Raw genomic sequence first — 72,089 nt, forward strand, 5'->3', positions numbered from 1 at the left:
TGCCTTAGGAGACTTGTCAGAGAGGACCCTCTTAGGACTCTTGTTGATCCAATGGCCAGGATCTCCACAGTAGAAGCACTCTCCGCATCTGCGACGAAGATTACCCCGGGTCATGCCAACCTGCATGGGTTCCTCGGTGGAGAGCTCAGTGTTGTCCCTGGAAAAGGCCTCTGGCTGGACCACCATCTGAGAACTGAACTGTCGTTCTTGTCGTCTCTCTCTAACTCGTCTGTCAAGTCGGACAACTAGGGTCATCATCTCCTCTAAGGTCTCAGGAATTTGGTAATTGACTAATAGATCTTTTAAATTATCAGATAGACCAGACCTAAACTGACTCTTCAGGGCTGGTTCATTCCATCCTGAGGGGACACACCACCGTCTGAATTGGGTGCAATACTCCTCCGCAGGGAGATGGCCCTGAACCAGTGCCCTAAGAGCCGTCTCGGCTACCAGGGCCCTGTCTGGTTCATCATAGAGGGTACCCAGGGCCTGAAAAAACCCCTCCACAGAAGTTAGACAACTGGCCCCAGGAGGTAACGAAAATGCCCAGTCCTGGGGATCACCCTGTAGTAGAGAAATGATAATCCCCATGCGTTGGCTCTCGGGACCGGAGGACATGGGGCGCAAACGGAAGTAGAGTTTGCAATTCTCCTTAAAGGAGAGAAACCTCTTCCGGTCTCCAGAAAAGGGTTCTGGGAGCTTGATCTGGGGTTCAAAATGTGGACTGAAGGACAGAGGAGTGGAAGAACCTTGCCCTAACTCACAAGAACGGAGTTTCTCTCCTAGCTCCTGCACCCTCTGTGTCAAATTAGAGACATGGTCAGTCAGGGTAGTAAGAGGATTCATGATACAGTGGTTATTGGGCCTGTTAATCTGTAACGGTCACGTCCACACACACACAGGGAGAAGGATAGTGACCACTGCGCTCCACCCTCACCCCTGGCCCTGCCTACTTGCCTCACTAGTCCTGATGACAGGGGACAACTGGACGACAGTCCCTAACTTAGGATACGTGCAGGGAAGACAGACAAGACAAAATACGGAACATGAATGGACCGGGTCAGAACCAAGAGCAAAGAATGGTCAGGAGAAGCCGGGGTCAAATACCAGGAGAGTAGAGAAGTACAAGAGGAGTCCTAAGAGAGTAGTCAGGTGGGAGCCGAGGTCACAATACCAGGACGGATGCGCAGTACAGGAGGAGCAGGCAAAAGGATCGTCATGGAACGGAATCAGGTGAGTATTCAGTAGTCCAAAAAATAGCCAGGAACCTAGAAATTAACAGGCAACCTGTGGCTAGCAGGCTGCCTGTATTTATAGTGGGGAGTGAGGGTCATATGCATTATATAGAAAGTATATTATTGGTCCAAGAGCGTTTTCCCCTCTGTATAGCTGCAGTATTGCAGCAGAAACGCACAGAACTGCTGCACAATACAAATACACCAAAATATACTTTCTATGTTAGAAAGTATATTATAAGTATATCACACCCCTCTGTAAGTCACACCTATCGATAGCACACCTATACCAGTCCTTAAAAGGACTTTTGTGGCCCTATTAGCTAGCGTTTGGTGTCCCTAACAGTCTGTTCCTGCTCCACAAAGCAACCTCTCCCTACACTGGCAAAAGACTGAATGTAAAATGGCTGCAAGATAAGGTAGGGGGTATGTCCTTGTGCTGAAATGTCTCAATTGGCTGTCCTGTACCACCTGATGGATGTGTCGTGGGTCAAAGTTCTTCACAATGTAAAAGAATATGGCGCCGGCGGACATCACCATATGTCCGCCCGTTTGGCGAATGAGCAAAGGCCATCTCTTATCCAGGGTGCCCTTGACGTTGCTGGTTGCATGGGCGCCTGGCAGGAGGTGTAGTGATGCAATGGCCAATGTATGGTGTGGGAGCAGTGCAGTTTCTAGGTAAAATTTCTCTCAGGGCGAGTGTCAAAAAAACTTCCCCCCCATCAAAACTGCTCGATGAAATCTAATCATTAGAGTACTTGCAACCGTCTTACCATATATATATATTATTATTTTTTTTATGCTTAACACAAGATTTATTGAGAGCAAAAGTATGGGCCCGCATCCGAGCCGCCAAAACTGCGGCTCGGATGTGGACCAAAACAATGGCTGTGTGCATGAGGCCTAATAAAGGATGACAAAGAAAGCACAAAAAATAATCTATATATACTCTAAAATGGTTCTATTAAAAAAAATTGACGTGTCCCTAAAAAAAAACAAGCCCATGTACAGAGATAGAATAATTAAAGTCTCTTGCAGTGCAGAAACATAAAAAAAACATATTCTTCCATAAAACGTGCTGTTATTTGGAAAATGTAGTAAAACTTTGCATACCGACCCACGTAATCAAGGTAATATGTTGTTTATGTTGCATGGTGAACACCATAAATATAAAATGAAAAATAAACAGCCTATGTCTGAATGGTTATTTTTTCCCATCATTTCCCCCCCCCCGACCCCACCACCAAAATAAGTTAAGTTCTACAGTATGTATTTCAAAATGGTGACACTGAAAAATACAACAATACATGTTCTGTATTGCATGGAAGTGTTTGAGGCACATATACTTTGAAACTGGGTCGGGCAGACGGCATATACATATCTCCCCTATCTAAAGGACTAGGAGTGCAGCTACCGTCATGGCCGTAAATGTTGGCACCCCTGAAATTTTTCAAGAAAATGAAGTATTTCTCACAGAAAAGTATTGCAGTAACACATGTTTTGCTATACACATGTTTATTCCCTTTGTGTGTATTGGAACAAAACCAAAAAGGGGAGGAAAAAAAGCAAATTGGACAAAATGTCACACCAAACTTCAAAAATAGGCTGGACAAAATTATTGGCACCCTTAACTTAATATTTGGTTGCACACCCTTTGGAAAAAATAACTGAAATCAGTCGCTTCCTATAACCATCAATAAGCTTCTGACACCTTTCACCCGGAATTTTGGACCACTCTTCCTTAGCAAACTGCTCCAGGTCTCTCTTATTGGAAGGGCGCCTTTTGCCAACAGCAATTTTAAGATCTCTCCACAAGTGTTCAATGGGATTTAGATCTGTACTCATTGCTGGTCACTTCAGAACTCTCCAGCGCTTTGTTGCCATCCATTTCTGGGTGCTTTTTGACATATGTTTGGGGTCATTGTCCTGCTGGAAGACCCAAGATCTCGGGCGCAAACCCAGCTTTCTGACACTGGGCTCTACAGTGCGACCCAAAATACGTTGGTAATCCTCAGATTTCATGATGCCTTGCACACATTCAAGGCACCCAGTGCCAGAGGCAGCAAAACAACCCCAAAACATCAATGAACCTCCACCATATTTCACTGTAGGTACTGTGTTCTTTTCTTTGTAGGCCTCATTCCGTTTTCGGTAAACTGTAGAATGATGTGCTTTACCAAAAAGCTCTATCTTGGTCTCATCTGTCCACAAGACGTTTTCCCAGAAGGATTTTGGTTTGCTCAAGTTCATTTTTGCAAAATGTAGTCTTGCTTTTTTATGTCTCTGTGTCAGCACGCAGTGGGGTCCTCCTGGGTCTCCTGCCATAGCGTTTCATTTCATTTAAATGTCGACGGATAGTTCGCGCTGAAACTGATGCTCCCTGAGCCTGCAGGACAGCTAGAATATCTTTGGAACTTGTTTGGGGTTGACACCTTTCATCAATTTTTCTCTTCCGTCCACGCCCAGGGAGACTAGCTACAGTGCCATGGGTTGCAAACTTCTTGATAATGTTGCGCACTGTGGACAAAGGCAAATCTAGATCTCTGGATATGGACTTGTAACCTTGAGATTGTTGATATTTTTCCACAATTTTGGTTCTCAAGTCCTCAGACAGTTCTCTTCTCCTCTTTCTGTTGTCCATGCTTAGTGTGGCGCACACAGGCACACAATGCAAAGACTAAGTGAACTTCTCTCCTTTTAACTGCTTTCATGTGTGATTTTTATATTGCCCACACCTGTTACTTGCCCCAGGTGAGTTTAAAAGAGCATCACATGCTTGAAACAATCTTATTTATCCACAATTTTAAAAGGGAGCCAATAATTTTGTCCAGCCCATTTTTGGAGTTCGGTGTTACATTATGTCGAATTTGCTTTTTTTCCTCCCTTTTTTGGTTTTGTTCCAATACACACAAAGGGAATAAACATGTGTATAGCAAAACATGTGTTACTGCAATACTTTTCTGTGAGAAATACTTTATTTTCTTGAAAAATTTCAGGGGTGCCAACATTTACGGCCATGACTGTATATAGTAGGTAAGTGTATACACTGATTAGCTGCAGTTATATAAACCTTCACTCCTTCACTGCCTGCATGTACTATCTGTGTGTGCTGACTCTCCAGTGTAGTTCTAAGGGATGTAGCTTCACACTGCTCTCCATGCCTCCTGCTTGTAAAGGCTGACAGAGGAGAGAGGAGAAAGGATCAAACTGCAACACATAGGAGAACATGGAGACCTTGCAGTGTGAGAGGACAGCAGCTCCGTGTCACTAATCTGTCATGGCTGCCCTCAGAGGACACAGATCAGTACAGTGAGGTGAGACTCTGGCCCTTCTGTCTCTGTAAAGCCAGGCATAATGGGGAATGTAGGATTCATTAGGAAAACCATATCTGAAGGGAGAAGGAATCAAGATGGCTGCCAACTCACAAATTACACATCACATAAAACAGGCATACAAAGACTGGCCCTATTTTCCTCCTCATGTTCCAAAAGCCATAACTTTTTTTACTTTTACGTTCACATAGCTATATGAGGGCTTATTTTTGGTTGGACAAGATGAATTTTTTAATGCCACCATTTAATTTACCATGTCTTGTATTAGAAAACTCTTGTGTGGCAAAATTGAAAATAAAAACAGAATTCCACCAAGGTTTTTGGGGTTTTACTATGCACTAAAAATTACCTGACGCTCTTATTCTGCGGCTCAGTACGAATGCGGCGATACCAAACTTGAACAGTTTTTTTTTGTTTTACTACTTAAAAAAAAAATGTAAACCTTTAAAAAAATCAAAATTTTCTTTGCATCGCTATATTCTGACAGCCATAACTTATTTTTCATTCGGTCTACAGAGCTATATAAGGGCTTGATCGTTTTGATCACCGTTATTCAATTTAATTTTTTGGGGGGACAAAACGACAAAAAAATGGCAAATCGCATGTTTTTCTTTTTTTTCTGTTATGGCGTTCACCGCACAGGAATTTAAAAAAAAAAATTTAATAGTTCAGACATTTTCGGATGCGGCGATACCCAATATGTTTATTTTTTTTATTGTTTATGTATTTTTATATGTAAAATTGGGAAAGGGGGTGATTCAACCTTTTAATATATTGGTGTTGTTTTCCTTTTTTTTTATAACTATTATCCCCCATAGGGGCCTCATGATCGGAAGCCGTATATATGCTATATATATGCTGCCGTATATATGCTGCGTTACGGGTTAAGGGGTTAATAATGGCCTGTTCTGCACTATATAGGCAAAGGAAAAAAAATCCCAGAGCGCTTCTTTAACATTAAATGAAATAACCACAAATGACAGAAGACATAGAACTTCTTTTACACTGACCTTCAAATCGCTGGCTTACCTATTAAAGGGGTTATCCCATGGATAATGTAAAAAATTAATATCAGACATCATACAGTACATGACGATCTCTTTCTAACAAAGCTAGAACCGGCCCTGTACCTCACATGGATCCAGACATCTCCACATTCATTGCTCAGCTAGATTTATATCAAGCTGACAGCTCAAAGGGAGTCTTATCTGCTGCAGCTCAGGGGGTGTGTCCATGCTCTACCTATCACAGCTCAGGGGGAGTGTCCATGCTCTACCTATCACAGCTCAGGGGCAGCTGAAGGATGAAACTGAGCATGTGCGGCCTTCTCAGTGAGCAGAACAAACAAGAAAAAGACCAAATAGCAGGTGGCGCTATACAGATACATTTCATGGAATAACTCGGTGGCTATACTACATTTTTAATTACATGCAGTTACAAAAGTATTCAAATCCAGGTTCTGGTTTGAAAACTGTAGAATATTTTTCGTGGGGCAACCCCTTTAATGCTCCTCTGCCCAACACTAAAGAACAGTTTTTTCTCTCTCCTCTGCTGGCAAAGAAAATTAAAAAAAAAATTACAAAACTGTTTTCTGGATTTGGGGAATTGTGTTGAGACAGATAACGAAAGGCACTTAACCCGCTGAATACCAAACAAAATCAATCAATCCATGCCTATAATGCTGAGCAATGCAACAATATCCAGAGATGACTCGGCAGCCCTATAACCTAAAGTTGGTTCGGTTACAGGATACTAAATAGATTAACCCATAAACAGCAGGGCACAGTTGTTATGGATCTACCCATTGCAAAAGTCTAACTTTCCTAGTAGGTTTTCAGTAGACCAACATGGGAAAAAATGTGTCCATCTAAAAGTATTTTCTGTGGTAGTAAATCAGTAGTTTTAAGCGAATCAAACTTTGGATTCAAGATCCAAAGTCGATTCGATCAAAACGTCTTTTGCTGTACAGAGATTAGTCTCCGTACATCATTCAAATGTATGGGCTCCGGCGAGGGAAATTCGTTGTGAATAACTTCGGACATTGATTTTAGAACTTGAAAACCATTTTAAAACTTGGATCCGAAATCTGCTTCAGTATTAAAATGGTTTTCAAGTTTATTATTTATTAAGTTATTCACCAAGACGGGTCTCCGTACAACATTAAAACACAGTTCTGAGAGAATCGACTCCGGATCTTGGATCAACACTAAAAGTCCCAGTGCTGTACATGTACGACAGAAGGAGGGGTTCTAAATATGGCGCGAGCTCGCGAGTGCAGTGGATGCCTCAGCCAATGGGTCTCTGCTGTTTCAAATAGCAGAGGCCCGGGGATCATGACTGTGACAGGCAATAATGCAGTTGCAGGCGTTTAACCGCCAGACTACGGCATCTAAATGATGAAAAAACTGGAAGTGCGAGCTTTCGGGTTAGGACCGACTCCCCTATGGGAAGATCTGTGGGGCCGTTCTTTGTCTCTGATGTGCTGCATCTTTCTGAAGAGACCTAGGCCTCTGTAGGATAACTGCAAATGGAGCTTAGACTGTAGTTCTGCAAGCTAAAAGAAATCAAAGTATTGTATATTATAGCCAATTAACAGTATTGCATATTTTAAACCATTTACAGGTCTTGGAAAAGTGTTTAGATTTTGCTTGAATAACCCTTTAATAAAGTGTAAACTTAGTCTTAAAGGATTAGAAAAACATGGCTATTTCCTTCCAAAAACAGCACAACCCCTGTGGCATTGCAGCTCTGCCCCATTGACAAAAACTCACTGAAAAAAGTGGCCTAAGGCCTCATGCACATGACCGTGCCGTTTTTTGCGGTCCACAAACTGCGGATAGGCAAAAAACGGAAGCCTCCCGTGTTGCCTTCCGCAATTTGCGGAACTGAACGGGCGCCGGCAATATAAATGCCTATTCTTGTCCGCAAAGCGCAGACAAGAATAGGACATGTTATATTTTTTTAGCGGGGCCGCGGAACGGAGCCACGGATGCGGACAGCACACATTGAAGTGAATGGGTCCGCATCCGAGCCGCCGAAACAGCGGCTCGGATGCGGACCCAAACAACAGTCGTGTGCATGAGGCCTAAACGGGTGAAAATGCTCCAAACCCAGATTGCAGGCAGCCTCGTCATTTAACCCCTCAAACCCAGACGCAGGCAGCTCTTTAATCCAAGCGCTGCAAAACGCTTGGATTAAAGCTTCTGCCCCTGCACTGCTGCTGTCACAGACAGCATACAGTGCAGTAATGCCGACAAGGGACCAATCAGAGTTGCCCCTGATGCAATTCCCCCCGCCCCCATCCATATTCATACAGCCTGCCCCTGATGCGGTCCGCCCCCTCCCCGCCCCATACATTCATCCTGCCCCCATTTGTGCCCCCTCAATGCTGGCCGTACCTCCCCCCTCCCCCTTTCCAGCGCTGCCCCCTGCCCTCTGCCCCCGATGCGGGTCGGTTCCCCTGCTGTGTTTAATGGCAGCGGCTCCATTCCTGAGCCACCGCCATCAGCAGAGAGTGTCAGCTATAAGCTGACACTCTGCTGTAACCCCTTAGATGCCGTGGCAGCGGCATCCATGGGGTTAATAGAGGGAGGGGGCTCCCTCTCTCAACCATCGGGGCTGCCGCGCTGCGATGGCAGCGCCTGATGGTTGCCATGGCAACCGGACGCTTTGCAAAGGCGTCCGGTGTTGCCACCTACAGGACATTGCAAAGTATAGTACAGCCATCAGCCCCACTGGATCTTCAAGATCCAAGAGGGACTTGATAAAAAAAAAAATTGAAAAAAATAAAAGTAAAAAAAAAAATTGTGTTAAAGTGAAATAAATAAAAAAAAGTGTACATATTAGGTATCTCCGCATCCGTAATAACCTGCTCGATATCACATGACCTAACCCTTCAGGTGATCACCTTACATCACAAAAAGTACAATAGCAAGCAATCAAAAAGCTATTATTGTGTAAAACTTAAATAAATAAGAAAGGAAGTATACATATTAAGTATTGCCACGTCCGTAACGATCTGCTCTTTAAAACTGTCACATGACCTAACCCCTCAGATGAACGCTGTAAAAATAAATTAAAAACTATTCCAAAACAGCCAATTTTTTGGTCACCTTGCCCCATAAAGGGTAATAATGAATGATCAAAAAATCCTATGTACCCAAAAATGGTACCAATTAAAACGTCAACTCTTTCTGCAAAAAACGAGCACCTGCATCGTCTTGATCAGCAGAAAAATAAAAAACATATGGTGTTCAGAAAATGGACACACAAAAATATAATTTCTTTTTCAAAAATGCTTTATTATGTAAAACTGAAACAAACAAAGTAGACATATTTGATATCATTCTGTCCGTAACAACCTGCTCTATAAAAATAGCACATGAACTACCCTGTCAGATGAATCTTGTAAAAAAAAAAAAAACGGTGCCAAAACAGCCATTTTTTGGTTACCTTGCACCCCAAAATAGTACCAATATAACTGGCACCTTATCCCCTAGTTTCCAAAATAGGGTCACTTTTTGGGAGTTTCTACTGTAGGGGTGCATCAGGGGGGCTTTAAATGGGACATGGCATCTAAAACCAGTCCAGCAAAATCTACCTTCCAAAAACCATACGGCGCTCCTTCTCTTCTGCAACCTGCCGTGCGCCCTTACATCAGTTTACGACCACATGTTGGGTGTTTCTGTAAACCGCGGAATCAGGGTAATAAATATTGAGTTTTGTTTGACTGTTAACCCTCAATGTGTTAAAGAAAAAAATGTAATAAAATGGAAAATCTGCCAAAAAAGTGAAATTTAGAAAATTCATCTCCATTTTCCTTTAATTCTTGTGGAACACCCTAAAGGGTTAACAAAGTTTGTAAAATCAGTTTTGAGTAATTTGAGGGGTGTAGTTTCTACAATGGGAACGTAAAGAAATCTGCAGCACTCGCCAGTATGGAAAATCCAATGGTGGTTTTATTCCAAAAACAACAGGGTGATGCAACGTTTTGACCTTCCTTGGTCTTTTTCAAGCAATACAATAAATTCACCAACATGTGCCTTATATAGTGTCAAATAGGTGGGATTAACCCTTCCCTTAAGTGAGTACAGCTTGTACATCCATATATGAGGATCACTTCCGATCCAGCTCAGTATACATTCAAAATTCCCAGTGTATAATATAATCTTATATATTAATATATTAACATTACCTCTTAGGCTGTGATGCCATCTCCGGGGTATTATACCATGACCGCTACATTTCTAAAGTGCGCCGCACTCAGCGTCCCGGAAGCTACAGTGCGCATGCGTCCCCCTTTCGTCATCGGCCAATAGGAAAATATAATCAAGTGACGTCAGCTGTTGCCTATGTCATGGAGGCAGACTATGCTCCACGGCACTACAGCACACAGATTCCGTCGCTCGTCTATGACGTAAGGGTTACCATGGAGACGCGGGCGTCCACAAAACATAGTCATGGACCGTTCGTGCTGCATGGTTCCCTGCTTCATTCACTAAATCATTTTTCATCGATCATTCATTAAATAATAGGTCCAGGATAGGTCCCAGTAGGTGGCGGTCCAATCAAATAGATCATCGCACCTCCAATGTTTTTATCTGGGGTAATTTACCCTCTCATAGGTTACAGGTTTGAATCCCCATATATCCTAAAAATCGTATGTGGTTCCTCCAGGGTGATCACTGTATTTCTTCAGTCATACACCCCTATGAGGATACCACATACCCACGCATGCTACCCCTTCAAATGATGGCTCCGTCCCATCCGTACCATCAGATGGGGCAGATATCCTAAATAGGGGTTAACCGTCGTTAAGAGTGCCATACGGGCCGATCATTAATAATGACAACGTTCCCCATGACACACCGCGTCCGTCCATTCACACACTAGCATTTCTTTTAAGAGGTAAAGGACCAAAGATTGAGACTCACCCCCCACTAGCCACACCTGGACACCATGAAAATATACGATAGGCTATACGAATACGGGGACATCAAAAAATAAGTTGCGGATCATGGAGAACCCCGGTGACGTCATCCCTATAAAGAGATAATGCAACATAATCAAAATTCGTGTTAAGTGAGCACTTAAAAAATTAAAATCATCACAACAATCACTTTGTTGGGCACAAACTTTAGTTACACAAAATAATAAATATCTCATCTACACTGATGAGGATTTTCCATACTGGCGAGTGCTGCAGATTTCTTTACATTGATTTGACGTCGGGACCATCTGCCAAAGATCCCCATCTGCTTGCACCACCACTACCTGTAAGGTATTTATTCATGGCTGTCCCTATTTTTTGGGTTCAGTAGTGCTGCCAAACCTCTGCATGTTTCTACAATGGGGTCATTTATGGGGGGTGTCTACTATGTAAGCCCCACAAAGTGACTTCAGACCTGAACCGGTCCTTAAAAAGTGGGTTTTGGAAATTTTCTTAAAAATTTGAAGAATTGCTTCTAAACTTCTAAGCCTTCTAACGTCCTAAAAAAATAAAATGACATTTCCAAAAATGATGCCAAAATAAAGTAGACATATGGGGAATGTTAAGTAATAAATATTTTATTAGGTATCACTTTCTGTTTTAGAAGCAGAGAAATAGAAATTTAGAAAATTGTGAATTTTTCAAATTTTGGGGTAAATTTGGGATTTTTTCATAAATAAAGGTGAAATATATTGACTCAAATTTATGAAGTACAATGTGTCACGAGAAAACAATCTCAGAACGGCTTGGATAAATAAAGGTGTTTCAAAGCTATTACCACATAAAGTGACGCATGTCAGATTTGTAAATTTTGACCTGGACACTGGGGCATCAATGACCCTTGGTCATGAAAGGGTTAATGATAAGTCTGGCACACCCATAGACTGCTTAGTCAAACTTTATACCAGCTATTTGTGTACACCAACATTTTTGATAATTTGTTTCTGACGCATTTTAAGCCATGTCGTGCTAGGCATGTAAAGTGTCCAAAAGACAATAAATGTGGTGCAAGGCACCTATGCCAGCCCCAATGGAGCTCACAATCTAAATTCCCTATCAGCAGGGGTGCACCTAGCCCTTCTGCTGCCTGAGGTCTAGAACTGAAACCCCCCCCCCCCCCATACCAATTTCTTAACCTAACCACTTTGCCACAATGAAAGCACTCATTGCCCATACTCATTGCCCATGGTCCTTTCGCTGCCCCACTCTTGCCCCTACCTGGTGCTGCTTGAGGCGATCGCCTCACATGGCCTCAGTGGTGGTCACCCCTGCCTATCAGTATGTCTTTGGAGTATGAAAGGAAACCAGAGTACCCGGAGGAAACCCACGGAAACACGGGGAGAACATACAAACTCCATGCAGATGTTGTCCTTGTTCGGATTGCGAACCTAGGACCCCAGCGATGCAATGCACCAGTGCTAAACACCGAGCCACCATGGATGTGTGACAAGTCTTCATGTGATCTGAAGACCTTTCCTCACATTTACATTTTGCTGAACTAATAAGTACTAGACCACAAGGAACTGAAGTGTACACTAATACTGCAGGGCTTCCTTTTTTTCAGCTGTTTTAAGCATGAGATTACCCCAGTGACAGTTCATGTGTTAATTATAAGTTCGTCCTTAGGGAACGTGGTTAATAATCAGACTTATGATGAGCTGGAGCACATGGCTGTACATTGCACTACCATGAAGAATGCAGTTAGATGTGATTGTGGAACTGCAATGGCGACCTCTACTGGTTAACACGTGGCACAACACACACGTTTTATTACAAGTTAATAAAACTATACAAGAAGCCACAAAGGACACTGAGATTATTACAGCATTTCATTGTAATAGACATTGAACATGGAATACAGTAGCACATTTACATATTAGCCTCATAGATAGAAATTAGAGGTTTTCACACGTTCTTTATTATCAGATTTATCATCAGACTTCACTATATTTTTTCCTATATAGATACTATACCTCAATAACCTCCTCCAAACCAGGGATTATACCTCTCATTTATAGAGATGTTTCCAATTTACTTTGGCTCTAATTTCTTATTAAACCAATTTAATACAATACTGTGACATGTTAGCAATACCCTTGACAGACTGCAATTCACAACACAGCCACTGGGTGGCCACACATAGTCTTCTATATCTATAGGATAGAAATCCTGTGACACGATATCATGAAATCATGTTACAGCTAGGGTTGCACCGGGTATCGAAGTATCGATACCCAATCGATACTTTTAGACCCAAATCGATATGATACCGGGATTACCTATTTTCTGATACTAGGCTGCGCCTTTAGCGTACATGGCGCTCTCAGCGCGCACCATGTTCTCCTCAGCAGCACAATGGAGAAGGAGAGAGTCACTCCCTCCCCACTGTGCTGCCGCTGCAACCAATGAGAACAGCTAGTACTGAGGAGGAGGGGAGGGGCTGTGCTAACTGCGCAACCAATGAATATAATTAACCCATTAATTCAAGTGTAGGCAGCGGGTGCCGGTGGCGATATCACATACCCGGCACCCGGCCTCAATAACAGGGCAGGGCGATCTGCCGAACAGCGGAAATTTACCCCCTCAGGTGCCGCACCTGAGAGGTTAATTGAGGGGGTTCGCAGCGCTGTGTCATAGAGACCAGGTGCCGGGTATGTGATACTGCTGCCAGCACCCGCAGCCTACATTTGAATTAAAGGGTAAATTATATTCATTGGTGGCACAGCGCCCCCGCCCCAACTCAGTATTATCTTCATTGGTGGCGCAGCGGACACAGGGTGTGTCCCCCTACTCAGTACCGTCATTGGTGGCCCAGTGGCCACAGGGTTCCCTCCCCCCCTCTTCATTGGTGACAGTGGCAGCTTCCGTTTGGAGCCCCAGCAGTGAAAGCGCGGGGCTCCGATCGGTTACCATGGCAGCCAGGACGCTACTGAAGCCTTGGCTGCCATGGTAAGCTCCCTGCTGCGGTGTGCGCAAACACTGGGCAGCAGGGATAGTGCAGAGTCCTATTCACCCTAATAGAGATCTATTAGGGTGATTCGGACAAGGGTGCTACCCCCTAAGGACTCCTGCACACAACCGTTTTTTTTTTTCGTTTACTGGCCGTTTTTTGCGTTCCGTATACGGTCGGTATACGGAACCATTCATTTCAATGGTTCCGCAAAAAAAACGGAATGTACTCCGTATGCATTCCGTTTCCATATTTCCGTTCCGTTGAAAGATAGAACATGTCCTATTATTGCCCGCAAATCACGTTCCGTGGCTCTATTTAAGTCAATGGGTCCGCAAAAAAATGCAACACATACAGAAATGCATCCGTGTGTCTTCCATATCCGTTCCGTTTTTGCGGAACCATCTATTGAAAATGTTATGCCCAGCCCAATTTTTTTCTATGTAATTACTGTATACTGGATATGCCATAGGAAAAAACAGAACAGAAACGGAAACACAACGGAAACAAAAGACGGAACAACGGATCCGTGAAAAACGGACCGCAAAATACTGAAAAAGCCATGCGGTCCTGTGCAGGAGGCCTAAGGGGGCTAATAGTTAGCAAATAAAAAGTAAAATAAATAAATAAATAAATAAATAAAAACACCAAATTACCAAAGGTTGAAATCACCCCTTTCCCAATTTTATATATATAAACAATAAAAAAATAAACATATTACATATTGCCACGCCCGAAAAAGTCCAAACTATTAAAATATTAAAAAAATATCTCCAAATATCGCCATAACAGAAAAATATATAAACTGCGCGATTCGCCATTTTTTTGTCAACTTGTCCCCCAAAAAAATAGGATAGGACTATTCTATTATGGGCCGGATGTTCCATAAAATGCGGAATGTACGGAATGTACGACATCAGCGCCTCGTACAATATACCAGAACTCTCACGGGATTGTCTCCTAGGAAAAAGTTAGTTTGCAAAATGTATTTCATGTTAATAACGGCATTTGTTTGGGAATGCTAAATACTGCAAATAATAAAGGTGTCACCTATCCACAGGATAGGGCATAACTATTAGATTGGTGGGGGACCCCTATTGATCATGAGAACGTGGGCCTTGTACACGGACGTGCAGCCCTCCCCGAAGGGAGCAGCCAGTCGCACAGTACAGCGCTCGGCTATCTCCGGAACTACCATAGAAATGAATGGAGCGGCTGTGCGCATGTGCGACCGGCTGCGCTGTTCATCTCGAGGGGCTCTACACGGTATGGGGCCCATGTTCTCGTGATTGGTGGGGGTCCCAGCGGATAGGATCCCCACTAATCTGGTTTCCTCTGTGATGGCTAACCCCCGGCACTCCAGCTGTAATAAAACTACGACTCCCAATATGCCCCCTCGCTTCGCTGTTCTCAGAACGTCATAGAAATGAATGGAGCATGCTGGGAGTCGTAGTTTCACCACATCTTGAGCGCTGGAGGTTAGCCATCACTGGGTAGGGTATAACGTTATATAACCGGAATACCCTTCTAAGTTTTACTGTTACAGTGGTAGAAGGATAAATATATATATATATATATATATATATATATATATATATATACCCAAAAGTTTCAGATCATTAAACAGTGATAAAGGAACTACACTTGAAGTGCACACACAAACAGACACGTAATCTAGGTGTGCTGGCTCGTCCTCATTCCAGTCTGGGCTGGGGGCGTGTCTGCAGCTGTGAGTGACAGCTCACCCGCCACGCCCACTTGCTTAGCTCACCAGTCTGTTTGTTTTGGAGGTGAGAACAATGCACAGCCGAACTTCTCGGTCACGTGATCAGGAAGAAAGTCACCTGACCTGTTCTAGTCTGCATCAGGAAACAAGTCCATAGCAGTGCTGGAGGGAGAGCAGCAGAGCCGGGTAAGTGCTGCACAGTGTACACTGGGCAATGGGTTATGACAAGTGTATATATATATATATATATATATATATATATATATATAGTACTGTGCAATAGTGATGTTCATAGAGGGGTATTCCTGTCTGTGGATGGCAATAGAAGTCTGGGTGTTAGTCTTCAGGAAGAGCCCTCCTGCTGTCATATACCATGCTCTATCAGCTAATGGCCTCATGCACATGACTGTATGTTCGGTCCATATCTGGATGCGGACCCATTCATTTCAATGAGGTCGCAAAATATTTGGACAGCCGACCGAGTGCAGTGCTCATCTATATGCCAGTTCTGTGGCCCCGCACAAAAGATAGAACGTTTCCTGTTCTTGTCTGTTTGGTGGACAGGGGTAGGACATTTCTACAGGAGTTTTAAAAAAAAATATTGTGGCATACGCACGGACTTTGCAGATCCGCAAAACGGAGACAGTCGTGTGCATGAGCCCTGGTACTGTAGATTACCCGACATCTCTCAGCTGGTTTGCTGCAATGTATCGGTCTGTGGCCCGGGCTGGTTAGCTGGCAGAGCATTGCCTACACTGGATACAAGGGAGTCTCCTCAGATGAGAGCAGGTACTGTATCAACAGGTTTGTCAAGAGTGTTTTCATTCACTGACAGCAAACTGCCATCTCCAGCTGCCTGCATGTATCTCTGTATGAGCGGTAGGGGACACAATGAGACGCTGCTCTGCTCCAGTGGACCCTTACATCGGCAGGTAAATTGCCTGTAACAAGCACCAATCGACAATATAGCAAGTTGATCGGTGCTCGTGAGAAATCAGAATTTTCATCCTGCCCTGCAAGTGCGGTCCTTTCATGTTCCGTGCCCTGGGGTCGCTTCACTGAACACATCCCAGCCTCTGACACCCTAAGTGTCCAATCAGCCGGACTGCTAGAGTTGTCATTCAGAGGAGAACGCAGGCGCTGGAAGGCATTCAGCGCAGAGAGCCCAGGGCACTGAATCTAAAAGACCCACCTCCTGGGCACTTAAGGTCATGGGGCTGGGGGGGGATAAAACCTGCATGACTATCACACCGCATATGCCTGCACAGCATTTCCTGTCATCTATACAATGCTGTCAGCAGTTTTGAGGGCTCAGAACTGCTGACAGACTCCTTTAAATGTGTTCATGAAGTTAGCAAAGTCGTCGTTACAACCCATGAATATTTTCATACTTTCTTCTGAAATATATGTTCTGCGTTTTTCCTTTTTTTCTAGATCCAGAGAAAGATCCCAAAGAAACCAAGCTATGGAGGACTGGATGACTGACAATAACCATACTGCCAATAGTAACAGCTCTAATTTAGCACTTGGCTTCGCATCTTCCGTTATATCGGTCGTCTTGTTCGGTTCTAACTTTGTCCCTATAAAGAAGTTTGACACTGGAGATGGTAGGAAAACCTGCTTGTTTTGTGTGTTTTTTTTTTTGTTTTTTTTGGGTGAATGTCTGTTTTTTTATTTATTTATTTTTTATAAATTAGAGGGGGGATCTATGGAGGTCAGTGAGTTTTCATTCATTGGATATCCTGCGACCAGAGGCAGGCACCCTACAGGTGCAAATCTGGTGGCCAGTCGGGTTATGATGTCAGGAGGCCGTCCACCTCCAGAAACCGTTCAGTAACTCGGCATTCCTGCATGTCACTGGAGACCCATCTCATTATACCATGTGGCGTCACTACTCCTGCTCAATATAGGCTGCTATGTACAGTACTACTATAGTGCTGCATGTGTAATATAGCTCCATATATCATTATAGGTATGTATATATATATATATTTCTGGTGCTCCAACTTTAGGACTCTATGGGGCACATTTATTAAGACCAGCAATTTAGATGCCGGTCTTAATATGGCAGTGGATCTGCCGAAGTTGTGAAGAGGTGCCGGCCTCTCCATAACTTCAGCGCATCCAGCGCCAGTCTAAATGTAAGACGGCTTCCTAGCTGTCTTACATTTAGACAGTTTTCTACGGCTTCAACAGGCATAGAAAATGGCAAATGAGTCTCAGATAGCGGCGCAACTTACTGTAGCGCCGTCATTTGCACCTGAACTATGCCTAATTGAGGTGTATTTCAGGTTAGTAAATGACCCCCTATATAGTTACCGTGCCCCTTGTCTCACTATAGGACTATATATGTAATGACTCGGCTCCGCATATCATTATTTATTTGATTATAGAGCAGCATACAAGCGTTGGATAACTATTGTTTGTTCTGTTGTTTTAAAGGGGCATTCCACAGAATTTTTGCATTGACCCCACCTAGCAGCCATGCGGCTTTGGCCGCCAGTTTGCTGGCCCTGCCTGCTGCCAGCTCAGTCCAACTACAATATAAGGCCAGATATTATACATTAATGAGCTGGGGTCCTGTGTGGCAGTCAGTGTCATGTGGCAAGTACAGGTGAAGCAACGTATACTTCTCCTGTACTTGCTGAGAAGACCAGCCCTTCAGAACCTGCCTTAGTTTTGTCATGCTGTGCAGCATACTACTACCCTGAGGCTCCAACATGGGATCCCAGCCATAGGGCATATGGAAAGAGGTTGTAACAGATCTTTGTATTGTGTAAGATAAGGAGATATAGCAAATGATGTATGTCGTGCAAAAATCTTAAAAAAGCAGAAGGAGCTTGAAGTTGATGGCTTTTCATTTCTGTCTTCAGGCATGTTCTTTCAGTGGATTCTCTGTGCATCAATATGGATCGTGTCATTAGTGGTCAATATCGTTCTTCGCTCTCCTAAATTCTGGCCTGTTGCAATGGTTGGAGGCTTTGTTTGGGCTACAGGTAATAAACCAAATCCTCTTTTCATTCCTTTTTTAGTATATGGTCATTATTTTTAGGCAGTAATTGCTACTATTTGAAGCCAAACACTGGAAGCTATCTGGTATTCTTCACTGATGTTTCATATTTCATAGAAGGTGTCTTTAGACTCTCATTTCTTTGAAAGTATCTTTAAAAAGTCCTTTACATTTTCTTCATGAGAGCAGAGAGAAATGCTTCAATGCTTTTCATACACAAGTCTAGTGTTAGAACAATTGTTCTTTCTAAAATACCAAAGAAACACAATGTTCTGTTTTGACCAAAGGAACCAGACTCTGTTGTCACACTTGACTACTTCATTGTCTTGATCCAGATCGCTCTGATGGGGTTAACACAAGCGCAGTACGATTCTGAAGAATTTCTAAGTAATTCTTTACACGTTGCCGTATCTCTATTGTTTCTTCAGAGTCATCAATATTTTCAGATGTGTGCCATTATTAAAGGACCCCTCTCATATGGCAAGTCCATGTCATAAATGTGATCACGTGAGAGGTATCCACAATTATAGGGATCCACAATCGGTGAATTTGTGTGGAGCAGCAGCACGGATACTTGACTGGGGTTCCATACACATTACTGTCCACCCTCCTGATTTAGGATCCCCCTTCTAGGGATCGACAAAGGCCTGCAATCTAACGTATATCACCTCATCCGTGGATAAATGTTAGATCTCCGGGGGCACTATCGCTGGTATTCACTGATTTCACTGAAAGGGATGTTTGTTGTAGAAAACATGTCCTTTCTTTTCTTCTTGTGCCGCTCTGTAATCCTGCTTCTTCCCTCCAGGTAATATTACAGTTGTTCCCATTGTAAAGACAATTGGACTAGGTTTGGGCCTTCTCCTTTGGGCGTCTTCAAATCTTCTTACTGGATGGGCAAGTTCCAGGTACTGAAATCGTATATATATTTATTATCATGCATTTTAGCTTTCATTGCCTAAAGAATACATGCAGCACATTTATTTTATTGAATTGTTTGAAAACTAAAAAATGGGAAATAAAGGTCACCATACACCTAACATAAGCATGGGAGGAAGGATCTTTTGCCCACATCTGTCATAACCTTTTCCCTCAATAAAATTAATGTTTGGTTTGGCAGGATATGTGTTTTATTTGAACATTTTGGCTCATCTAGGTATAACTATACGCCCTGTGCACACTGTGTCTGAGCCCTACCCTGGGCTATATACATGGAGAAGCTCCCAGCATATGTTAAATGTATCCATACAGCTCTATTCTTCACAAGAGAGTGTCATTTTGGCCTCCATTGGTCTGGCATACGTTGGTATACCTTTTTTCTTTTTTTTTCCTAAACGTGCAGCAGACTGTCCTTTACTATACAGTGGGCCACAGCAGAAAATGTGTACTGAGTGATATGTGCCACCGTATGCCTGTGCAGTGGCATATATGGGTGTCTTCCATTGGAGTTATATGCCGAATCTTCCGGCAGAAAGCTCAATCACAGTGTGCACAGAGCCTTATGTGTGTGACTTTCCGGAAACAGAATCCACATCAGTGGCTGAGGGTTCATTTCATGTATTATGTGACTCTATAGAACCAAGACATGCTTTCTTCTCTGCCACCCATTTGACACTTTGGGGCTGTTTAGTGGGTATGATTTTACCCAATGAAATGACAAAGTTTAGATACATACTGTGCTTCATTAAAAAGTTTATATTTATATATATATATATATATATATATATATATACGCTCACCTAAAGAATTATTATGAACACCTGTTCTATATCTCATTAATGCAATTATCTAGTCAACCAATCACATGGCAGTTGCTTCAATGCATTTAGGGGGTTGGTCCTGGTCAAGACAATATCCTGAACTCCAAACTGAATGTCAGAATGGGAAAGAAGAAAGGTGATTTAAGCAATTTTGAGCGTGGCATGGTTGTTGGTGCCAGACGGGCCGGTCTGAGTATTTCACAATCTGCTCAGTTACTGGGATTTTCACGCACAACCATTTCTAGGGTTTACAAAGAATGGTGTGAAAAGGGAAAAACATCCAGTATGCGGCAGTCCTGTGGGCAATAATGCCTTGTGGATGCTAGAGGTCAGAGGAGAATGGGCCGACTGATTCAAGCTGATAGAAGAGCAACGTTGACTGAAATAACCACTCGTTACAACCGAGGTATGCAGCAAAGCATTTGTGAAGCCACAACACGCACAACCTTGAGGCGGATGGGCTACAACAGCAGAAGACCCCACCGGGTACCACTCATCTCCACTACAAATAGGAAAAAGAGGCTACAATTTGCACGAGCTCACCAAAATTGGACTGTTGAAGACTGGAAAAATGTTGCCTGGTCTGATGAGTCTCGATTTCTGTTGAGACATTCAAATGGTAGAGTCCGAATTTGGCGTAAACAGAATGAGAACATGTATCCATCCTCTGATGGCTACTTCCAGCAGGATAATGCACCATGTCACAAAGCTTGAATCATTTCAAATTGGTTTCTTGAACATGACAATGAGTTCACTGTACTAAAATGGCCCCCACAGTCACCAGATCTCAACCCAATAGAGCATCTTTGGGATGTGGTGGAACAGGAGCTTTGTGTCCTGGATGTGCATCCCTCAAATCTCCATCAACTGCAAGATGATATCCTATCAATATGGGCCAACATTTCTAAAGAATGCTATCAGCACCTTGTTGAATCAATGCCACATAGAATTAATGCAGTTCTCAAGGCAAAAGGGGGTCCAACACCGTATTAGTATGGTGTTCCTAATAATTCTTTAGGTGAGTGTGTGTATATATATATTAAAAGTTGACAGCATCAACACTTATACGTACACATATCGCTAATAGCTTAGCAGATCTATGATGCAGTGCAATAGTTTTTTCAACATCAGAAAACAGTATAGTGCCAGATGTAAAGACTACATAATGCAAAATCATCAGAAAAAGCACTATGCACATCTCACACATTAACCCAGCAAGAACTGATGGGATATTTCAACTCTGATCAGGATGAGTACAAGATGGGTTCTCTGGGAATTAAGAAAATGAAAATACTTAAATATTACTTTATTATAAATATATTCCCAAATAACTTTCATTAGTTATAATGGCTCATTTTGTCTGTGGAGCAATCAGTAGGAGAAATAAAATGGCTTCCATCCTATTAGTACACACAAAACCTGTCCTATTCACACAGGAGGACAAGTTACTTCACAACACTGAGCTAAACAGCTGTCTCATCCTTCCCTCCTACTTGTCAGGGATTATATTCCTGAATACAGATGATATGATCTTCAGCTGAATCTCAGTAGGTATAGAGTCCATGAGAATACATTAAATACAGAGAGGAGGGACAGGACAGACTGTGGTAATGTGGGGCTGTGGTAATGGAGACTGCACACAGACAAGTGCTGCTGCTCATTACGACACCTCCACCTCCTCTCTGTACTTCATGTCTCCTCATGAACTCCAGCCCTACAGAGATTCAGCTGAAGATCTTATTGTATTCAGGAAAATAATCCCTGACAAGAAGGAGAGGAGGATGAGGCAGCTCTTTAGCTCAGTGTTGTGAAGTAACTTTGCTGTGTGATTAGGACAGGTTTTGTGTGTACTCATAGGACAGCGGCCATTTTATTTCTCCAAGTGATTGCTCCCTAGATAAAACAAGCCTTTAGAACTAATGAAAAGTATTTGGGAATATATTTATAATAAAGTAAAGTATTTTCATTTTCTAAATTCCCAGAGAACCCCTTTAACGTTTTCTGTATATTCATACCTCTGTGAACTGTGTGCTGTATTAGTCTTGAAAGGTGAATATGCATTTTAAGCCCTGCTTCATTCTGCTGGAATATTACAGCGGACGCATATGACAAGACAAGAATATTGTGACTTTGTGTTCACAGGTTTGGAATGTTTGGAATAAACCCAGAAGAAGTTGAAAGGCCGTATCTAAACTATGCAGGGGCAGGCCTATCAGCTTTGAGGTATTTTGATTTGATAAAAATATATTGAAGGGAATGTCCATGTTATTTTTTTATTAATGGAAACTGCCTTGGCCCTGATAAAATAACAAAAGTCCTTCCATTCACCTTTTCAACCCACTCCGATCCAGTGCTGCTGCTTCCTTTTCTTGGACTGCAGCAATGAAGTTCCATTTACTGCTACAAGCAATAGCTGGCCTCAGCGGTGTATGGCCTGAGACCACTGAGACCAGTGTATGGGAAGTCACTGCTGCAGCATTTCTTCACTGGCTGCAGTCTGGGAGAAGAAGCAGCAGTGCCGGATAGGTGCGGGCTGGAATGGTGAGAGGAAGTGTTTTTATTATTTTATAAGGTTTTCCAATTATATTAATGACTTCTCCTCAGCATAGGTCATCAATATCAGATTGGTGGAGGTATGACTACTGTCACCCCTGCTGATCATGTTTGAAGGGGCTGAGCGCTGTGGCCTCTTCATCAGCCAATGAGTGTCTCTATCCAGAACTGACTGGTGGGGCTGCTGGGAGTCAGATCTCCATAGATATGATATTGATTACCTATCCTGAAGAACGGTCATCAATGTTTAAGCCCTGGAAACCGCCCTTGAGTATGCATAGGTTGTGAGAATAAAGGGATTAGGAAGTTGAAATCCATTGTGCCAGATCCGTATTTCCCCCAACGTCACCCTCCCAGGGAGAGTCAGGGAGCTTCATACACAAAGATGGTCGGCCGGACCTGTCAAAAATGGTATGTTTGGTGGAACATTTTGGCCTTAAAACAGCCATGTCAGTAATTACAGTATATACAAGGGTATAACACACATCACTAAAGGTTGGTATCGGTAAATCTGCCTGTGGTGACCATGATCGAACTGTTTGTGCATACAAGATATTAGTAGGGGCACCAAATGTCATGATACATTTATCTGTCATGCCACAAACGTTCTCCAATTATCTGGAAAAATCTGAATAGATGAAGTATCTTTTACGTATTGACGGATATAATGGCTGCCTCTTTGATGTAAAAGCCAATACCATTTCCATTTATAATGAGGAGGATGGTGTTAACCCCTGGGCAGACAGGTGATCTGCTTGTTGTCTATGGCTAGCCTCCCAATTCTACCATTCAAAATCATGGGGGTGGGGGTCTCACAATTGACTTGTACCATGATCAGACAGGGTGTGCACATCGTATAGACAGAAAATATGTAAAATAGATTATTTCTGTAAAGGTAACGTCCCCCTATAGATTCACATTGTCCATAAAGGAAACGTCCCCCTAGAGATATACAATGTCCATAAAGGAAACGTCTCCCTACAGATTTACAATGTCCATAAAGGAAACGTCCCCCTAGAGATATACAATGTCCATAAAGGAAACGTCCCCCTAGAGATATACAATGTCCATAAAGGAAACGTCCCCCTAGAGATATACAGTGTCCATAAAGGAAACGTCCCCCTAGAGATATACAGTGTCCATAAAGGAAACGTCCCCCTAGAGATATACAATGTCCATAAAGGAAACGTCCCCCTAGAGATATACAGTGTCCATAAAGGAAACGTCCCCCTAGAGATATACAGTGTCCATAATAGGAAACGTCCCCCTAGAGATATACAATGTCCATAAAGGAAACGTCCCCCTAGAGATATACAATGCAATGTTAATTGGTAAATTGTCGATATTTTTCAATATGAAAATGTGCCGTTTTGATACATTCATGTTCCAGGACTTTTCAAATGCAAACTTTGTATTTGCTTTTTAGTGCAATTATTTTTCTGTTTGTGAAAACTGAAGTTAAAAGTGTTACCTCAGAGTCAGAAACAACCCCACTTCTCAGGAATAGTGTATGTATTCTGCGCTAACCGCTCTTACCCCTCAGCTGTGTCTTAACAATCGTCTGGCGCCAACGCTACGTTGACCTGGCATTTCTAACCGCCACACAGTACTTGCCTTTGCATTGATTATTTTAAGGTATTTGAAACAGATTGTATATATATATACAGGAATATTTAGATACCTGCTACTCAGTATGTACTATTTTGTGTGAATTAGATTTATTGTTTAACCCCTTAATGAGCAGGCCTGAAAAAACCCTAACAGGGCTGTGCAGGATCATGATATTGATGACCGATCCTCAGGATAGGTCACCAGTATCAGTTCATGGGGGGTCCGAGAGCTGCGGCCTCTTCAAGTTTTTTTCTGCATGCCATTTAGATTATAGCAGCGGTGCAGTGTAATTACTGCGAATCCAGAGAAGAGGCCATCAATATCCTGACACTGCAGAACCCCTTTAGATAAAATTACACTGCAGAACTTATCTACACTATGTATGTAGACCGGATCTACAGTACATTGCACGTGTTGCACAGCAAATTGGACTCCTTTGCACTGATTTTGATCATTTTAGATTTCTTGGGAGCCAGATTTTTTTTCTTCTCTATATTCTTTGAGGGAATATACTTACCCCGCTCCCTGCGCCGCTCCTGGTCCCCGCACTGCCGCTGCTGCTTCTCCCTGTACACGGATGAAAACATCCGGTGTCAGGGGAGGGGGAACAGCCAATGGCAGGCGGTGACGAGCTTCCCTAGCATCGCAGGTGACACTAGGGAAGCTCATCCCTGTCCCCGCCTGCCATTGGCTGCTCCCCCCAACACCGGATGTTTTCATCTGTGTATATGGAGAACTAGCAGCGGCGGTGTGGGGACCAAGAGCGGCGCAGGGAGCGGGGTAAGTATATTACCTGTGAGGGGCCCGTCACATGTGTTATTTTTTTTTTTTTAGAAATTGGATAACCCCTTTAAACTTGCCATTCTGAACCCCCACTCTTCCAGTCCCACCCTTCTGATGGCACACTGTTGCCATGATGTCATGATTTTGGCTGGAGCAATGACCTGCCTGTATATCACACATGACCGCAGCTTCCAGTCACTGGCCTCAGTTGTATATGGCACAAGTCATTGAAGCCAATGATTGGCCTCAGTGGTCACATGTGCTATACAGGTACATCACCATGGCAGTCTTTAAAACAAAGTCCAGCGGGGAGGATAGAAGGATAGAGCTGTGGCGCTAGAATGGAGGGGGTTTGGAACAGTGAGTATAATTTCTTTAATTATTATTTTAATACCCTTACTTCCTTTCAATTCATATGGACAACCCCTTTAAATTATGATAATCTATGCAACTCGAAACTTTATTTGATACACTTTAGGTTTCCGTTTTCCAGACCTTTGTGTCAGTGAACAAAAACATTTTAATTAAAACCCAGAAAATTTAGCCTTTCCTGCTCTCACAGCTGAGGGTTTGCTACAATGTATTAGTAAAGGTAAGAGTTATGAACCTAGAGACCTCAACACGGAAGACCTGTGCTGCAGAAGAGAATTGCCAAAACTGATACAGGTTCAAACTTTCAGCTGTATAAGTAGGACCTGAAAACATAATAAAATAAAAGACAGCATATATGAGAACATTGCTTTATTAGACTATAAATTAACATTTACTTATAGAAATGTAGAAAACCGGAAAAAAAATAACTAATGCTATGCAGGCATGTACAATTCTTTTTAACTGCATCTAAATTCAGTGTTTTACATGTTTTCTTTTTTTCTGCAGATTAACACCCAGGAACACGCTGGTATAGATGAATCCTGGGTAGACAAATTCTCACCTTTGCAAAGGCGAATAATGTAAGCACAGTGTGGCAGATCGGCAGCATCTTCACGTGTACAATAGCTAAGCGCTTTGCGCAGGAAGCTGGATTCTACTCACTTTTGTATCAACTCCTATGTTTGGCTCAAAAAACTGCATTGAAAATGACCACAAAAACTGCATGTGTGATTCCTGCCTCAAAAAAGTTTAAAATCCTTTACTGATCCTATAAAATATCCAATAAGTTAGCTATTACACGTGACACAGTAGTAGTCACTTAGCGTCTCCTACATAATTAGACCGATTCTTTTGAAGACTAGCTCTTCCCGCTCCTATCTCCAGAACAGGGCCCCCAAAGTGAAGGCGAGCACATTGCACATGCGCAGTGTCCTCTCCATTCACAGTTAAAGGACTACCATTAATAGTGGGGGCCCTGTTCTGTAAACCAAATATGAAAATAAGGAGTGGGACCCGCACCTATCTGACTTTTTTGGCATATCCTAGAGATATGTCACAAATGCTAAAGAGGACCTGTCACCTCTCCTGACATGTCTGTTTTAGTAACTATTTGCATTCCCCATGTAATAACTATTCTTATGTTGTGCCTTTCCTTTGTTATTTCTACTAGAACTTTATGACTGAAGTGCCAGCAGCTTGCACTTAAGGGAAAGATGGGTGTTACCAGTTGGGGGTGTGTCCCTGCACAGTCTGACCCCAGCAGCACTGATTGGACAGAGTCAGACACGCCCCGCTGCTGGTAACACCCAGCAATACCTTTACTGCAGACTGCTGGCAATTTACTTGTAAACGTCTAGCAGGAATAATAAAGGATAGATGCTCTAGAATTGGTATTACATGGGGAATGCAAGTAGTTACTAAAACATACATGTCTGGAGAGGTGGCAGGCTTTCTTTAGGATTGGACAAACTCCTCAAAGAAATGTTTCTTCTTTTGGTTTATTTTCATATTTGGTCTACATTTAAATGATAAAATGCTTGCTGCATGCACATACTTGCCAACATTTCTGTTGGTAAAATCAGGATATATTATTATAGTAACTTATATAGCGCTGATATATTCCGCAGTACTTTACAGACATTAGCTGTCCCCAGTGGGGCTCACAATCTAAGTTCCCTATCAGTATGTCAGAATGCAGATGTTGTCCTTGGTCAGATTCGAACCCAGGACCCCAGCGCTGCAAGGCACCAGTGCTTACCACTGAGCTGCTGTGTAATTACCTGCCCCTGAAAATGCCCAGCCCCAGCTCAGGGACAACCAATTATGGGCGGGGTTTGTTTTATCCCCGCCCATTTTGGGGTAGTTGGCAACTATGCATGCAGACACCACAAGGGGCTATTTGTGATCATAGGCCTCATTTATCAAAGCTGTCTAACAGTGAGACTGTCTTTGCTGTAGCAACCAGTCAGAGCTCAGCTTTCATTTCAGGTAGTCTCAATTCAGCAAGTGGCATTTATCATGTAGAGGAAGTTAATACAAGGCACTTACTAATGTATTGTGACTGTCCATATTGCTTCCTTTGCTGGCTGAACTCATTTTTTCATCGCAATATACACTTCTTGTTTCCAACCACCACCTTGAATGGCTTTTTCCTATAAGGTGCAAGCACGGCCACTTATGCTGGATTGTAGGGTGGTCGTAACCATGGAAACTAGGTGTATAATGTGATGGAAAAATCAGTCTAGCCAGAAAAGGAAGCAATATGGACAGTCACAATACATTAGTAAGTGCCTTGTATTAACTTTCTCTACATGATAAATACCACTTGCTGAAGTGAGACAACCCTTTTTAAACTGCTCTGGAACAAATAAAGTTGATTGGTTGCTATGGGCAACAAAGAGAATCGCCTTGTTAGACAGTTTTGATGAATGAGGCCTGTTGTGATCTACTTAGCGCCTGTGCAGCAAGCTTCCCCTAGTGATGACTGTATGCAGCCAGAATTACATCATTTAACTCTATGGCGGTGTGAAGAGAAGCATACGGCCCTTAAGCGCTGGAACTCCTGTATTATGGAAGAAATATGCTCAAACATATGGACCTCAAAAACTAAGCAATGTTTGTAGCTAGAGGAACACTCCTTGGGGAACCTGTCACCAGTTTTATGGTGTCCTAACTAAGGGCAACATAAATAAGTGACTGATTCTCTTAGCACAATGCTGGGTCACTTTCTTTAATTGACCCAGTCAATCTGCCAACATCTTGTATTGAAAAGCTCCAGCTGATAATGATGAGTCATGAATATTCATGAGCTCCTGACTCTCCCCGCCCACCTGCTGCTGAATGACAGTTTGTCTCCATATGAATCAGCAGCAGGTGGGCAGGGGAGTGGCTATAGCTCTGAATTAAATATACGCTGGACTCAATGACATCACGCCGGACTCCAATCAGCTCATTAGCATGCGGCATGTGGCATCTTTGTGTGTATATTATGAGGTAACCATCTGTCACACCAGTAAGTGAATACATCTAAGGCACTTTTTAGTAGTTAATGATTGTATATAATTAGTTAGATTATAATCAAATATCCACATGACAGGTTCCCTTTAACCATATTTTTTTATTTTAAACTTTTTTTTATTTTTATTAAAGAACCTCTCACATCTCCCAGTGTATCTATGGGGAAATCAAACTCCTGGTGGCTGGAGTTTGATCCTTGAGGAAATTACAGACGGCACTGTCATATTGTATTGACAGATGAAAGCCCTTGTCTGCTCTCTGTTCACACACACAGTAAACGGCACCTGCTGATGTCCTCAGGAGAGCAGAAAATCCATGGTTCCCTGCAGCTCTTCCCGAGGAGTTGGATCACCGCTGCTTGTAGAGAGATTTTTGGTTAATAGAGGTTTAGTCTAGAATTTCCCATGCGTCCGTTTGCTAATGTGTGAGCTAAGGGATCTCCAAGCATCGTCCATCATCTTTCATTTTATCTTTTCTGTTAGAGGCTCGGTACTGGCTGTAGGAGCAGGCGTTCTCTATGGATCCAGCTTTGTTCCAGTTCTTTATATTAAAGACCACAGTACGAACAATGAGAGCATATATGCGGGATCCAGTCAGTTTGGTAAGAGGAAAGAAATGTTCTCTGGACTCTTGTTTGTATTTTTGGGGTTTGTGTATATAAATAACACCAGAGATTGCAGAGTACAGTGCTCGGAGAATGAATGGAGCAGCAGTGTACATGCACAACCTGCCGCTCCATCAGTAAGGGGGAACGGGACCCCCATTCTTGGGATCGGTAAGAGTGCCAGTGGTCAGACCATAATTTATAAACTTGACTCAACTCCTTTAATTCTAGCTGGGTGACTAATCTGCTATCCAATGGCAGATTAGAAAGCTGGCTATACACATGAGATTAAAGTCCAAATTGGCTGATTTCTGCCTTTTCTTCTGACCATCGTTTGAAAAACTAGCACAAATGATTGTTTGCCTGACAGCAAACTTTTGGTTGCTGAAAAAGTGGTTGGCCAGGTTGCAGATTTTGGGCATTATCGACTGAAACGAGTATATGGCATGATCGGCTGAATTCTTCTACCATTGGGCTTTCTTGAAACTGACTCTTCAGTTTACCAGTTTAGTCTGACTCCCTAGTTTGGCAGTGTAGACGACTGATCAGCTGCAATGTGGTCTATCGTTGTCCTATGTATGGCCAGCTTTAGGCTACTTTCACATCTGCGCTTTCCCTTTCCGCTATTGAGATCCGTCATAGGATCTTAATAGCGGGGGATCTTAATAGCGGGGAAAATGCTTCCATTTTGTCCCCATTCATTGTCAATGGGGAGAAAACTGAACTGAACCAAACGGAATTCACCAGATTACATTCAGTTCCGTTTGGTTGCGTACCCATCGCGGACAGAATAACGCTGCAATTATTGGGTTAAAGCTTAAAGGCTTGTGCCATAAACTACATTTCAATCTACAGTTTATTTCATCAAGTACTCTAGTTCCCATTCCTCCAATTATTTTTCCACTCCACCTAATTTGCAACTTTTTTTTATCCCCCATGCTTAAATCCTACTTCCTGGTTTGTCATGTGTCTGCTGTCTCACCATGCCTTAGGACAGTGCCCTGACATTAAGAGGACATTTGACACTAACCTCGCCCCTAGTTCTTTTATTTTTTTATCAGATCTGTCTATTAAATGTTTTTTTAGCATACAAAGATATACAAAAAGTACAAAAGGGTGGAGAAACCACCTCCCCAACATAAACTCCATATCTCCCCCCCCCCCCAATCTCCGAGCAGTCCCCGACATCTCACCCATTCCCAGGCAGATTAGAAACCTCTGTGTGGCCAACAGAGCCACAGTTACCCGCCCTGGATGCGCAATCCAAGCATTCCATTGTTTCTCAAATTTCCTAATATTGCCTCTTTTCACATATACTTTCCATTCCATATAAATCATATTATTTGCCACGTTTATTAATTCTGTTATCCCTGGAGCAGATGATTGTAGCCAATACTTAGCTATGAGTTTCCTAGTTAAATATAAGATCTTGGCAAATGCCAACTGTATTATATCTGTGGTAGGAATATCCATTCCACAACCACGGAGCCCAACCCTGGAGACTTTTTTTAGTGTAACATCATAGACGTCTTCCAAAAGGGTGTAAACTGCAGACCACAGACCTGTGAGAGCCGGACATGACCGCAACATGTGAGCCGTATCCGCCTCAAGATGGGTACATCTAGGAAAACTAGCATCCGTCCGAACGCCCATTTTATATAGCAATAGAGGTGTCCTATACACCCTGTAGTAAAAATAATTGTGACCTACGCTGTGCCACCGATAAAGAGAGTGACAGAGTGTAGGCCAGAACATTTTCCCACTGGGTGTCGGATAGGGGACCAACATCTACTTCCCACTTATCCTTCAGCCCCTGCAAAGGGTCTCCAACACACTTTGGCAAGAGATCCCCATGAGTAATGGAGATTAGTGTTTTAGATGTAAGGGCCTGAACTATCCTATCAAAGACCCCAGTACCAGACATAGGTAAGTGTGTCGTGCGCCCCTGAGATTGAATAGCATGCCGCAGTTAAAGATACAGAGTGTTCTAGTCCAAATTCAGTCTGTAAAGTCTGAAAGGTTTTAAGCGTGCCATTCTCATATAATTGGCGAATATATTTAAAACCTTTCCTTTCCCAGGCCTCAAAACCTTCCAGCATGAACAATTCACCTAAATAAGGATTAAGCCAAATTGGCATGCACTTGGTACAGCCATGAACACCCAATAAATCCTTACATTTCCACCAGACTGTATGTAGGAGCAAGAAAGTAGGCAAGGAGGGTGTAATTAGTTTGAATCTATGAGCTTCCAGAGACCCCACCAAATCAGTCGTACCTAAATGGTTCTGTAGGATCCTCTGCCTAGAGTCCAGGTTTGTTGGCAGGCCCCATCCCTGTAAATGTTGTAATTATGAAGCTAAATAATATGCCCAGGGATGGGGCAGTGCCATCCCTCCTTTCTCTTTATTCAGATGCAATTTACCAAGTTTAATTGTAGGGGTTCCCCAATGTGCCCCAAAAGATATAAAGGAGCATTATGTAGAATATAGAGTATTTGCGGCATCCAAATCATTTTAATCAGGTTGGCACGACCCATTACCGATATTGGTAGCTTCATCTACGCTTCCATTTTAGCTTTCAATCTATCGAACATAGATTCACAGGAACACCACTTTTTCTAAAACATAACCTTTAATGGTAATTTATTAAAAGCCAATATACCCTTGTAACAATCAAAAGAAAAATAATCAAAAAGAAAATCAAAACCTAATGCAGGATTACTATTCCAATGTCTAGTGGTTGCAGGGAGATCAGCAGACGTATCATAGGCCTAGGGTGGGGGCGATATCCCTAATGCTGGCCCTATTGCTGCCACCCTGCCTGCAAACGGAATAGCCGCCCAATAGGGGCGATCCCGTGTCTTGTGCCTCTTGATAGCACTAGGATGACCCTGACACGGGGAAGATTCCAACAATGTGGAATTTGGGCCTTAGGTTCGGACTTGGACTAATATAAGTACCGAAAATAACAAACACTTACAATGTCCCAGGTGGGGTGACAAGAACCACCCTATAGAATTAGTGAAGATAACAATATAAAGAAATATAGAGAAAAGTGTCCATAGAAGTGTCCTATATCGTCCCAAATCTATCGAACATAGGCAAGAGATTCAAAGAGATATAGTCTGAGCACCCCTAGTTCTTACCAATGACGCTTGTCCCACATTACAAGGCTCCAATTCAGGACATAATCTACAGCAACTGAATATGAAAACAGATTTGCCACAGGGTGCAATGATAGACTAATAACTTTAGAATAAGGCACTTTTGGGTATTTGGGGAAAGTGATATAACAGCGATATCTGTTGGGCAAGAAACATTGATATTAGAGGCACAACCCCTTTAAGCATTTCTGTCTTTCAGATCTTGATTATGTGTTTGCACACTTCAGTGGAATATTCCTCACAAGTACTGTCTACTTCCTTATTTACTGTGCTGTAATGAAGAACCAGCCTAAAGTCTATCCAAAAGTAATACTGCCTGGTAAGTTTTCTCAAGAATACAAGTACTGTACAAATGAATAAAATGCGGTAGTACACTAGTAATTCTTGTCAGTGTGTACATACTTGATATGTTGGATTTTTGCTCTAATTAACAAATTCAATTCTTGCAGTTAATCAGTATCTTTAAACACTGGGATGTTCTGCGCATGACCCACAGAAAATGTGCAGTTGCTTAAAGAGGACCTTTCACCACTCCTGACATGCCTGTTTTAATAGCTTCATGCATTCCCCATGTAATAACAATTCTGGAGCATCTATTCTTATGGCCCTATGTTGTGCCATTTCTTTATTATTTTTACTAGAAGTTATTAATGAATTGCTAGCAGTCTGCAGTAAGGGTACAGAGGGGTGGTGACCAGTTGGAGGTGTGTCCTGCACAGTCTCACTCTATCCAATCAGTGCTGCCATTTTCAGTCTGTGCAGGTACACAACCCCAACTGGTTACCACCCCTCAGTCTTACTGCAGACTGCTAGCAATTCATTCATAACTTCTAGTGGAAATAATAAAGGAATGGCACAACATACAGACATAGGAATAGATGTTCCAGAATTGTTATTATATGGGGAATGCATAAAGCTATTAAAACAGGCCTGTCAGGAGTGGTGAGGGGTCCTCTTTAAGGGAATGCTGACTGCAAGAGAGACAACTGGATTCCCCAAAGAGAAGTCAGAGAAGGTTAATTACCATCTCTGCCTTCCTGCTTGTTTAATACAGACAGTTCAGGGGCAAACCATATGATTGCTGTGTGCCAAAGAGGGTGTACAGGTTCCTGGGTCCCCTTTAACATGGGCGATCTTCGGGAATGCTCGTTCTTACAAATGCTCATTCCTAATTAGCCTATGTAATGGTGCCACCGATTATCCCATGTAAGCGTTGATGCAGAACCCCAAAATGATTATTTCTGGACAGGAGTTCACCCCGTCTAAACAAGGATCTGCTGCTAAGTAACAATAAATCTGTATGGGGACAAGTGGTCACAACAATCACTCATCCTCATACAGTGAAGGTGATTGCTGCATGTTGCTTGTGATCAGGCAATTATTGGGAACAAATGGTTCTTTCCCGATTACCTGAATGTAAAGGGGCCTTGAGGTATTACGTTTCCTAGATAATAGATTTGTTACAGTGCAGTAAAGGGGTTTTCCTAGGAGCAAAATGTATCACCTATCCACAGGATGATCACCAATCATAAGAACAAGGGTCCTGGCGTCCCCCGTGATAAGGGAGTGGTAGCACGCATGCATGACCATTGTTCCATTCACTGACTATGAGACTGCTGAATGCAGCGCTCATCTATTGCTGGCAGTCCTATAGATATGAATGGAGCGACGGTCACCCATGCACACCACCGCTCCATTAACACAGGGGCCTCGTAATTCTCATGATTAGTCAGTGGGGGTTGCAGTGGTCGGACTTCCAGCAATCATACATTTATCACCTATAGGCTCCTTTCACACGAGCAAGTTTTCCGCGCGGGTGCAATGCGTGACGTGAACGCATAGCACCCACACTGAATCCTGACCCATTCATTTCAATGGGTCTGTGTACATGAGCGTTGTTTTTGACGTATCAGTTCTGCGTTGCATGAAAATCGCAGCATGTTCTATATTCTGCGTTTTTCAAGCAGCCCTGGCCCCATAGAAGTGAATGGGGCTGCGTGAAAAACGCATTGCATTTGCAAGCAAGTGGGGGTGTGATCCGTTTTTCACTGATGGTTGCTAAGAGATGTTGTGTCTAAACCTTAAGTTTTTTTATCACGCGCGTGAAAAACGCATCAAAACGCATTGCACCCGCGTGTAAAAAAACTGAATGCAATCGCAGATTAAACTGAGTCAACTTTCTTGCAAAATAGTGCGAGTTTCACTGAACACACCCTGGACGTATCTGGACCAAATCCGTCCGTGTGAAAGGGGCCATACTGTGGATTGGTCATAAATGTTGCTTGTGGGCCGAACCCTTTAGGCCCCTTTCACACGAGCGAGTTTTCCGCGCGGGTGCAATGCGTGACGTGAACGCATAGCACCCGCACTGAATCCTGACCCATTCATTTCAATAGGTATGTGTACATGAGCGTTGCTTTTCACGCATCAGTTCTGCGTTGCGTGAAAATCGCAGCATGCTCTATATTCTACGTTTTTCACGCAGCCCTGGCCCCATAGAAGTGAATGGGGCTGCGTGAAAATCACATCGCATCCACAAGCAAGTGCGGGTGCGATGCGTTTTTCACTGATGGTTGCTAAGAGATGTTTTTTGTAAACCTTCAGTTTTTTATCACGCGTGTGAAAAACGCATCAAAACGCATTGCACCCGCGCGGAAAAAACTGAACAACTGAACGCAACCGCAGACAAAACTGACTGAACTTGCTTGCAAAATGGTGCGAGTTTCACTGAACGCACCCTGAGCGCATCCGGACCTAATCCGTCACGCTCGTGTGAAAGAGGCCTTAAGCTATTAAATAAAAGTAGAAAATGTGCAGACTCTTTTACTTGCAATAAAAAAATAAAAATAAACCATTAAACAAAAAAACATGAAAATAAGACGTAAAATTTGTTTCTTTTTATTATATACACAATGTATGATGTTATACTTAGCCAAATATATAATCAAGCTATTAATATGCCTATTTCACCTGAATAGTGTTGTTTTTTTATGAAGCAGACCAATACATACCTGGTTGTAAACCAGTCAGTAGCTGAATCAAGCGGTGGTCCCTAACCTGTGGCTTTCCATCCTGGTGCAATACTATATTGTAGTGTTATACTGTAAATTCTAACAATCCAGCTTTCCTCCATAGAAGTCAGAACCAGAAGTACTGCACGTATATAAATCAGGTGTATATTTTATATTTTTAAGGATTTATCTCTGGCATCCTTTGGGCAATCGCGACTTGCTGCTGGTTCCTGGCTAATAACTATCTAAGCGCCGTGGTCAGCTTCCCCATAATAACCGCGGTCAGTAGTTTTTAGATGATAAATCTAAAGATATTGGGTAAATCATTCTGTACAATTGCATGTCTGCTGAATGTCAAACAGCCAATTACACAGCCAGATCTGACCTTTACTGCATGTCTCATTGACAGGGTTTCTGAGTTGTCATTTAGTTGCCTTGATAACATAGTAGCAGTTTTTTTTTAATTAAAGGGAAATATTATAATTGTGAGTGTTTTTAATTAATTCATTTTAATGGAAATTTGGATGAAAAGTTACATCTTTACCAAATTCTCAGATAGTTCTCAGAGATACGGATCGCGTATCCATATGTTAGACGTTGATCTAATGCTGAAAATCTGATTGTATGTGCATGAACACGAGGTTAGCCTAGCGCTTGTACTCGGCCATCTCTGGTAGCCCCATAGAGTTGAATAGAGCAGCGGACACGCGTGCATGTCTGCCGCTCCATTCAAACAGAGAGCTGAGATTTTCTAATGATTGGTGGGGGGCCTCAGCACTCGGAACCTTACAGCTAAAATTTACAGACAGCGGATAAGAGATAAGTTGTCTTAATGAGACATCCCCTTTGAAATGACATCAGAACAATGCAGAGATTAAATGAAATGAGTATTTTGCACGTTTTGCCTTTGTGTGTGCTGCTACATCCTAGTATTTGTGTAGCTATATGATTTCTTCCATCATCTTACCACAGGGCCCTGGATTGATTGCTGCACTTTGGGGAGTTTTAGTCTTTAAAGAAATAAGGGTAAGGAATTTATTTCCAATACTTTTACACTTTTACATACAGCAGGCTGTGCACTCTATAATGTGTCACTGGTATTGCCAAAGTTTTATATTTCTGTTGCTTTGCAAGTCCCTCCTCCTGTGTAAACCCCACTCCTTTGGCTACTCACGATCTAGACCAGTGAAATGCAGACTGGCGCCAGGGGGGCTCAGACAAGGGCCGAGAACCTAATTAGCATAAACATAAAATACAGATCCTAGTACTCAGCATGATCAACCCTACCAGGCAATATGGTTTACTAGGGTTGATCATGCTGACACATGCTCTTTAATATAGAAAATTCTAAGACTTACTACTCCGCCTGTTCTTCATCATGACTATGGTGTTGAGGAACATCAAGATCTCCACTTCCCTGTCACTACTAGAGCTGGGAGGAGTTCTCACTACTCTGTTTACTTTTGGTTTCTTTCACCACAGCTGTCCTTCATGTGTTTGATTTTCCTCTCTTTATATCACCCCTCCTCCTATGATAGGATGTGGATTATAGTTCTCACTTCAGTTGTAGCTCTGGCTTTAGTTTCTTCACTTGTAGCTATCAGTTCACTGGACCTGTGTTCTGCTGCAGCTAGCACTCCGGATATTGCCAGCCTGTCCTTGGATCCGTCTTCTCTGCGGCTGCAACACCGTCAGCTAAGTGTGCAGACATTGTTGTGTTCCTGTTTATTTTCTGACTGGATCTGAGGTGGCCACGGTTCCCTCCATATACTGAGTAGGGCACTGGTGGCCGTGCCCCTTCCACTATTGTAGGGGTTACAGTGGTCATTAGTCTTAGGCACGTGGGCATGCCTCTTTCCGCCATTTGGATCCGGGCATGTGCTTTAGCAGAATAGGGAGAGCGTTGAGGGTCGGACAGGGGTCACCCGTTATCCTCCCTAGTTCTGGGTCCAGTCAGTAGCTCTGTACTGTGTATTACTATTGTTGCCCACATACAGCCGTGACATTATAATCCACCAAAACCGTCCTTTTTTGACATGGATCCGCTTTCTGGCCTGGTTGACCGCATGCAGGGTCTTTCTTTGGAAGTAGCGGATCTCCGTCAATCTATGACTCAGCTTCAAGCATTGGGCCCTGCTCCGGCTCATGGAGTCTGTTGCGAGCCAAAGGTCTCACTTCCGGAGTCGTTCTCCGGGGGCAGTGAGAATTTTGTTCGTTTCAGAGAGGCATGCAAACTCCATTTTTGCTTGTGTCCTCACTCTTCTGGTAATCAAGAGCAGAGGGTGAGGATTGTCATCTCCCTGCTCAGGGGTAATGCTCAGACTTGGGCTTTTTCGCTGCCATCAGGGGATCCCTCCCTTCGATCCGTGGAGGGATTTTTTGTGGCCCTGGGGCAGATTTATGATGACCCGGATCGTGTTGCTCTGGCCGAATCTAACCTACGTGTTTTATGCCAGAACAAACGGTCTGCGGAGCTTTATTGTTCTGAATTTCGGAGATGGGCAGCTGATTCGGGTTGGAATGATGCTGCACTCCGGAGTCAGTTCTGTCATGGTCTCTCGGAGAGATTAAAAGATGCGTTTGCTTTCCATGAGAGACCAACGTCCTTAGAGTCTGCCATGTCATTGGCGGTACGCCTTGACAGGCGTCTAAGAGAAAGAAACGAGACCTCTCTGTCCAGCCATTGTCAGTCTAGGGGAAGTGGTGCGGACTCATTCAGTGTGCAGGGGCCTCATCCTGTCTCGCTCCCCTCTGAGGAGGAGCCCATGCAGCTAGCTCGACTTGCCCCTGATAAAAGAGGATTTAGTCCTCAGAGTATGGTCTGTTTTTGTTGTGGGGGCATAGGTCATTTGGCAAATGTTTGTCCATCTAGGAGATTCTTGAACCGTACTAAGAGCGATAATAAGAGAAAAATCTCAAAAGGTAAATCATCAAGTTCTGCTTCATCTGCTACTTTGGGCAAAGTTGATGTAGGATTTGATGCTTTTCCTCTGACCTGCAGTTCCCGTTTTCTCCTGTCTGCCAGGGTGGCGCTAGAGAGCAAAGTCATTTCTTGTGAGATTTTTGTCGATAGTGGAGCGGCCGTCAATCTTATTGACACTCAATTTGTAGCCATGCATGGTTTTCAGGTTTGCACATTAGATAAAGATATACCTGTTTTTGCTATTGACTCTGCTCCACTCTCACAGAGATCTCTGAAAGGCATTGTTCACAATATCCGGCTAGCTGTAGGTGACACTCATGTGGAGGATATATCTTGTTTTGTCCTTAACGGATTGCCGTCTCCTCTAGTTTTGGGGTTACCCTGGCTCACTAGACATAACCCCACTATTGATTGGCAAGGAAGGCAAATAAATGAGTGGAGTGACTTTTGTAGAGAGAATTGTCTCACAGCGACTTTTGCAGAGGTGTCTACTAAAACGGTGCCATCATTTCTCTCTGATTTCTCGGACGTGTTTTCCGAGAGCGGTGTTCAGGAGCTACCTCCTCACCGGGAGTTTGACTGTCCCATTAACCTCATTCCCGGCGCCAAGCTGCCAAAAGCACGCCTCTACAATCTCTCACAACCGGAAAGAATCGCTATGCGAACTTACATCTCCGAGAGTCTCGAAAAGGGGCATATTCGTCCCTCAAAGTCACCTGTGGCCGCGGGTTTTTTTTTTGTTAAAAAGAAAGATGGCTCTCTGAGACCTTGCCTAGATTTTAGGGAGCTGAACCGTATCACGATTCGCGATCCCTATCCCCTTCCTCTGATCCCGGACCTCTTCAATCAAATTGTTGGGGCCAAGGTGTTTTCCAAATTGGATTTGAGAGGCGCGTACAACCTGGTCAGGGTCAGAGAGGGGGATGAATGGAAAACGGCCTTTAATACCCCTGACGGGCATTTCGAGAATCTCGTTATGCCTTTCGGCCTGATGAATGCTCCGGCCGTCTTTCAGCATTTTGTTAATAGTATTTTCTATCATTTAATGGGGAAATTTGTATTGGTGTATCTTGATGATATTTTGATTTTTTCCCCTGATGTTCAGACCCATCAGGATCATCTTTTTCAGGTTCTGCAGATTCTGCGGGAAAATAAATTGTACGCCAAGCTGGAGAAATGTCTTTTTATGGTATCGGAGATTCAATTTCTGGGTTTTCTCCTCTCTGCTTCTGGTTTTCGCATGGATCCCGAGAAGGTCCGTGCTGTACTTGAGTGGGAGCTTCCTGAGAATCAGAAGGCATTGATGCGCTTTCTGGGTTTTGCGAACTATTACAGAAAGTTCATTTTGAATTATTCCTCTGTTGTCAAACCCCTCACTGACATGACAAAAAAGGGGGCGGATTTTTCCTCTTGGTCGGAGGAGGCGCTTGCAGCCTTTTCTAAGATTAAAGAGAATTTTGCGTCTGCTCCCGTCTTGGTGCATCCCGATGTTTCCTTACCTTTTATTGTTGAGGTGGATGCTTCCGAGGTGGGTGTGGGTGCGGTTTTGTCCCAGGGCCCTTCCCCTGCCAAGTGGCGACCCTGTGCCTTTTTCTCTAAAAAACTCTCCCCGGCAGAGAGAAACTATGATGTGGGCGATAGGGAGTTGTTGGCCATCAAGTTGGCTTTCGAGGAATGGCGCCATTGGTTGGAGGGGGCCAGGCACCCTATCACCGTTTTTACCGACCATAAGAATCTGGCATACTTGGAGTCGGCCAGGCGTATGAATCCGAGACAGGCCAGATGGTCTCTGTTCTTCTCCAGATTCAATTTTGTTGTTACATTCCGACCTGGGATAAAAAATGTGAAGGCTGATGCTCTCTCTCGCTGTTTTCCGGGAGGAGGAAACTCCGAGGACCCGGGTCCCATTTTGGCGGAGGGGGTAGTTGTTTCTGCTCTATATTCCGATTTGGAGGCCGAGGTCCAGGCTGCCCAGACTGAGACACCTGCCCGTTGTCCTTCTGGGAAGTTGTTCGTGCCTCCTGAGCTACGTCACAAACTCTTTAAGGAGCATCATGATACGGTTCTTGCTGGTCACCCCGGGAGTAGAGCCACGGTGGATCTCATTGCTCGGAGATTTTGGTGGCCGGCTCTTCGTAAGTCGGTGGAGGGTTTTGTGGCTGCTTGTGAGACGTGCGCTCGCGCTAAGGTCCCTCGTTCACGGCCTTCAGGTTCCCTTCTCCCGTTACCCATTCCTTCCCGTCCTTGGACACACCTGTCCATGGACTTTATCACGGATCTTCCTCGTTCCTCGGGGAAGTCGGTGATCCTGGTGGTGGTGGACCGTTTTAGCAAGATGGCTCATTTCGTACCTTTCCCTGGTTTACCTAATGCTAAAACGTTGGCGCAAGCTTTTGTCGACCATATTGTTAAATTGCACGGCATTCCCTCTGATATTGTTTCCGATAGAGGCACGCAGTTTGTGTCCAGGTTCTGGAAGGCTTTCTGTTCTCGCCTGGGGGTTCGGCTGTCCTTCTCTTCTGCTTTTCATCCGCAGTCGAATGGTCAGACTGAGCGCCTCAATCAGAATCTGGAGACATATTTGCGCTGTTTTGTTTCAGAGAACCAGGAGGATTGGTGTTCATTTCTCCCTCTTGCTGAGTTTGCTCTGAACAACCGTCGTCAGGAATCTTCTGATAAGTCACCATTCTTTGGTGCATATGGGTTCCATCCACAGTTTGGGACATTCTCGGGAGGGGCTCTTTCTGGTTTACCTGAGGAGGAGAGATTTTCCTCGTCTTTGTCTACCATTTGGCAAAAGATTCAGGGTAATCTTAAAAAGATGAGTGAGAGGTATAAGCGTGTGGCTGATAAGAGACGTGTGCCTGGTCCGGACCTGAATGTGGGTGATCTGGTGTGGTTGTCTACTAGAAACATTAAGTTGAAGGTTCCCTCCTGGAAATTGGGTCCCAAGTTTATTGGGCCTTATAAAATCTTGTCAGTCATCAATCCTGTTGCCTTCCGTCTTGATCTTCCACGGGTTTGGAAGATACATAATGTATTTCACAGATCTCTCTTAAAACCATATGTCCAGCCCACGGTACCCTCCTCTTTGCCTCCTCCTCCGATTTTGGTTGATGGCAATCTGGAGTTTGAGGTTTCCAGAATTGTGGACTCTCGCATGGTCCGCGGTTCTCTTCAGTACCTCGTTCATTGGAAGGGTTATGGTCCTGAGGAGAGGATGTGGGTTCCGGTGTCGGACATTAAAGCCACTCGCCTCATCAGGGCATTTCATAGGGCTCATCCTGAGAAGGTGGGTCCTGGGTGTCCGGAGTCCACCCGTAGAGGGGGGGGTACTGTCACTACCAGAGCTTTGGGACGTTCTCACAGCTCTGTTTCTCCACCCCTGTGATGATGTCACTACTAGAGCTGGGAGGAGTTCTCACTACTCTGTTTACTTTTGGTTTCTTTCACCACAGCTGTCCTTCATGTGTTTGATTTTCCTCTCTTTATATCACCCCTCCTCCTATGATAGGATGTGGATTATAGTTCTCACTTCAGTTGTAGCTCTGGCTTTAGTTTCTTCACTTGTAGCTATCAGTTCACTGGACCTGTGTTCTGCTGCAGCTAGCACTCCGGATATTGCCAGCCTGTCCTTGGATCCGTCTTCTCTGCGGCTGCAACACCGTCAGCTAAGTGTGCAGACATTGTTGTGTTCCTGTTTATTTTCTGACTGGATCTGAGGTGGCCACGGTTCCCTCCATATACTGAGTAGGGCACTGGTGGCCGTGCCCCTTCCACTATTGTAGGGGTTACAGTGGTCATTAGTCTTAGGCACGTGGGCATGCCTCTTTCCGCCATTTGGATCCGGGCATGTGCTTTAGCAGAATAGGGAGAGCGTTGAGGGTCGGACAGGGGTCACCCGTTATCCTCCCTAGTTCTGGGTCCAGTCAGTAGCTCTGTACTGTGTATTACTATTGTTGCCCACATACAGCCGTGACATTCCCTCTGGAAGAAAACAAAAAATGATTTATACCCCTGAATAATAATAAATGTAATGACTATATATTACCAACATACAGAGACTAAATACCGCCATATTGGATAATAGCTCATACCATGACTGGATAACAAACACTGCAACGTTATAGCACCATATCATGACTGGATAACAGCACCATACAGTGGTTGGTTAACACTGCCATACAGTGACTGGATAACACTGCCATACAGTGACTGGATAACACTGCCATACAGTGACTGGATAACACTGCCATACAGTGACTGGATAACACTGCCATACAGTGACTGGATAACACTGCCATACAGTGACGGGATAACACTGCCATACAGTGACGGGATAACACTGCCATACAGTGACAGGTTAACACTGCCATACAGTGGCAGGTTAACACTGCCATACAGTGGCTGGATAACACTTCCATACAGTGGCTGGATAACACTGCCATACAGTGGCTGGATAACACTGCCATACAGTGGCTGGATAACACTGCCATATAGTGGCTGGATAACACTGCCATATAGTGACTGGATAACACTGCCATATAGTGACTGGATAACACTGCCATATAGTGACTGGATAACACTGCCATATAGTGACTGGATAACACTGCCATATAGTGACTGGATAACACTGCCATATAGTGACTGGATAACACTGCCATATAGTGACTGGATAACACTGCCATATAGTGACTGGATAACACTGCCATATAGTGACTGGATAACACTGCCATATAGTGACTGGATAACACTGCCATATAGTGACTGGATAACACTGCCATATAGTGACTGGATAACACTGCCATACAGTGACTGGATAACACTGCCATACAGTGACTGGATAACACTGCCATACAGTGACTGGATAACACTGCCATACAGTGACTGGATAACACTGCCATACAGTGACTGGATAACACTGCCATACAGTGACTGGATAACACTGCCATACAGTGACTGGATAACACTGCCATACAGTGACTGGATAACACTGCCATACAGTGACTGGATAACACTGCCATACAGTGACTGGATAACACCGCCATACAGTGACTGGATAACACTGCCATACAGTGACTGGATAACACCGCCATACAGTGACTGGATAACAGAGTATAAGGGGGCACAGTACAATATTTGACCAGGGGCACAGTGTAGAGTATAAGAGGGCAAAGTACAGGGGTATCTCCTTATACTCCTGTAATATGCCTCCTACACAGTATTAAAATGGGACATAGTGCAGGGAATAGGACACAAGGCAGGGGGCACAGTACAGGGTGGTGGACAAATACACGGTAGTGGGCCCAGTATAGGGCAGGGGGCACAATACCGCATAGGGTGCACAGTACAGGGCAGGGGGCGCAGTACGGGGTGGTGGACAAATACATGGTAGTGGGCCCAGTACAGGGCAGGTGGCACAGTACAGCATAGGGTGCACAGTACAGGGCAGGGGGCGCAGTATAGAGAAGGGGGCACAGTACAGGGCTGGGGGCACAGGGCTTGTGGCACAGAGCAGGGAGCACAGTACAGGGCCAGGGGCACAGGGCTTGCGGCATAGAGCAGGGGGCACAGTACAGGGCAGGGGGCACAGACTCACCATTTTTGGTCAGGCTGGCAGAGAGTCCTAAGCAGGAGGTCAGCAGGAGACAGAAGCTGAGGGAAAAAGGGTGCAGGGATTCTGCAAGTCTGCAAATTCCCCGGCTATCAGCAGGTTAAACACAGACACGATCTTCTTTGACTGCAGACAGATCACACAGGAAGCTGTGCACTGGCCGAGCTGCAGATAGTGCTCAGCTCAGCAACCAAGGGCACACGCTGCCTGGGTGTTAGCCCCAAGGCACAACACTACGTGGGGACATACCTGAAAAGTTTTCAGGTATCTCCCCCAAAAGCCCAGTGACTGATGTGTACATGTGCACTGTGCTGCTGCCGTGGAGCTCCTCTTGCCTGTTTCTCCCGCCTGCCGCTCCCTCCTCCTCCTCAGGGCAGGTCAGTAGGCGGGCCTAATTAGACCAGTGATATGCGCCGCACTGTATCTGAATTGTGAAGGGGCCTCTGATGTATGTGAAGGGGCCGCCGCTGTATTAAACAATCATCTGAGACAGTCACATGCTGCTAGGCGCCGGGCCCCTTGTCAGCCCGGGCCCCGAAGCAGCTGCTTCCCCGGTAGTTATGCCACTGTTTCTGTTACGGATTCTGTTCATTCAATAGGAATATCCACTGCTTACTTCCTTGTGATAGAGACACAGATGCTCGGCAAGATTAAAGGGGTTCTCCGGGAAACTAAACTAAATTAAAAAAATAAATATTATGTCATAGTAAAAACATTCATTAAAGTACCTTTGCTGCATTTATCAAAAGAAGCTCGTTTTCCCTAGCGAGTTATCATTGTGGGACCCTAAAATGGCTGCCATCAAGTCATTGCGTCAGAAACACGTCCTAGAATGCCCAGTACATTCACTAGGATGGGCTGCGTCTACACCAGCAGCTAGAGACACTGTTTTGCCTGAGGTAACAGCTACTTCTTGGTTGAGCTGACTGCTAGTGAGACGTGAAGGCGCATATTAGAGCATGCGCACTGTGCTTAGGCAGTTCCCAGTGAAGAGGAGAAAACAGCGATCCGCCTCCGGCACCTGGCAGGGCTCTGAAGCGGCAATTTTCAAAGGAATCTACTCTTATCACAGTATTTGCTGTGCCCTGTCAGCTTGACAGGAGTGAGGGAGGCCGGCTACATCATCGCAAATCATTTCTCTGCGGCAGAGTTTTCGGCTCTGTGCTGTGAACGGTCAGCCTGGCAGGAGTGAGGGAGGCCGGTTACATCGTCAGCTGCTGGCTATGTAAGCTAGTAATTTCTGTTCCCAGTATAAATAAATATATCAAAAAGGCAAATTTATTAATAAATAAAAAAAATAAAAATAAATATATATATATATATATATATATATATATATATATATATATATATATAAAATCTTTGTTAGTGTATATGCAGCGACCAGGTCGCAGGGGCAACACATGAGGCACGGAGGGCCGATGGGGGTAGTAGTTAATTTACTCACGGTTAGCGGAGCCTCCCTTGGCTGGCGTGCAGTGATAGGAAGGACAGCACCAGTTCCTTCGGGGCACTCTCTGTTTGTCCAGGGATCACCAGCCAAATGGTAGTTGAGGTGCCCTTGGTGGTGTGGGTGCTTAGGGTACCTTGGAGGCCGGGTCCCTGGTGTTCGTGATGCCAGCACTGTAAGGTGCAAATAAGTGATAAGCTCGCACAATAAGGAGACCAGTTCTCTTACCAAATTCCCAGTACTTTACTGAAGCTGATCCAAAGATCATCAATGTGCGCAAAAGTCATTTACATCAAGGCAGCTTCTACAATGGTTCAGGTTAGTTCCCAGAAGTTGCATAAGGGGTAGTTTTACTCTATAACAGTCAATCCCGTGTTTCTCCAGGCTGGAGGGATGTACTATGTCTGCTGTACTGTATAGTCATATACTTCTGTATCCTCTCTAGGAATACTATCTCCTGACAGGTGGCCTTTCTGTCTTTGGTTATGGTGGGCAGCTGGTAGCTTAGAATCTCTCCACCTAATGCAAAGGAGACTAGAGCCTGATAAATGACAATTACCTTCCTTTGACAATATTCTCACTCCCTCTCTGGGTTGCCTGGATCTTCTGTATTCTTTCCCTTCTATGGGCTGGTACATGGAACTAACTCTGGAGTTTTGATAACTCTGCAAAATGGCTGCTGAGATGCAGCTTTTCCCACAGACATCACACTCTCCTCCTTCTTCTTCTCCTCTCCAGAGAGCAGGGCGGAGTCAGCCCTGGGAGGCTTGTTAGAACCTCCCCCTCCCTGTGCAAGTTTATGGAAACTCAGGCACAAGCACATTTTCATGAAACACAATCACAATATTAAGCAGTGTGTTTCAGGACACTGCATTCCCCCCTACTTCAATGTAAGCCGTCCTCGGCGCACTCTTGCCACGATGATGCGTCACCTGAAAAATATAAAAAGAGCATGCATGCATATACACAGTACCATTACCCCCATTCTTGTGTTTTCTCTTCTTTGGCTGCAAGAGAATTGGGTTAGGTATATACATCAGGAACATCACAATATAGGATGGTTGACAAGGGCCGTAGTTTCTCTTGTAACTGGGGATCTTGGGGCGCTGACATGGCACAGCGGACAGTAAAGACCAGGATAGTCCATAATATAAACAAAAAGGAAACTTCTCAGGAGGCTCACAGGGCATGAGTCCGTTCTTTAGAGAGTACTAAGATCAAGGCAAATAATAGGCAATGTGTCTCTTACCCTGGCTCTGTGGCTCCAAATGATGTGGGAATGCAATAACGGTTAATCCTGGTATCGGGCAGGTGGTTTTCCCTGGGTAGTCCGGTCAGATCTCCGAAGTGGCTGTGACTCTACAGACCTTGGCTCTAGGTAACTCGGTACATCTTGAGCTACCAAGAATCCTTCACTAGCTAGCACTTCTGACTGAAGTGGGGCTGTATTAGTCTTTGAGGGAACAAGGAAGTTAAGCCATGGTGTAAGGAACTGGCGTAGAGGATCTGAGTCTAATAATAGTTTTCCAATAGACGGTGTTGGTTGCACTGGATCAAGTGACTTTTCAGACGATTGTTCTGTGGTTGGAGCTTCTTCTTGGACAATCCCTTTCAAAAACAACTTGAGACAGTTGTGGTGCTCTGTTCTCTTTGGTGATTCCGTAGATATCAGTCTCAGGATTAGGAATGGTGTAGGGTTCTCTTTCACATTTGCTATCCAGCTTACTAGTGCGATGATGATTATTTTTCAGCCACACATGGTTACCAATTTTTAAGGGTTCTGCTTTTGCAGACTGATCATAGTCTTCTGGCGTGCATTCGCCATGCGGATCTGGACAATCTCTGGGGCATCAGCTAGGCGTTTTTGATGTTCTCTCATCCAATCTGTTTGTGGTAAAGGATTGATTGAATCTGGAACTTTTACATCCAAGGTGAGATCTGCGGGTAATCTGCCTTGACGGCCAAATATAAGGTAATATGGGGTGTATCCAGTAGAACAATGGATGTTGTTGTTTTAAAGATACATCAGTTGAGGTAGTAGAGTTGGCCAATCACTTCTTTTAGAAGGTGGTACAGCTCTCAACATTTCAATCATGGTTTGGTTCATTTTCTCACAAAGTCCGTTACCTTGAGTATGGTAAGCTGTGGTTCTCATCTTCTGACAATTGTGAAGTGAACATGGTTCATGGAAGAGCTGGGATTCAAAGGCAGATCCTTGATCTGTGAGAATCTTTTCAGGGCATCCAAAGGGCAACAGGAAATTCTTCCAGAAAACACTTGCGGTGGTTTTGGCTGTCAAGTCTTTAACAGGTACAGCTACTATTAATTTGGTGTAGTGATCAATTATTGTCATGGTGTAGGTATATCCTGAATGACTTGGTTCTAGCTTTACGTGATCAATGGCCACTATTTCTAGAGGTGTTCGGCTTACAATGGGATGTAATGGTGCTCTTTGGTCATGTCTCTGACTTCTTCCAGTGGCACAAGTAGAACATTCTCGACACCAGTATTCAGTATCGTCTCTCATTCCAACCCAATAAAATCTTTGGCGGATGGAAGCTTCTGTTTTTTGTACACCAAAGTGTCCTAACCTATCGTGATACATTTCAAGGACAATTCTGGTATCTCGGCGTGGTACTATAATTGATGCAGCCGATCATTGGTGATAGGATCTAGGGTTCTTCTTAACATCAGTCCTTTCTGCATGAACAGTTGCTTTCTGTGTCTCCATAGCTTGAGCAGCTCTGGATCTGCATTCTTTCTGCGGATTCTTTCTGGTGTTCTTCCACTAGTGAAGAAATCTTGTAGCTCACCTAATACTCGACTTTCGGCATGCAATTTGATCTACCTTTCTTTCTCAACTTGGGGTTCTGGATTTCTCTGCTGTTGGAAGTTGAGGACTTCTTTACCTGTTCTGTACTTGACTACGAAGTTGTAGTTGGCAAGACGTGAGGCCCGTCTTTGTTCTAAGGCTCCTAACTTGGCTGTGTTGAGGTGCTCCAGCAGGTTGTTATCAGTATAGGCCACAAATGGTGTTGCTGCGAGGTAGTCTTTAAATTTTTCAGTGACAGCCCACACAAGTGCGAGGAATTCCAGCTTGAAGGAGTGGAAGGGGTGTGGCCTAACCGGATCGGGGCGAGGCTTAGCGGGACCTAGAAGTTGACTTTTAACTTAATTTTTTTCAATCCCTGCCGGCTGAGGAGTGGGGGGCATGCCCTAACAGGATCAGAGGCGTGGCTTAGCGGGACCTGGGGGTGGGGTTTTAAATCTGTCTTTTCAGGGTGGCCTGAATGGCCACCCTACCTGCCCCCTGAACTGTGACCTCCACAGCACTCCGCTCCCTTAACAGTGTCATCCACAGCTATTAAGCTCCACAGCTATGGCTTTACTTCAATAGCGATTATCCTGGTTACAGATTTTCTTTAAAGCTCACCTACAGCAGTCAAGAAAAATGGCTGGGTTGTTATGAAAACCTGGAGTTAAACTGTGTATGTGGAGGCTAACGACCTGCGAGATTCCATTGGCAGATAAGGGTCATGTGACCAAGCTTCTATTTGTTAATGCATTTTTTGGGACTATCTCAGGAACGGTACGTCTTAGAGAGCGGAGACCTGGTCTAAAATCTTCCCGGACACCTCATGTACCTGTGTGCCAAATTTTGTGATTGTAAATGCGACGGTGCAGATTCCTTTAGCGCAGTGTTCCCCAACTCCAGCCCTCAGGGCCCACCTTCCAGTCATGTTTTCAGGATTTCCTTAGTATTGAACAAGTGATACAATTAGTGTTGATGCATCAGGACTTACCTCAGGCATTCATTCTGTGGGATATTCTCAAATCATGACCGGTAGGTGGGCCCTGAGGACTGGAGTTGGGGAACACTGCTTTAGCAGACATACATGTATACATACACTCAGCTTTATATATTAGATATTAAATGCATTATATATAGTAATACACACATATAGATATGAATAAAAAGTATATATCTGTGTAATGTATAAAAAATATAAATGGTTTTGATCTATTTGTTTATAATATTTAAAGAAAATAGACTTTTTACTATAAAAAAGTACTATTTTTTTTCACACAGTGTGTGCAAATATATAGTTATATATTTAAATTTATAAATTAGCCTTTTTTTATATATTTATTTTTACTGGGAACAGAAATTTACAGCCAGCCTCCCTCACTCCTGTCAGGCTGACCGATCACAGCACAGAGCCGAAAACTCTGCCGCAGCTGACATCTATCTCTCCCTATTTCCCCATACAATACTCTCTCATGTCCTGTATGGGGACAGAGGAGAAACCCAACTACAGAAACCTCTGGCAGCAGCCTACCTCCCCAAAACCAAAAGCAAATAAAATCCATCTACCATTGGGGAGAGCCAGGAGGCCCCTATACATAGTCAGTGGGCTTGGCCAATATTTATCTAAGTTGTACATCCGCAAGGGGTTGTCATAGTTAAAAAAATGTATAAAAGGTAGGGAGTTGTTAAAACAAAACTCTGTTGTATCCATGACGTAGTCTTCTTGGCAGCAGCAATGACATGCCGCATACCGCATACCGCATGTGACTCCTGCCGCCAATCACTGGACTCAGCGGTATACAACATGAGACCGAATCAGTCATGTTTGGTATAGGGACATGTCACCACTGCAGTTATGTAAACCAAACCCGACTGTAGGATTATTGCAGTGAACTGAAGGGATTTGAATTGTATAGAATTTGCAAGCATTAAGTCACTTTTAAAATCTTTTTTAAGTGATTTTAAAAAGTAGTAGATATTTTTTCCTCAAATTGATTGTTAAAGGTGCCATCCCATAACAAAAATGAATCATCTATCCACAAGCAGAGCCTTTATTCAGTACTTATTAGAAGCTCCTTTGACAGAAACCTCCGGCCCCAGTCTGAGGTCCAGAGCACTCTGGATCAGGTTTTCATTAAGAATATTTCTGTAAAACAGAAAATAAAACTCCAACACGTGTCCACAATGATTTTACCGCTGCAGGTCCCAAGAGGGAAGTGGGCTCAGTTCACAAAGTCAGTATGCGTTTTTACAGGACTGCGCGACTAACTCCTATAAAGTCTCCTCTGAGTTGAACCATCCACTCATAAAGGTACAAGTAGAGCATCAAATTTTCCAAATATCCTCCTCCCACAAACTACTGGTTTGATGTGCCTGACTCCCACCTGCGCTTGAGCTGTTGTGGGAGGAGGATATTTGGAAAATTTGATGCTCTACTTGTACCTACAGTACAGACCAAAAGTTTGGACACACCTTCTCATTCAAAGAGTTTTCTTTATTTTCATGACTATGAAGGCATCAAAACTATGAATTAACACATGTGGAATTATATACATAACAAACAAGTGTGAAACAACTGAAAATATGTCATATTCTAGGTTCTTCAAAGTAGCCACCTTTTGCTTTGATTACTGCTTTGCACACTCTTGGCATTCTCTTGATGAGCTTCAAGAGGTAGTCCCCTGAAATGGTCTTCCAACAGTCTTGAAGGAGTTCCCAGAGATGCTTAGCACTTGTTGGCCCTTTTGCCTTCACTCTGCGGTCCAGCTCACCCAAAACCATCTCGATTGGGTTCAGGTCCGGTGACTGCGGAGGCCAGGTCATCTGGCGCAGCACCCCATCACTCTCATTCATGGTCAAATAGCCCTTACTTTCAAAGTTTTCCCAATTTTTCGGCGGACTGACTGACCTTCATTTCTTAAAGTAATGATGGCCACTCGTTTTTCTTTACTTAGCTGCTTTTTTCTTGCCATAATACAAATTCTAACAGTCTATTCAGTAGGACTATCAGCTGTGTATCCACCTGACTTCTCCTCAACGCAACTGATGGTCCCAACCCCATTTCTAAGGCAAGAAATCCCACTTATTAAGCCTGACAGGGCACACTTGTGAAGTGAAAAGCATTTCAGGGGACTACCTCTTGAAGCTCATCAAGAGAATGCCAAGAGTGTGCAAAGCAGTAATCAAAGCAAAAGGTGGCTACTTTGAAGAACCTAGAATATGACATATTTTCAGTTGATTCACACTTGTTTGTTATGTATATAATGCCACATGTATTAATTCATAGTTTTGATGCCTTCAGTGTGAATCTACAATTTTCATAGTCATGAAAATAAAGAAAACTCTTTGAATGAGAAGGTGTGTCCAAACTTTTGGTCTGTACTGTATATGAGTGGATGTTTCGACTCAGAGGAACTTTATAGGAGTTAGTCGCGCGGTCCTGTAAGAATATTTCTGTACTTTGCTCCATTCAGCTGTCTCTCCACCTGTCCTGGGCATTGAAAAACAGTCCCACAGCATGATGCTGCCACCACCATGCTTCACTGTAGTTAATGAGCAGTGCCTGGTTTCCTCCATACATGACACTTAGAATTGATTGTTCAATATTGTTTTCATCAGACCACAGAATTATGTTTCTCACAGTCTAGACGTTTCTCCCATCTGCACACAGGATCTTTGGAGCTCAGCCAGAGTGACCATTGGGTTCTTGGTCACCTTACATCCCAAGGCCCTTTTCCCTCCGATTACTTACTTTGGTGGGTCAGCCAGCTCTGGGAAGAGTCCTGGTTGTTCTAAATATTTTCGATTTAAGAATTATAGAGGCCACTGTGCTCTTGGGAACAGCATAAATTGTTTTGTACCCTTCTCCAGATCTGTGCCTCCACAAAGTCTTGTCTCTGAGCTGTACGGGCAGTTTTTTCTTCTGATATTCATTGTGAGACCTTATGTAGGCAGTGGTGTGGCTTTCCAAATCAAGTCCAATCTAATGAATTTACCACAGGTGGACCACAATCAAGGTGTAGAAACATCTCCAAGATGACCGAGAGAAATGGGAGGCCCCCAGAGCTAAATGTCAAGTGTCATAGCAAAGGGTCTAAATACTTATGTCCATGCGAAATGTTTACAAACATTTCTAAAATTCAGTTTTCACTTTCTCATTATGGGGTATTGAGTGAAGATTGATGTGGGTAAACTAGACTGTAAAAAAAAAAAAAAAAAAAAAAAAAAAAAAAAAGTGAAAGGGTCTTTTTTTTAAAACTTTTTATTATAAGCTTTATTTGCTGAAACCTTTGCTATTGGGTGTATAATTATAGAAAAGGTGTATTTTACAATGCCATTTGACACTATTTTCCCTTCTTTTTTAGGGAATGAGGAACTACCTGTTGCTGATACTGGCCTTCTGTATTGTCCTAACAGGTTCTCTTCTAACAGCTTTTTCTAAGACATGATTTGGCCACAAGGTGGTGCTGCACGTGTGTTTTTGATAAACATTCACTCCTTATAAAACTATATGTTTGGGTCTTAATTTTTACTTGGCAGAAAACAAATTATTCTGTTACGTTGCCTGGATGAATAGCCGCAGCAGGTCAAAGGTGATGTGGGTACAATTCACACTCAGTTCAATGCGTTTTGGTAGACCGCGCGTGTTTCAGGTAACCACTCCAGAATCAGAGTATCCACTTCTGCACGTATGGGTAAATCATTAATCTCCACAGGAATCCCTTTTCCTCCACTGGATATAGGCAGTATGGTGGAAACTATGCTCCGCAAAATCACTACATGCAGAACCAATATAGACCTTCGACATATCACCAACATTATCGGAATAATGGGGATAGTAACTACCAAGGGAATTACCGCAGAGATGCGCATAGAGGTGTGAACACTAATCAATGGGGAGAAAATAGAACAGATACACCCAAGACTCTACCCGAAGGAATAGGAGTCCTAGTATACAGAGAGAAACTATCACAAACACAGAAAATTTTCCTCACCAGGCGATAAAGGGAAGCCAAAGGGACAATATGGAAGTAACCAGAATAAAGGAAAAACAGAAAAGTGTGAATCAAACACCACGAAAAAGAAGTCACAGAGGGGAAGAAGAAAGCACAGGTCCAAACCCCAAAAAGAGCAAGAGGGAGTGACTAGTATTTTCAATTTAAGTAAGCACGTTCTCACTGAATCAGAAATTAAGGTTTTGGGAAAGGGACTTAAGTTTGCACCCACTAAGGGGTTAAAGAGGTTTGAGACATTTCTTGACATCCACAAATATGTCCGGAAGCTAAATGTTGCCAAGTACTTTATTAATAATCAGACACCTATGTTGAAGAATGCCATACAAGATAGTAAGATTGTTCATACACAGTTGCGCGAGAAAACAAAGTTTTTTCCAAAACACAAAAATAATAAATGCGTAGATGCATTTAAAACAGGAGTATTGAAAGAACTGGAAGAAGTCAGCTCTAAACCGAAAAATTATAATCTCACAAAGGAGGAGAGTGATGCACTAAGAAAGCTGGAGAAGAACCGGGATATAGTAATAAAACCAGCAGATAAAAGGGGAGGACATGTAATAATGGATGTAGATGAATATGAAGCTGAATTAATGAGACAATTATTTGATAAGGAGACATATATGGTCCTAAAGAAAAATCCATTGCCAGAATACAAAATTGAGCTGGATAGGCTCCTTTTGAGGGGATATACAGAGGGAATTATAAGCAAGAAAGAATATGAGTATTTAACAATAAAAGCTCCGGTTACCCCGGTTATTTATCATTTGCCAAAAATTCACAAGACAGACAGACCCCCCAGGGGGACCTATAGTCTCAGGAATTAACTCATTAACCAGCAAACTCACTGAATATATAGACTTTTTTTCTACAGAGATATGTCACCAAAACTCCTTCCTTCCTAAAAGATTCAGGAAGCGTTATCTAACTAGTGAAAGATTTAGGTCCGCATAATGAGAACATGTGGCTAGCAACTGTTGATGCAACCTCACTTTATACCATCATCCCAAAAGAACTAGGTATGGAAACTAGGGATCGACCGATATTGATTTTTTAGGGCCGATACCGATACTGATAATTTGTGAACTTTCAGGCCGATAGCCGATAATTTATACCGATATTCTGGGAATTTTCATTTTTGAGAAAAAAAAAAATTCCTACACAAATCTGCTGAAAATTAATATGTTTATTGTTAATGTGTATTTTTTTTTTATAAATCTTTTTCATTTATACTTAATATTTTTGTGTTTTTTTTTTACTAACTTTTAACCCCCTTAGGGACTAGAACCCTTGTCCTATTCCCCCTGATAGATCTCTATCAGGGTGAATAGGATCTCACACTGTCCCTGCCGCCCTGTGCTCTGTGCACACAGCAGCATGGAGCTGAACATGGCAGCCAGGGCTTCAATAGCGTCCTGGCTGCCATGGCAACCGATCGGAGCCCCAGGCTTACACAGCTGGGGCTCCGATCGGAGGAGCAGGGGAGAGGGGATCCTGTGGCCACTGCCACCAATGAGTAATACTGGGTGGGGGGGGCGCACTGCGCCACCAATGTTTTTACTATTGGCCGGGATTGGGGTGGGGGCGCACTGCGCCACCAATGTTTTTACTATTGGCCGGGATTTGGATGGGGGTGGGGGGCGCACTGCGCCACCAATGATTAATACTGGGGGGCTTGGGGGGGCGCACTGCGCCACCAATGAAGATAAGTCTATCGATCATTCATATACAGCCGACTCCCGACCTCTATCAGCGGTAGCTGCGATCCGCGGCACCTGAGGAGTTAACTACCGCGGACCGCAGCTGCCGTTCATAGAGGCCGGGAGCCGGCTATGTGATTCTGCAGCCAGCTCCCGCCTCCTGTATATGAATGAATGAAAGGCTTATCTTCATTGGTGGCGCAGCGGCCACAGCCCCTCCCCTCCTCTTATGTTCTATCCCCTCATTGGCGGCAGCGGCAGCAGCAGCACAGGGGGAGGAGACACTGCTTCCTTCTCCCCTGTGCTGCGGAGGGAACACAGAGAGCGCTGTCAGCAGCGCGTTCTGTGTTCCCCATACGTTATCGGTATATCGGCAAAATAGATGCCGATACCGATAACGTTCAAAATCCTCAATATCGGCCGATAATATCGGCCAAACCGATAATCGGTCGATCCCTAATGGAAACTATCAAGAGACATCTAGATAGAGATCCTGCGATGTCTGAAAAACGAGGTTCATTAATCTTAGAATGTGTCGCATATTGTCTGAACCATACCTACTTTTGGTTTGGAAATTACTATTACCTACAGAAGGTTGGGACGGCAATGGGGGCAAAATTCGCCCCCAGTTTCGCCAACCTGTACATGGTATTCTGGAAGGAAGAGACGATTAACCCATGTCTGGCAAAAATCACACCATTAGGTACTCTTACCGCATGGCGGCGGTACTTTGACGACTGCTTACTCGTGGAAAGGGGAAAGACAAGGACTCGAAGAATTCATTGGAGAACTAAATAGGAATAACTGGAATTTAAAATTCACCAGCTGCATCAGCAATGAAGCGGTTAACTTTTTGGATCTCAAGATCTTCTTTGAGGGAGGAATAGTCAAAACAAAAACCTTCTTCAAGGAGATAGAGGTGAACCGATATATCGACATTCATAGTTGTCACTATAGCCCATGGGAACAGAGCCAGGTCATATTCGAGAGATTTGTTGAGAAGGGTTATGAAAGAGAGGAACTAATTAGTTGTAGTAAGAATATTGAAGAAGGAGGAATTTTAGAAACAAAAGAAAAAAGTATAATAAAAATAAAAAAAGATTTTCGCTTCACATTTCTCACGCAATACAACACCCAGGCCGGTATTATCAGAAATGGCATTCGAAAAAATTGGGCGGTGTTAAAAAATGACCCAATAATAGGTAAAGAAATTCCTGACCACCCGGATATTGTTTTTAAAAAAGCCCCCAACCTCTGTAATCATTTGGTGCGCAGTGCGATTCCCACTGAAAATATCTGAAAAGGAGGAGATAAATTCTCCTGGTGCGGTTTTTGCCTCCCATGCAAAAATAGGGACAAAAGCAAAAGACAGTGTAAAGTGACTACTGTTCATTCCATCAAAAGAAATAGGGACTTTTAGATCAAGGGGAACATCACCTGTGAAAACGCAGGAGTAGTCTACATGCTGGAGTGTCCCTGTGGCCTCCAGTATGTGGGCCGCACATGCGAAAACTGAAGATACATATACAAGAACATATCAGGAATATTAAAAAGGGATTATAGACACATTGTGTATCGCTGCATTTTAAAACCGTGCACCCAAAAAATCTGAGGGGACTTACCTTTATGAGGATCGAACTAGTGAAGGCGAACTGGTGAGGGGGAGACACTGTGGCCAAGATAGATCAGAAGGAGGTTAACTGGATTTATGACCTTGATACGATCCAGCCCCGTGGGTTAAATGTGGAATTTGACTTGAAGCCGTGTCTGACCGGCTAGAAGAGTGTGTGGTTGAGTGATTTATGAATGAAGTTACGTTTTGATGCAGATGAAAATGGGAAAATTACAGTGAGAGTGAAAAACATTCACATTATAGGTTAAGTTTTTTAAGTTTTTGGATTAATTTAATTGTTTGCTATTTTAAAAGAAAATTTATGTTTTTAATGGATTTGAGCAGCATTTTGACCAAGTGTAATCAAGGAGGAGTGTTGATGATTGAGGTCAATGCCCCTGACGAAGCCTAAGGCGAAACCCGGGTCGGGCGTGCAAAAGGCTGCTGCTTTTTATCTGAGAAATGCTTATACTTTTTATGGAATTTGTGAGTATAATAAATACTTGTTTTATACAAATTGGAGACGGTACTTCACTATTGTAGCGAACTCCTCATAGGATTACCATCGGGAAGGAGGACCTTGATGGACTCGCTTCTATAGCGTCTGTTTGAAGTGTCTGCATACTACTGTGCGCTTGTGAGTATAATATCAGGCGTGCTTGCAATCGACAGTAGCAGTGCTTCACTATCAGTGTGATTTTGGTATTCCAAAGAAGTCAGTGGAGGAAAAGGGATTCCTGTGGAGATTAATGATTTACCCATACGTGCAGAAGTGGATACTCTGATTCTGGAGTGGTTACCTGAAACACGCGCGGTCTACCAAAACACTTAATTTTTACTTGTAATGTTTTTCTATGATGTTACTGTATAATTGTTCAAATATACTGTACATATTTTGAATTGGGAGCTACCTACTTCTGATACTGGCATTCTATATTGTACTATTAGGTTGTCTTTAGTGATGAGCGAACTTGTGTTTCAAATTTGGCGTACAAGGTTCGGGTTATCTAATAATAATATAATATATAATATATAATATTTATTTATATAGCGCCACCATATTCCGCAGCACTTTACAAATTCATAGGGTTCATTTACAAAACAAAAGTCACTGGCTACACAACTGAAACACAAGGAGTCAGGGCCCTGCTCGCAAGAGCTTACAATCTATGAGGAATTGGGGTTGACACAGAAGGTAGTTGATTCAAGCCATTATTGAACTGAAAGGAGTGGTGCCGGCCGATCTGCTTCGGGTATTGGACTGTTAGAGGATCGAGTTCAGGCTAGAGGAGTTGGTGGGGGAGAGGTTTACTCAGGGAATAGTCATTTTAAGTAGCTTGATAAGCCTGCCTGAAAAGATGTGTTTTTAAGGCATAATTTTGAGAGTAGGTGCAGCTCAAGAAAAGTCTTGGAGACGGGAGTGAGAGGTACGAATTATGGAGGATGTTAATCTTAGATCACTAACAGAACGGAGAGCACGAGTAGGGTGGTAGATGGAGATGAGGGAGGAGATGTATGGAGGTGCAGCACTGTGGAGGGCTTTGTGGGTGAGGGTGAGAAGTTTGAACTGTATTCTGTGGTGGATCAGCAACCAGTAAGGTGACTGGCACAGGCTAGTAGCATCAGTGTAGCGGTTGGACAGATAGATGAGCCTGGCTGCAGCATTTAGGACAGACTGAAAGGGGGGGGGGGAGTTTAGTGAGAGGGAGACCGATTAGTAATTAGTAACTTATGGTCCGTGGTAGCAGAATCCAAAACAGAATTCTTAGATAACCCGAACCTTGTACGCCGAACTTGAAAACACAAGATCACTCATCCCTAGTTGTCTCCTTTCTCTAAAATATGATTTGGCCACAAGGTGGTGCTGCACATGTGTTTTTTTTTTTGTAAACATTCACTTCTGGTAAAACTATATGTTTGGGTCTTAATTTTTATTTTTAATGTTTTTTTATGATGTTACTGTATAAATGTTCAAATATACTGTACATATTTGACTAGTGCTTATTGTCTGTAATCATTTCATGGAAATCCCTTACATATTTTTCGAAACATATGCATCTTTATTGGCTAGTGTATATCCTTATATATCTGTGTTTACTTGACTTCTGCATGGGTTACATATTCACATAAATATAAATGAAGGTTCATGTACGGGAAATTATTAAAATTCATGGGACACCTTTGGACAGATGCCTAAAGGGGTATTCCAGTGCAATAAAAAAGATGAAGCATGGCCTGCAAATGGTTGAAAAAATAAAGGAGATTATGCTCACTTTAGCAATTCTCTGCGGCTGCTGTTATGATGGTACTGGGTTCCCCTCTGCATTCTAACAATATAACAAAATAATAGCAAAGACAGGTGCACTCTGCGGTCTTACTAAACCCTCAAACTGATTTTAAAATTGAGAGATTAGCCAACATATCCTACGGTGTAGAACATGTCTAAGCCCGGGCACCACGCCAAGGTTTCTCAAGTAGCTCGGGACCTAACACTCACCTACCTGTGCCTATGTGGGCAATACCAGGAGCCAGTGGGCAAATTACAGGAGCATGAGGCCGACTCACAAACAACTCACCAATTACCTCCAGCATGTGGCCATGCTAGCAATGGGAGGAGGGAGGAGTCTGCGAGTCCCACTCAAGACTGGCTGATATGGCCCAGGCCTCACAGGTGCACCTAAATGTGGCCTGTAGATGGAAAACAGGCACATTTAAATTGGAGTTTATACACCTCCAGGCATCTCTATATATACAAACTGAAAAGAATGGTGTGGTATTCTACTCGTAAGGCAGACGATTGCTGGGGATTGCTGCTCCACTAGTCACTGGCTGTGACGGGTTATCCCTGCAGGCTGAGCAGCATTCCCAGCCATTTCTTGCCATGTAGCTAACAGGGGAAAGAAGTGGATAGTAGTGTAGCAGGAACACAGGCACCTTTTGGAATAATACCAGCGGGGGATCTGCAAGGTATGTACAGTTGTGTTCAAAATTATAGCAGTGTGTTTTTTAAAAAAGTGAATAGCTTTTATTTCCATACACACAAATGCATTGGGAACACTACACATTCTATTCGAAATCAAAACATGAAGAAAAATATATCACATTTTTGTTGTTCCTCTAAAAAAATTGAAGAAAAGTGAATATTAGACTGTTCAAAAAATATCAGTTTGTATTCTTCTTTACAGACTCAAACATTCACTATATAAACTGAAAAATTTTGAAGATTTTTCTTTCCTTTGAATCACTTTACTAATATTTAGTTGTATAATCACTGTTTCTGAGAACTGCTGTACATCTTTGTTGCATGGAGTCAACCAACTTCTGGCCCCTGTGAACAGGTATTCCAGCCCAGGATGATTGGACTACATTCCACAGTTCTTCTCTATTTCTTGGTTTTGCCTCAGAAACTGCATTTTTTTATGTCACCCCACAAGTCTTCTATTGGATTAAGATCCGGGGATTGGGCTGACCACTCCATAACATCAATCTTGTTGGTCTGGAACCAAGATGTTGCACGTTTACTGGTGTGTTTAGGGTCGTTGTCTTGTTGGAACACCCATTTCATGGGCATTTCCTCTTCAGCATAAGGCAGCATGACCTCTTCAAGTATTCTGATGTATTCAAACTGATCCATGATCCCTGGTATGCGATAAATAGGCCCAACACCGTAGTATGAGAAACATCCCCATATCATGATGCTTGCGCCACCATGCTTCACTGTCTTCACAGTTTACTGTGGCTTGAATTCAGTGTTTGGGGGTCAAGAACAATCTTACTTTTATCAGTCCATAAAATGTCTCTTTAGGCCAGTCAATGTGCTCTTTTGGCAAATTGTAACCTCTTCAGCACATGTCTTTTTTTCAACAGTGGGACTTTGCGGGGGCCTCTTGCAGATAGCTTGACTTCACATAGGCATCTTCTAATTGTAACAGTACTCACAGGTAACTTTAGACCTTCTTTGATCTTCCTGGAGCTGAATGTTGGCTGAGTCCTTGCCATTAGGGCTATTCTTCTATCCATTCGAATGGTAGTTTTTTGCTTTCTTCCACATCTTTCAGGTTTTGGTTGCCATTTTAAAGCATTTGCAATCATTTTAGCTAAGCAGCCTATCATTTTCTGCACTTCTTTATATGTTTTCCCCTCTCCAATCAACTTTTTAATCAAGGTACGCTGTTCTTCTGAACAATGTCTGGAATGACCCAATTTGCTCAGAATTTCAGAGAGAAATGCACTGTAACTAGCATGTACAGCATTTGCTGCCTTTCTTCCTTAAATAAGGGCAATAATTGCCACCTGTTTTTAAAAGAATGAATGACCACACTGCTATTATTTTGAACATGCTCCTTTCAATTAGTGATTCAATTACACAGAATCAGCAGCATGCATGACATGACTGTTGGGTCTGTTGCAGGGTGGATTTGATTTAAATCCAACTGATTTAAATCACTAGTCAGTAAGGCTTGATTTAAATCATAGTTTTCTACATAAAGACTAATTCTTGCTGGTATAACTTATAATATGCAAGTAGATGAAGATTTTTAGAATAACAACTTTTCATATTAGTTTGATTAGGTTGATTCTGTATTCATAGGTTTGTAGAAGTTAGGATAGGTCTTTTTCTCAACTCTGATCATGTTATAACATTTTTGCTGTGAAGAAGAGGCATGTGATCTCTGCTGAGTCAAATTCAGTTTTGAGAACTGCAAAAGTAAACCAAGCATTTGTGATAATATCTTGTAGGCAGAGAAACTGCCCAATAATCTTACAAAAACCTCTGGAAGAACATGACATTGTGAATGGACAAAGGGGGAAACTAACTCTCCTTAGGGAGAGAGCACCTTAATCAGTGTGACTAGACTTTTAGGCCATACATGCTCCTCTGGAATTCTGGGAGGAAAGGGATGCAAATGAGCTCTTAAAAAGCTCTGCCTCTAATACCACCAGGTGTAAGGCAGCTATCCTATAAGTCAATATTGAGCTCTTAAAATAAACCTTGAGACATGACTTGGATATTAAATAAGCCAGCACCTCATCTGCAGACAGCTGTTTCAGACACAGGCCTCCTACCCAGTTAAGCCAGTACTCTCTGCTCTGCACTGATGAGGGGAAATCACCCCGAAACAGCTGTCTGCAGATGAGGTGCTGTCTTATTTAATATCCAAGTCATGTCTCAAGGCTTAGTTAAAGAGCTGAACATTGACTTATAGGATAGCTGCCTTACATCTGGTGGCATTAGAGGCAAAGCTTGTTAAGAGCTCATTTGCATTTCTTCCCTCCCATTGTGAATGGATTAATGGAATTTATTTACCAAAAAAATTAAACATATACAGCCTTGTTCTACATAATTAAAAAACAAATCTTTATTTCATGATTTTTCCTCAAAAAGCATTTTTTATTTAAAAATCTGATTTTAAATAAAAAAAATCATTGATTTCTATCCACCCTGGTCTGTTGGATTTCTATTACTCTACTTACTACACCTGTTAGTAAATTATTTGCCATGTAGAAATATAATTTCTACCAGTGATTGATCAGGTTAATGATGTCTGACTGCTATTATTTTGAACACAACTGTATAAGCTGGTTTATTCATTCACATTTGACCATTTGGAGGCTGCCCTTTTTTATTGTGCTGAAATACCCCTTTTTATAGGTTGGATATACAGTCAGGTCCATAAATATTGGGACATCGACACAATTCCAACATTTTTGGCTCTATACACCACCACAATGGATTTGAAATGAAACAAACTGTCAGCTTTAATTTGAGAGTATTTACATCCAAATCAGGTGAACGTTGCAGGAATTACAACAGTTTGCATATGTGCCTCCCACTTGTTAAGGGACCAAAAGTAATGGGACAATTGTCTTCTCAGCTGTTCCGTGGCCAGGTGTGTGTTATTCCCTCATTATCCCAATTACAATGAGCAGATAAAAGGTCCAGAGTTCATTCCAAGTGTGCTATTTGCATTTGGAATCTGTTGCTGTCAACTCTCAAGATGAGATCCAAAGAGCTGTCACTATCAGTGAAGCAAGCCATCATTAGGCTGAAAAAACAAAACAAACCCATCAGAGAGATAGCAAAAACATTAGACGTGGCCAAAACAACTGTTTGGAACATTCTTAAAAAGAAGGAACGCACCGGTGAGCTCAGCAATACCAAAAGACCCGGAAGACCACGGAAAACAACTGTGGTGGATGACCGAAGAATTCTTTCCCTGGTGAAGAAAACAGCCTTCACAACAGTTGGCCAGATCAAGAACACTCTCCAGGGGGTAGGTGTATGTGTGTCAACAATCAAGAGAAGACTTCACCAGAGTGAATACAGAGGGTTCACCACAAGATATAAACCATTGGTGAGCCTCAAAAGCAGGAAGGCTAGATTAGAGTTTGCCAAACGACATCGAAAAAACCCTTCACAGTTCTGGAATAACATCCTATGGACAGATGAGACCAAGATCAACCTGTACCAATGTGATCGGAAGAGAAGAGTATGGAGAAGGAAAGTAACTGCTCATGATCCTAAGCATACCACCTCATCAGTGAAGCATGGTGGTGTAGTGTCATGGCGTGGGCATGTATGGCTACCAATACAACTGGTTCTCTTGTATTTTTTGATGATGCGACTGCTGACAAAAGCAGCAGGATGAATTCTGAAGTGTTTCGGGCAATATTATCTGCTCATATTCAGCCAAATGCTTCAGAACTTATTGGACGGCGCTTCACAGTGCAGATGGACAATGACCCAAAGCATACTGCAAAAGCAACCAAAGAGTTTTTTAAGGGAAAGAAGTGGAATGTTATGCAATGGCCAAGTCAATCACCTGATCTGAATCCGATTAAGCATGCATTTCACTTGCTGAAGACAAAACTGAAGGGAAAATGCCCCAAGAACAAGCAGGAACTGAAGACAGCTGCAGTAGAGGCCTGGCAGAGCATCACCAGGGATGAAACCCAGCGTCTGGTGATGTCCATGCGTTCCAGACTTCAGGCTGTAATTGACTGCAAAGGATTTGCAACCAAGTATTAAAAAGTGAAAGTTTGATATATGATTATTATTTTGTCCCATTACTTTTGGTCCCTTAACAAGTGGGAGGCACATATACAAACTGTTGTAATTCCTGCACCGTTCACCTGATTTGGATGTAAATACTCTCAAATTAAGGCTACTTTCACACTACCGTTCAGAGCGGGTCCGTCTGATGTCTGCTCAGACGGATCCGCTCCTATAATGCAGACGTTTGTATCCGTTCAGAACGGATCCGTCTGCATTATAACTTAGAAAAAATTCTAAGTGTGAAAGTAGCCTGAACGGATCCGCTTGCCTCCGCACGGCCAGGCGGACAACCGAACGCTGCAAGCGGCCTCCGCTTGCTGAGCGGAGCGGAGGCTGAACGCTGCCAGACTGATGCATTCTGAGCGGATCCGCATCCACTCAGAATGCATTAGGGCTGGACGGATGCGTTCGGGGCCACTTGTGAGAGCCTTCAAACGGAGCTCACGAGTGGACACCCGAACGCAGGTGTGAAAGTAGCCTAAAGCTGACAGTCTGCAGTTAAAGCACATCTTGTTTGTTTCATTTCAAATCCATTATGGTGGTGTATAGAGCCAGAAATGTTAGAATTGTGTCGATGTCCCAATATTTATGGACCTGACTGTATGTTATATATTTAATAGTTAATGAATGAATGATAACACTTTCTAGAGTAACGGTTGATCATTAATAATACAGTAAATTTCATGTGAGATGAAAATACAAAGATCAAGTAGTGAAATGTGATGAAGATCTAGAAGTGTTGACTGTATCTGCTGTATCTGAAAAGCTTCTTGAATTACCTTGGACCTTTCACTGGGTTTTTACTATAAAGTACATTATAAAAGATGGGTCTCTATGGAGCTCTGTTATTCCACAATGGAGTATTTTGTAGGTAGTGTTTTGCTTAATCCAAGCACTAATATTCTGCTTCATCCCAGACACATGCTTTAGGTAAATGTTTGCAGAATTGGCTGATAATCTCATGTGTATAGAGAACGCTTGGCTGATCCCCAATGTCTGCTGTAGAGGGAAAAAAGGGATAGTGGTATTAACTATTAACATGAGCGATTCTTTGTTTCCCTGGAAGGCAAGGCTTATCCGCTCTTACTACTGACGTGTATACTCGCACACTGCCAGGTCACGTGATCATCATCATCCACCTCTCCTGTCCTCTGACCTGAAAAATGGCTGATATTTTGAGAAATTCACCCAAAAATTCAGAATCTGAATTGACCGGAATTTATGGGAAACTCTAGTCAAAATCAATTAGATTAGAATCAATTTACTAATCTCTAATTCAAAGGATCTGTGAATCCATGTGACCATTTGCAGACGTTGGCAAAAAAAAAGATTTTCATTTCTAAATGTTAGTAAACCATCTCAACTAATTTCACATCCACCTTACTGGATGGACACAGACTGTGGGCTGTCCAAAAATGATTTCCCCTTTTTCATGCCATATGTGTGAGCTGTACCCCCATATAATTTACTAGAATCGTGACTCACCCCATATAATATAATGTACCGTATTTTTCGGCGTATAAGACGACCCCCAACTTTCCTAGTAAAAATATAGGGATTGGGCTATACTCGCCGTATAAGACTACCCCTCCAACGCTATTTACTTTGGCATCAAGATCTGCAGGTAATTGTGCAATTTTCGTCTTTTGCCTCAGTACCATATTATGCCTTTCCAAGAATCTAGTACACCGGGATACAGTGGCCTTAAATCTGTTGCTGTGATCTGGGTTAGATTTGGCCCTTTGAAGTGCAAACAAACGTATTTTACTTTGTGTCACTACATAACCGTTTTAGCGATGCTCCTTCACCGTGTCTACTACAAGTTTTTCGAGTTCTAGCCATTGTGGGGTGCCTCTTCTTAATGCACACTTACCCCTTGGCATACTCTTTAATGCTTTTTCATTTGCTTTCCAGTCCCGAACCATCTTTTCTGTTACTCCATATTGTCTTGCAGCAGCGCAGTTATGTTCCATGGCAAAGTTTACAACTTTAAGTTTGAAACTGGCTTCATATTTCTTTCTTCTTGCTGGTAGATCCATGATGGGGTCTTGACTTAGCCATTTGTATACTGTACTGTATGTACTGGTGCTGTACTGTATGAACCGATACAGATACTGGTGCTGTACTGTATGTACAGATACTGATGCTGTACTGTATTCACCACCACATGTATCTGCTCCCCAGATAGACTCTGTTTTTTCACCACAGATAAGATGCACACCAAACTTCAATAGAGATCTGCTGTTCCAACATTAGAATTGGCTGAAGTGCAGATGCTCCTGCTTCCCCCTGCCTTCCCTCAGAATCGCCAATCCAACCCAGTATACAACAACCAGCCAATCACGGCAATCGATGTACCAGTATTTTCTGTGCACACTGCATACAAAGCCTGCTTGGATTGGGTGGGTCAGCTCTCCCTGCCTGCCGAGCCCCCCTGTCTTCAAGACGACCTGAGCGGTAGCACGCAATTTGATACTGCCGGCATGAGAAAACCACTGAAAGCAGGGAGAGGGAGCTGCTTCAGGAGCGGCTTGCTGGGATGCAGAGCATGGTGGCTCAGCTAGCGGGCGCCTGTCCCTGAAGCTGGAGGACAGCGTCTCCAGTCCGGCTAGGAAGTAAGTTTCAGCATGCCGTATACCGGCATATAAGACGACACCCGGCGTATAAGACGACACCCGACTTTTGAGAAGATTTTCATGTGTTAAAAAGTAGTCTTATACGCAGGAAAATACAGTATTTCGCTTTCTGTTGTGTCATGTCTATGCTATTGGATATTGAGAGGACTGTGACACCTGAACATGATGCAAAGGAGAACTTAGTAGACAGATGATGGGATCATGTATGAATGGCTTGCTTTCTGCTTCTCGAGCTCTACCGTCATACCCATCGCTATGCTTCAACTTTGTTAGTTCAGTAAAATGTCTTAATATATTGAATAGGCAAATGTAACAGTAAAAGTATCAGGCAATATATCTTAATAACCTCCCTTCCTTTTATTTAAATCACAATCCAAGACAAAAAAAAGTAATTTTGCATTCCTCATTCTGTCCTTACTAAGAGAATATACTGGAGGGTTGAGGAGGACTTGGTGTGAAGTATCTTGCTGCAGCATACATCTTCTCTAGCTGTTCTGCTATACATACTAAACCTTCATGGACACGACCATATTTTTTATCTGTATGCTATCTGCATTTTTTGTGGGATAGCACACTGATCCATTAATTTCTATGGGGCCATGTCCACATTTATTTTATTTCTGCACTTATATAGCACTACTATATTCTGGAGCTCTTTACAGACATTAGCACCATAGCCATATATCTTGCTGTAAGTTTGACATTACTAAGGCTGTCTTGGCCTTGACCTGCTTGGGAAAATTTGTCTTTAGCCCTTTTTTCATGGACATCTGCAAACTGCTGCAGAAAACAGTTAAAACAGATATCTTCCAGTCAGAAAAGTGTCTCTTTCCTCCCGGCCTGTCCAACTTCGGCTGGAGATCGACTCACTGTGCACTAGCATGAGCTCACAGGCTAAAAGGAAGTTCAGGAAGGAGGGCTTAACAGCCCATTCACTTCAATAGGCATCCAGAGCAGTGTGAAAGAGGTGGAAGCTGTAAAACTTCAGCAGCTTCTTACAAAACCTCCCCCGTATGTGTGCAGGGATACTTGACAGTACCAGGCAGAGGCGAACTGGCCATAGACCCTACAGGGAAATTTACAAGTGGGCTGGTGCTTGGGACTATTTTAGGCCCTCCTTACGGCTGCCAGATGGGTACATAACATGAAAAACAGATCCACATCATTAATTAATGCTAGAAGCATCAGGTACTTATGTACCTGGGCAACAGCCACAACGGCCCTCCTAATTTCAAATTTAAGGCCATCATCAGGATGGTGACACAGTGGAATACTGCAGTGGCAGTATTTTTTGCTGTACTGTGATATTTTTTTCTGCTGGGATAGTATTTTGTGCTGCACTAGGTTATTGGCTTCTGTAGGAGTAGTATTTTGTGCTGCACTAGGTTATTGGCTTCTGTAGGAGTAGTATTTTGTGCTGCACTAAGGTATTGCTGGCCCTGCCTGCTTCTATTGTCTCTGCCTACTTGTTTTGCTCTGCCTTTTCTCTAGTAGGAATCCAAACTTCCTACTAGAGAAAATGTTATCTGTGATCGAGCCCTTTTAGACGCTAAGGGGAGAACCCTCTGTATTTTTTCCATTGAGACCAGGTAGCTCTCGAACAGGTGAGAACTCTTGGATTCCCACCCTGCGATCTGCTCCAATCTATATATGGCGTCACACTTCGTTATCCATTGGGAAACAGAGGGGGCCTTACGACTTTTCCAGTTATACGCAATCAAAACTCTAGCAGCTGCAAAGAGTTGGCTCAACAGAGAAGTGACTTTTCTATTACCTTTGATGTCTCCCAATAAACCCAATAAGCACCTTCTTTCTGAAGGTAAGAGCTGTACATTGCTTATCTTTGAGCATACTGAACAGACTTGTTGCCAGTACGCAAAGATAGCAGGACACGACCACCAGATGTGCAGGAGTGAGCCTTCAGCACCAAGACACCTCCAGCACTTCGGGTCACTTTCTGGATATATGAGATGTAGCTTTTGAGGTGTATAGTACCGCCTGGTGATCACCTTATAAATGTTTTCCTGAAGCTTTACGCATCTAGACCCCTTGGGTGCATTAGAGCAGAGTTGTGAAATTTCCCTATTTGTAAATTGGATCGGATCCGCAAAACACATACGGACGTCTGAATGGAGCCTTACAGGGGGGTGATCAATGACGGGGATGATCACCCCATATAGACTCCCTGATCACCCCCCTGTCATTGATCACCCCCCTGTAAGGCTCCATTCAGACGTCCGTATGTTTTTTACGGATACATGGATCGGATCCGCAAAACACATACGGACGTCTGAATAGAGCCTTACAGGGGGGTGATCAATGACAGGGGGGTGATCACCCCATATAGACTCCCTGATCACCCCCCTGTCATTGATCACCCCCCTGTAAGGCTCCATTCAGACGTCCGTATGTTTTTTACAGATCCACGGATACATGGATCGGATCCGCAAAACACATACGGACGTCTGAATGGAGCCTTACAGGGGGGTGATCACCCCATATAGACTCTCTGATCACCCCCCTGTCATTGATCACCCCCCTGTAAGGCTCTATTCAGACGTCCGTATGTGTTTTGCGGATCCGTGGATCCGCAAAACACGGACACCGCGGATCCGCAAAACACATACGGACGTCTGAATGGAGCCTTACAGGGGGGTGATCAATGACAGGGGGGTGATAACCCCATATACACTCCCTGATCAACCCCTGTCATTGATCACCCCCCTGTAAGGTTCCATTGAGACATTTTTTTGGCCCAAGTTAGCGGAAATTGTTGTTGTTTTTTTCTTACAAAGTCTCATATTCCACTAACTTGTGTCAAAAAATAAAATCTCACATGAACTCACCATACCCCTCACGGAATCCAAATGCGTAAAATTCTTTAGACATTTATATTCCAGACTCACGCTTTAGGGCCCCTAAAATGCCAGGGCAGTATAAATACCCCACATGTGACCCCATTTCGGAAAGAAGACACCCCAAGGTATTCCGAGAGGGGCAAATTGAGTCCATGAAAGATTGAAATTTTTGTCCCAAGTTAGCGGAAAGGGAGACTTTGTGAGAAAAAAACAAAAAAAAATCAATTTCCGCTAACTTGTGCCAAAAAAAAAAAAATTATATGAACTCGCCATGCCCCTCATTGAATACCTTGGGGTGTCTTCTTTCCAAAATGTGGTCACATGTGGGGTATTTATACTGCCCTGGCATTTTAGGGGCCCTAAAGCGTGAGAAGAAGTCTGGGATCCAAATGTCTAAAAATTCCCTCCTAAAAGGAATTTGGGCCCCTTTGCGCATCTAGGCTGCAAAAAAGTGTCACACATCTGGTATCGCCGTACTCAGGACAAGTTTGGCAATGTGTTTTGGGGTGTCATTTTACATATACCCATGCTGGGTGAGATAAATATCTTGGTCAAATGCCAACTTTGTATAAAAAATGGGAAAAGTTGTCTTTTGCCGAGATATTTCTCTCACCCAGCATGGGTATATGTAAAAAGAAACCCCAAAACACATTGCCCTACTTCTTCTGAGTACGGCGATACCAGATGTGTGACACTTTTTTGCAGCCTAGGTGGGCAAAGGGGCCCACATTCCAAAGAGCACCTTTCGGATTTCACAGGGCATTTTTTACAGATTTTGATTTCAAACTACTTCTCACGCATTAGGGCCCCTAAAATGCCAGGGCAGTATAACTACCCCACACGTGACCCCATTTTGGAAAGAAGACACCCCAAGGTATTCCTTGAGGGGCATGGCGAGTTTCTAGAATTTTTTATTTTTTGTCACAAGTTAGCGGAAAATGATGATTATTATTTTTTTTTTTCTTACAAAGTCTCATATTCCACTAACTTGTGACAAAAAATAAAAACTTCCATGAACTCACTAGGCCCATCACGAAATACCTTGGGGTGTCTTCTTTCCAAAATGGGGTCACTTGTGGGGTAGTTATACTGCCCTGGCATTCTAGGGGCCCTAATGTGTGGTAAGTAGTTTGAAATCAAAATGTCTAAAAAATGACCTGTGAAATCCTAAAGGTGCTCTTTGGAATGTGGGCCCCTTTGCCCACCTAGGCTGCAAAAAGTGTCACACATGTGGTATTGCCGTACTCAGGAGAAGTTGGGCAATGTGTTTTGGGGTGTCATTTTACATATACCCATGCTGGGTGAGAGAAATATCTCGGTCAAATGCCAACTTTGTATAAAAAAAATGGGAAAAGTTGTCTTTTGCCGAGATATTTATCTCACCCAGCATGGGTATATGTAAAATGACACCCTAAAACACATTGCCCAACTTCTCCTGAGTACGGCGATACCAGATGTGTGACACTTTTTTGCAGCCTAGGTGGGCAAAGGGGCCCACATTCCAAAGAGCACCTTTAGGATTTCACAGGTCATTTTTTACACATTTTGATTTCAAACTACTTACCACACATTTGGGCCCCTAGAATGCCAGGGCAGTATAACTACCCCACAAGTGACCCCATTTTGGAAAGAAGACACCCCAAGGTATTTCGTGATGGGCATAGTGAGTTCATGGAAGTTTTTATTTTTTGTCACAAGTTAGTGGAATATGAGACTTTGTAAGGAAAAAATAAATAAAATAAAAAATCATCATTTTCCGCTAACTTGTGACAAAAAATAAAAAGTTCTATGAACTCACTATGCCCATCAGCGAATACCTTAGGGTGTCTACTTTCCGAAATGGGGTCATTTGTGGGGTTTTTCTACTGTCTGGGCATTGTAGAACCTCAGGAAACATGACAGGTGCTCAGAAAGTCAGAGCTGCTTCAAAAAGCGGAAATTTACATTTTTGTACCATAGTTTGTAAACGCTATAACTTTTACCCAAACCATTTTTTTTTACCCAAACATTTTTTTTTTTATCAAAGACATGTAGAACAATAAATTTAGAGAAAAATTTATATATGGATGTTGTTTTTTTAAAAAAAATTTACAACTGAAAGTGAAAAATGTAATTTTTTTGCAAAAATGTCGTTAAATTTCGATTAATAACAAAAAAAGTAAAAATGTCTGCAGCAATGAAATACCACCAAATAAAAGCTCTATTAGTGAGAAGAAAAGGAGGTAAAATTCATTTGGGTGGTAAGTTGCATGACCGAGCAATAAACGGTGAAAGTAGTGTAGTGCAGAAGTGTAAAAAGTGGCCTGGTCGTTAAGGGTGTTTAAGCTAGGGGGGCTGAGGTGGTTAAACAGCGTCCAAATTGTACAGATTGGAGTACATCAAGCCCCTGCCAATAGAAGTGGTTAGAAACTTTTTTTGCGTTCATGTTTGGGCTAGCACTAGATCCACCAACCATCCAGAATGTATAAAATTCAACGTGTAATATATTTTTTATACATATATATATTTTTTTATATATATTTTTTATTTTTTTATATGCTGTAATTTTAATCAATTGATTTATTTACTATAACTGAATTTTATGGATTTAGGGGGGTGGTCCTGGTCAAGACAATCTCCTGAACTCCAAACTGAATGTCAGAATGGGAAAGAAAGGTGATTTAAGCAATTTTGAGCGTGGCATGGTTGTTGGTGCCAGACGGGCCGGTCTGAGTATTTCACAATCTGCTCAGTTACTGGGATTTTCACGCACAACCATTTCTAGGGTTTACAAAGAATGGTGTGAAAAGGGAAAAACATCCAGTATGCGGCAGTCCTGTGGGCAAAAATGCCTTGTGGATTCTAGAGGTCAGAGGAGAATGGGCCGACTGATTCAAGCTGATAGAAGAGCAACGTTGACTGAAATAACCACTCGTTACAACCAAGGTATGCAGCAAAGCATTTGTGTAGCCACAACACGCACAACCTTGAGGCGGATGGGCTACAACAGCAGAAGATCTCACCGGGTACCACTCATCTCCACTACAAATAGGAAAAAGAGGCTACAATTTGCACAAGCTCACCAAAATTGGACTGTTGAAGACTGGAAAAATGTTGCCTGGTCTGATGAGTCTCGATTTCTGTTGAGACATTCAAATGGTAGAGTCCGAATTTGGCGTAAACAGAATGAGAACATGTATCCATCCTCTGATGGCTACTTCCAGCAGGATAATGCACCATGTCACAAAGCTCAAATCATTTCAAATTGGTTTCTTGAACATGACAATGAGTTCACTGTACTAAAATGGCCCCCACAGTCACC

General features: G+C 43.1%; 1 protein-coding gene across 1 annotated transcript; it reads left to right on the forward strand.

The window, feature by feature from the left end:
* The first annotated feature begins 15,303 nt into the window (after positions 1-15,303).
* On the forward strand, positions 15,304-52,977 carry TMEM144 (transmembrane protein 144). The gene is made up of 12 exons (XM_040418596.1): positions 15,304-15,418; positions 16,667-16,839; positions 18,106-18,228; positions 19,051-19,150; positions 22,145-22,225; positions 23,982-24,063; positions 25,829-25,902; positions 28,822-28,940; positions 32,306-32,425; positions 35,301-35,398; positions 36,090-36,143; positions 52,278-52,977. Exons 2-12 carry the CDS (start codon positions 16,698-16,700, stop codon positions 52,359-52,361), a joined length of 1,077 nt encoding a protein of 358 aa, XP_040274530.1. The 5' UTR covers positions 15,304-15,418; positions 16,667-16,697; the 3' UTR covers positions 52,362-52,977.
* Positions 52,978-72,089: the final 19,112 nt, after the last annotated feature.

Source organism: Bufo bufo, chromosome 2, assembly GCF_905171765.1.
Source record: "Bufo bufo chromosome 2, aBufBuf1.1, whole genome shotgun sequence".
NCBI lineage: Eukaryota > Metazoa > Chordata > Amphibia > Anura > Bufonidae > Bufo > Bufo bufo.

Excerpts from the sequence above, each read along its gene's own strand:
- TMEM144 (XM_040418596.1), top strand. The coding sequence starts at position 16,698 with ATGGAGGACTGGATGACTGACAATAACCATACTGCCAATAGTAACAGC. Across the intron at positions 22,226-23,981 it reads GCAGGCCTATCAGCTTTGAG|TGCAATTATTTTTCTGTTTG; the intron begins GTATTTTGATTT and ends TTTGCTTTTTAG. Across the intron at positions 25,903-28,821 it reads CCTTTGCAAAGGCGAATAAT|AGGCTCGGTACTGGCTGTAG; the intron begins GTAAGCACAGTG and ends CTTTTCTGTTAG.